At 37.1% G+C, this 72,089-nt stretch overlaps 2 protein-coding genes across 2 annotated transcripts; one reads left to right on the forward strand and one right to left on the reverse strand.

Moving 5' to 3' along the window:
* Positions 1-6,448: 6,448 nt before the first annotated feature.
* Positions 6,449-39,860, reverse strand: LOC127423731 (alpha-1A adrenergic receptor-like). Its single transcript, XM_051668269.1, has 3 exons — positions 39,649-39,860; positions 26,353-28,230; positions 6,449-8,779 (listed from the first exon to the last, which is right to left on the reverse strand). Exons 2-3 carry the CDS (start codon positions 27,275-27,277, stop codon positions 8,238-8,240), a joined length of 1,467 nt encoding a protein of 488 aa, XP_051524229.1. The 5' UTR covers positions 27,278-28,230; positions 39,649-39,860; the 3' UTR covers positions 6,449-8,237.
* Positions 39,861-63,694: 23,834 nt separating this feature from the next.
* LOC127423768 (transmembrane protein 230-like) lies at positions 63,695-69,081 on the forward strand. Its single transcript, XM_051668326.1, has 4 exons — positions 63,695-63,909; positions 64,137-64,244; positions 65,851-65,976; positions 68,361-69,081. The coding sequence occupies exons 2-4, from the start codon at positions 64,164-64,166 to the stop codon at positions 68,496-68,498; spliced, it is 345 nt and encodes a 114-aa protein (XP_051524286.1). The 5' UTR covers positions 63,695-63,909; positions 64,137-64,163; the 3' UTR covers positions 68,499-69,081.
* The last annotated feature ends 3,008 nt before the right edge of the window (positions 69,082-72,089 follow it).

The following is a 72,089-nucleotide window of genomic DNA, read 5'->3' on the forward strand; positions in this document are numbered from 1 at the left end:
TTTAGGGTAGTGAGGCTGGTTTTGTTAATTTATAACTCGATAGAGCATAAACCTAAGAAACCTTATTTATTTTGGAGAACATTTAACTTGCTTTTAGCACCACACAGTGGACATTTCACCGCAGAACTGTCGCAATATGTGATGTAATGTCATTTTGCAAAAAATGTCGCCAAATTCACGTAATTTTCATGAGATCAGGCTGATTCTCAACTGAAGAGTTGTCTTCTTCTTTTTTTTTTTTTTTTATGAAAAACCACTTCATAATAGCAAAACATTCAAAAACACTCACCTCAGAGACAGTGAATATAGGCCTATATATAAGAACAGTCACTACAGTGTCTGCAGAGAAATTAAACACATGACATTTTACATTTATGCATTTGGCAGATGTTTTTATCCAAAGGGACTTCAAGCACATTCAAGGTAAATATATGGTCAGTTTTGTATGATCCTGGGGAATGAAGCCTATGACCTTGTTGATTTCATTATTGCCTTCCAGTTGATATGCAAGAACCAGCAACACAACCGTAAATAGAGTGCCCTAGAAATTAATATTATGAAATGTTAGATAGCATATTAAAGTCAGACGTAATTCGCTACAGAGGCATTTCCCCCTGTTTTCTAAATATACAAATCCTGGTCAGTTTCTGACCCTGATGTACAGTAACAACATGCATGTCTTTACAAAGATTTGCAATGAACTAGTGAAGGAATCAATGATTTCAGGAAGCATTTAGCCAACATGCAATGTGTGTGCATGTCGTGTGGATGTTAAAGATTGATTTTTATACACACACATATTTTGTGGACATAAATCACAGGATTTGACGAGTTCTTGATCATCACTGTGGAGAGATTGTTGCTCCAAGGTAAACCCCTTGGAATTTTAAGCAGACATTGTCATAATGCCATGATTCTGTGGCCGATGGTTTTCTCATGAGCTCTATGTTTGGAGCGGCTCTCACGAAGGGCTGAATGAAGCATTTCTCTGTCCCGTGAGAACACTGCGTCAACTAGATCCGGAAAAACATGCAACCTTGGTGTGTCATCCCAATAACAAATTCAAGACAGGCATGAAGGTTTTCTTTGCTTTCTTTAGCCCCAAGAGACCTTGAAACGCTAACCTCTATTTGAGAAATTAATTCCACTGAGGGTGAATCTAATTACATTTAAAGGAACAGTTCACCCATTATTTTATTTTTCATAAATGTATTATATTTATGTAAAAATGTGTGATGACATGTTTAGATATGATATATTTTAAATATGCACATACGCAAATGAGGTTTAAGGAGACCGAAAGGAATAGTTCACCCAAAAATTAAAATTCTCTCAAAATTTACTCACCCTCATGCCATCCTATATGTGAATGACTTTCTTTCTTCTGCTGAACACAAATGAAGAGTTTTAGCTCAGTTGGTTCTCACGATGCAAGTGAATGGTGACCAAAATTCTGAAGCTCCAAAAGCACATTAAGTCAGCATAAAATAAATAAGCATAATCCATAAGACTCCAGTGGTTTAATCCATGTGTTCAGAAGCAATATGATAAGTCTGGGTGAGAAACAGATAAATATTAAAGTCCTTTTTTACAATCAATCTCCACTTTCACTTTCACATTCTTCTTTTGTTCTTTTGTGTCATTCACTTGCATTGTTTGGACCTTCAGAGCTGAAATATTCTTCTAAAAATCTTCATTTGTGTTCAGCAAAAGAAAGTCATACACATCTGGGATGGCATGAGGGTGAGTAAAGGATGAGAGAATTTTCATTTTTGGGTGAACTATCCCTTTAAGGGGCATTAATAAATCAGGTTGTCCAAGGTGATAAAAATAGAATAATAGAATTCTTTTAAAAGTTTAGTTTGAATCAAACAAGTCAAGTTTTTAAAAATGTAATCTTTGTGTCCATGTTGGTTTCACAATAGAAAAGATTTAATGACTTTAAAAATGTGATGTGGTGCAACCATCAAGTAAAAGGTATTAAAATATTTTCCTTGCACCTTGAATACAAGAGTGTATGCAACGTAATCATTTATTCCAAAAAAGTTTTCAAACATATTTCCAGGTTATAAATATTATTTACAAATATCATACATTTTTTTAAGCCAAGAATATGGGGGAATGGGTAGCTCAGCAAGTAAAGACGCTGACTACCACACCTGGAGTCGCAAGTTTGAATCCATGGTATGCTGAGTGACTCCAGTCAGGCTTCCTAAGCAACCAAATGGCCTGGTTGCTAGGGTGGGTAGAGTCACATTGGGGTAACCTCCTCATGGTCGCTATAATGTTTAGTTCTCACTCTCAGTGGGGCTCATGGTGAGTTGTGCATGGATGCCGCAGAGAATAGCGTGAAGCCTCCACGCGCGCTATGTCTCCACGGTAACGTGCTCAACAAGCCATGTGATAAGATGCGCAGATTGACGATCTCAGACGCAGAGGCAACTGAGATTCGTCCTCCACCACCCGGATTGTGGCGAGTCACTACGTCACCACAGGATTTAGAGCATATTGGGAATTGGGCATTCCAAACTGGGGAGAAAAGGGGAGAAAGAAAAAAAAGCCAAGAATATCAAGACATTTTCTCAGGGTTGTTTCAAATGACCTGAACAAAATATGCCTTTTCATTAAAATGTCAAAATATTTATATTTAATGATATTTTAATGACAAAATAATGATTTTCATGAACAGTCTAGAGGGCCTAATGGGGATGTCTTTTTATTTGTAATAATAATAATAATAATAACAATAATAATAATAAGAATTATTATTATTATTTTGCACATGACACAATGGCTACTACCTACATGGTGGTTACACCACATGAGTTTGATTTGGTGGACATATTAATCATATTTTAAAACAAAATTGTTTCACTGATTGTTTAAAGAAATAATAATAAATAATTATAGTGACTGTTCTCCAGATGGTTTCACCACTTAATTATTTTCAATTAAAGCCCCAATCAAAATGACTTTGAGCACAGTAACTGAAAACTTGTTCATCATAATTCATTGTGTGTTCAAGTAATTGTTTTGCATTTTTAATATATTGAGGAATAATTTAATAGATCTAGAAAAAAAAAAAAAAAAGATTGTCACATCATTGAACCTTAAACATTATATGTGTTTGCATGAGACTATAAGTAGCTTTTAATACAGTGTGTGCAAGGATTTCAAAAAGGGGTGAGAAAGCACGCTTTACATGATGGTGCAAACTCCATCCAAAAAATTGGCAATAACGCAAAACCAAAAAGTTAATCTATTTAGAAAAGCTGTCGCAACATAAAGAGACTATTAATTTGATATAAATGTATTAAATTACATGTAAATTCTCTTGAAATTTAATTTAATTTACATTTAAAAGTAATTACATTATATAAACAAACAAGGTTTTACTGAATAATTCGTGACAAGTAAGTACTTTCACAAAAATACAAGTGTAATATTTCTGCTTATAAACCTTCCAGAATGCTGGCCTGGTTTATTTCCATTGTAAGTGCATTACTGTAAGTAACCAGGAATAGTTTTTTATCTGTGTATTTTCTTTGGTATGCCACAAATGCTGTCGATTGAACTCAACTTGTATTCAGCCTGGAACACTATTCACGATCCAATTAATTCCCATTTGATAAAGTCCAGTCCCTCTTGTTAAACACTTGAATAATGTCACATTATGGAATCAAAATGAGTTTATCAGTCTCTGGTCACTGTCTTCTTTCATTTTAGGGTAAAAGAGCAGTGTGAGCATTTTTCCAAAGAATGTCAAAAGGGTTTGGAATGACTTGAGGTTTCTTTTGGCTATTCCTTCAAGACGCCAAAGGTCTAGTATGAAAGACAAGCAATGCATTATGCCTACATCAGCAGAGCATTTGTAGAGTTTTGTCTGTGCTTAGACAAACCTGCTGTTAGATTTAATTCTGAGTTAAAAGGCAATTTATTGTGATCGTATTATTAGTAGTGTCCCGCTGCGTTTGACCTTCTGTGCTGCTGTAATATATTAGATTGCACTCAACCAAATGTACATTTGTAAGTAAAATTTTGGCCAGGTGCCAGAGAGAAAGAGCAAGCCAATGCGACAGCGAGACATGTTCACTCGTACAGTACGTTCGATTTCTGCTTGAGAATAAGGGGTTCTGATGTCAAGGCACCATCGTTCAGACCATTGTCAGAGAGAAGATGCCACTTAATGTAAAAAGAGCAGGTTTGAAGGATTCTCATCACAGTCTGAGATGTTCTCCATGTACCTCTGTGTTCTGAACGCTGTGAACGATAACATGAAGATGATATGAGGGAGGGATACTAATCATAGCTAGAGTGCCCTAGTACTACTGCAAAAACAACCTTTCCCCAAACGATTTGGTTTGTGCTTCTATAAATAGGGCTTTTTCAAAGCATTGCCATGCCAAGATGTAAAACTGACCACAATGTTTTATATTATATTAGTGGTGTTTTCTAAGGCAAGCATCTCTATTACTATTGCTCATGTTTGCTTGGCGTGTCATGGATTCAAGTTGGAAACTAAATCCGGAAGCGTCACCAATATCAAGTTTTCTTAAGGTTACTTCATTTGACCAGAATTATTTAAATGTTAAAATATCAGATTTTTTCTTTTTTTTAAATATGAGTGTTTAAAGGGGTCTTCTCTGTTTCAAGTTTTTATTAAATTATTATTATTATTATTATTTTGCACGAGAAAAAAAAATGTAAATGTTTAATATAAATAGCATTTTAATTTTTTTTTCACTGCTTATTTTTTTAAGTAATAAAAATAAAAGATTATTCTAAACTGTGACATTTCTTTTTTCATGAATTTCAGCTTTTAATGAGACTTTTGTTTATTTTACTGTCTCCGAATGGTTACACCAGAAAAAAAAAAAAAAAAAAACATTAAACACTTTTGATATCAGAAATTGAAAACATGTTTATTATATTAGTAATTGTTTTGTATGAATTGCATTTTAATTGCATTTTTGGGGTCTTTGACCCATCTAACAAATACAGGTAGTTAATGTGTTTTCAAAAAGCAAACTGCGAAAGGTAGATCATTAGCTTTATATTAGTTGACTCTGTCGTATATGTCAAATAAATATTTGTGAAAAATAGTGCTGGTAAGACTTTGCAAAATGGTTCAATTTGTTTACATTAATTAATGCATTAGGTATCATGAACTAACAATGAACAGTATATTTTTACAGCATTTGTTAATCTTTGTTAATGTTAGTGTCATGTTAGTTCATAGTGCACTAACTAATGTTAACAGATACAACTTTTGATTTTAAAAATGTAATAGCATATGTAGAAATTAGCATTAACAAAGATTAATAAATGCTGTAAAAGTATTGTTCATTGTTATTTTGTGTTAATTAATGTAGTTAAGTAATGTTAACAAATGGAACCTTATTGTAAAGTGTTACTGAAATAACTTTGCAAAATCGTTGTTTTCCATCTGCTGCGGAGTTGCTTTCCACCATCTTCACTGACGGCACATATCTCAGCCCCGAAACTCCCATATCATCAAGAATTATCAGATTTCCACAGATATTTACGACTTTGCATATAGTCACTCACATGCATGTAACTCGTAATCGTAAATTACTATGTTTCTGACTCCACTTGAAGGCCACTTAACTATTGCTCATAGGGATTCCTATGGCTAAACTGCTAGACACATTGGGCCAAATGGTTCTAGCTGTGGAATTGTTTTTCCCACAGCTAGAACCTTTTTCCACTGTGGTGCTACAAAATCAGGATTAGAACAGATTGACTGAGCAAGTGACCAATCATGAGTCGCCACGTCAGAAAGGCCGTTCAACCAGCATGGCTTTCAGTCTTGAGTACGGTTAGCTAGCCATGCTGAAAATTTCAGGCTGGGAATGGTTGTAATTGTACTGTACCGAACAATGCTCAAGTGGAAATGCTATTGAAACTACGCTCAGAACCGTTTGGCCCAGTGGTGGCAAAGCGCTTTATGATGCTAGCAACACAGAGGTCATGGGTTTGATTCCCAGGAACACATACTATGGACCTTGAATATTCAAGCTGCTTTGGATAAAATCCTCTGCCTAAATAATGTGTAAATGCCACAACTGGAGTTAGAGTCTTTTCAAAATACCTAGCACAATGCCGCAAATTTTGCACGGGCAAATACCACTCAGCAGGTTTGAGCCCAGAGAGCATAGTTTCCAGATCCAACTCAACCTCAACATTCGCTGCCCATTCACTGTCTACCTTCACTGGCATAAAAAGCCCCCTAAAATTAAAAGTAAACACTCTTCTCATTTAGTTTCTCATTATGTTTCTCATACTTGATCGATACAACATAACACATTGTCTTATTCAAGGGGAATGAGTCTGGATGGAATGAGATGTTCTTGGAACAATTGGAAATCTCACAGTTGTTCATTTCGTAAGTTTTGGAATCTAGGATACTCAATAAAAAATACACTTGTAAAGTAGGATTTATTGTATATTATCCATACAGGAACCACATAGTGTTGAGCTGATTTTCTTTCATTTGAGAAACAATAACCACAACAACAGAAGTGCCACTTGCTATAAGGCATTTAAGGAAAATAATAAAAGGAAGTTGGTCACTTTGAGGTTATCATCATACAGTTTGCTATGTTTAAGGTCCAGCATTCATATTATAAGGACATTTGTTTTGAGAGTTGAGAAAGTTGATCCCACAGTGAAATCCATGATTTTGCATTGATATTCACGCCGTATCTAGAGTTCATGTGGAAATATTTTTGGTGTGGCAGAGGTGCTCTGAATATATGAGTCTAACGGAGGATGAATTCCCTGTTTAAGAAGGTTTCTTCTGTGTTATGTTTACAAATATGAAGGAGAAATAGGTTTTCTGTAACAGAAAGTCTTTTTCAATCATACTGAACACAAACAACCCATGACAATTTACTTTAGTGCAATAAAGAACAGTCAAAAATATAATTTCTCATTTTTACAAACACTTCTCAGTCATCGTTTTTTTTTTTTTTCCTAAAATGGGAAGGCTTCAATTAAATTCCTGTCAATAAAAATAATTGCTGGTATTTAAGGGTGATTCTCATGAAACATGTCCAGAAAATGTCCTGGTCAAATTTAACCCCAAAATTTAATATATAAAAAAGTTATATTTAGCATAAAAGAAAATTCTAAAGACGATTAAGATTTTATAAAAAAAAAAACATTTGCATTGTGACATTATTTTCAGGGCACTTAAGCACATTTTACCCCCAATTCTCAATACCGTAACGTGCCCGGACGGTTTCAATAATGACAATTCTCATAACCATAACGCTAACACTGTTGTTGTTTAATCATTTTTTAATTAAAATCAGCCAAGATGAAAGGCAGTACCAAGAGAGTGCCTAAATACTTTACAATTTAAAAAATACATAATATTTTTCACATTACAGTAATGAAAATATCATAATGACCATCTTTTTTTCACATTGCGGTCATGAGAATTTGGGGGTAAAATGTGTGCAACTGTCATGAAAATAATGTCACAATGTATAAATATTAATGGCCCTAATAGAAGGCATAATTATCTAGATGCAAAAAAATTATCTAGGAGTAAAAGTTGACATTTTCTTGACAAGTTTAATGAAAATCACCCTTATTCATGCACAATGTTGTCTACTTGTAATTTTAAAACGCAACCTTTTAAGGAAATAGTTGTCATTATTTACTCACTCCCATGTAGTTCATAGTGAACACAGCTGTCAAGCTTTATCACCATATAAGTTGTCATTTTGACTCTTGCGCTAAATTCTAAGTCTTCTGAAGCTATACAATAGCATTGCATTGTGAACAGAACAAAATGTATATGAACTAATGAAAATAATAATTAATGAACTAAATTTCAATGTGTTCCTCTTACAATTTTTTGTATGGCTTAAGAAGAAATATACTGTTGTACTTGTTGATGTTGTTGTTGTTGTTTTTTATGGAGCTTGACTACCCATGGTCTATAAATTGTCATTGTATACGTGGGTTTGGAAAGACATGAGGGTGAGTAAATATTGACAGAATATAAATTTTCATAACCATTTTCACAACTCCTTTAATAAGCATCAACACAGCTGACAGTATTGCAGCCATTTCCGATGTTCCAGTCTGAAGTGGCTTGTCTTTGTTCATCCGTTTGTGTCTTCAAATCTGCGACTCCTTCAAGTCGCAAAACAGCATCACACACAGCATGAGCCTCTTCAAAGTGATTTCCCCACCGAGCTCATTCACACCGCATCCCCGTCCTTGCACAGCGAGAGCTGATGGATTTTGATGACAGGAAGCGAGTTGTGTGTGGGCGGCTCGGGTTGTGGCGATTCCGTTCTCACACAGCAACAGGTCCTCAGCAGGTTCTTACCGCACATTCTCGCCACTTTCGCTCCCACACTCACACCGGCACCGACCCCTGTCGTTCCCGCAGAGGAAGCTCGAGAAGGGGCCTGCCACTCATGCCCGTCCCTGGAGGAAGGGCTGCGGGATAGTGCGATGGAAGATGAGGGACTCAGATGGGAAGCATTTTCGTGGCTCGTCAGGCCGAGGGCGAGGAGTTGCGACTGGGCATGCCGTGGACTGTGACCCTGGTAAAGCGGGTGGGTGGGCGTGGATCTCTTGCGGAGGCAGTGAGCGCCCAACACGCTCAGGAAAGCTTTCTTAAACTCCTGACTGGAGCAGGGGTAGATGATGGGGTTGATGCAGCTGTTGAAGTAGCCGAGCCAAAACGTTATCTTGAAGACGGTATCCGAAGGCCTGTATGTCGGGAAGATGGAACCTAGGTGAACAAAAAAAAGTTAGTTTTTTTCATGTCGTCTTAGACTTACACTGACACCTAGTGGCCTGGATGCAGCATCATTATTGGACTAAAAATTACTGACTTTGCTCACACACAAAAAAGTGACTCTATGTTGGGATAAATGACCGCTTGTTTAAGGTTCAAGGTAACATTATAATTAAAGTTATTGACATTTTTTGACAATACATGTTTGCTTTATAAGACTAACCTATCGTTGTTTCAAAGCACTATGTTTAAGTTTATAAATTACTACGTTAAAATTATGTGTATCAAATTTTATACATTAGGCTTTACGGGTTAAATATGCCATTTGCACACTGTTATGTGTCTGACAGAAACTTTACAGAGTGTTATATTTATAATATTATTGTTCTTTCGTCTTGAAACACTAAATAGTAAACTTTATTATAATTTAAAAAAGTGTTATAAGTGTTAAATCTATAAGAAAGTTATTATATTTGTTTTTAGAGGGCAAAAACGTATCTCGGATTTCAAATATGACAAATTTGAAATATGACCTGCTGTAATAGACAAATAAAAATTATGTAATAATAAAAATGAAAAAAATATGAATATATATGATATGCCTCTACATCCTTTAATCTATGTAAAAAAGAAACAGGACAGTCAAAATATTATAAAGACGATTACTGAAATAAAACTTGGTGCAGTGATTTTTATATATACTGTACACACACACACACACACACACACATATAAATTAATACATTTAGTCAAAAGGACAGGAAAGAGAGATTTAATTAACTATTGTGGCAGAAAATAAAGGGTAAACACTCATCTGGGAAACTAAATGGAGGAAACATTACCTCTAAAGCCTAATGTATCGAATAGGATACATACATACATACATACATACATACATACATACATATATATATATATTGTCTTTTTATATTTTGTCTAATGGTATTAAAAACAGTTTAATGTAAAAATAAAATTGGCAGTGGTGGCTCAGCAGTTAAGGCTCTGGGTTACTGATCAGAAGGTCAGGGGTTCAAGCCCCAGCACTGCCAAGATGCCACTGTTTGGCCCTTGAGCAAGGCCCTTGACCCTATCTGCTCCAGGGGTTCCATATCATGGCTGACCCTGCACTCTGACCCCAGCTTAGCTGGAATATGTGAAAAAAAGAATTTCACTGTATATGTGCAAATGTGTGATAAAAAAGTAAATAAATAATAAAAAATAAAAAAATTAAGCTGTCAACATGAAATGTCATGTAAAGCCTTAATGATTTTCATAAGAGATCATAAATGGTTGAAGCAAAGTGATTGGCTGATCTGATTACATTGCATGTAAACACCTTTACCATCATTCATACTGGCTTATCCAATGTGCATAAGTGTTGTGCACATGCCTGTTTATGTTTTGACATTTAAAGCAGACAATAATCTCATGTAAATGCGTTTTTCTTGCATTGCCGGATTTTTCTGAATGAGCAGGTTTTTTTGAAGTTATCAGCACAATTGTGCATGTAAACGCACTCACTAATAATGTATAAAACTGGCACATGGATCAAACAGCAGTACTTAATATACAGACAAGTCACATTTGTTTCATTTTTTTTTTTCAAACTGTAGTACAATATACACAATACAGAATGATATCTATAGTTATATTTATTAATAACAGACCAATATTTTAGCCAGGCTGATTAATTGGTCATTTTGAAATGATCGGAATCAGCTGATAACCTCGTCTGCTTGGCCATTTAACCAAAGCTTTGTTGTGTAAATTCCAAAGCTGCTGACAGCCTTGTCAATGGACAACTTACATTTTCTGATTTCAAAATTTTGAAATATTTTGAGTGCAATTATTGAGTGAAATAGTGTAAATAATATATAATCAATACTAACTGTACTCTAGTTATATAATCAATTATAATAAAAAAAATATTGGAAACACTTTTACAACAAGGTTGCATTCGTTAGATTAGTTAACTACAATAGCTTACATGTACTAACAGTGAAAAATACTTTTTTTAATAAGCAATTATTATTATTGATTAATGTTAATTTATACATAAACACTATATTTTTATAATTAAAAAGTGCATATGTTGTTAACATTAGCTAGAGTATTATGAATTAACATGACTAACTAAACAACTAAATGCTGTAAAAAAATACAGTATATTGTTCATTGCTAGTTCATTATCTCATGCATTTACTGCTGTTAACAAATAGAACCTTATTGTAAAGTTTTATATACAGTACATGAAAAATATTAGATACAACTTCTCTACTGTAATCGAAATATCAACATCAGTTACTTAAATTACACGTGCACACGTGTGTGTGTGTGCGTGCACAGGTCCGAGGCCTTTATGTTTGCAAGCACACATGCACACATGTGAACATGAACATGATGAACATGCTAATGAACACTACATTTTTATCTTATTTTTGATCTCCCCCATTCATTTTCAGTGGCCGGTCATTTTTGGACCTACACACACACACATGCACACTAACACACACACATGCGCACGCACACACAAACACACACATGCTCACGTACACGCACAAACTCTTTTGAGATTTACATGCTTTCTTTTTCACAGAGATGAACTTTATCCTACCCTGAACTGCATCCAACATCCATTTATCCAACATTACTACACACACGTCTTTGACCTGGAACACCACAATTCTGTTGATTCTATTGGAGAGGGGTCACTGTGGGGCAAAGACAGTTCTGGTGTGTATGTATGTGTGCGTGCACAGGTCCGAGGCCTTTATGTTTGCAAGCACACATGTGAACATGAACATGATGAACATGCTACTGAACACTACATTTTTATCTTATTTTTTATCTCTCCCATTCATTTTCAATGGCCGGTCATTTTTGGACCTGTGCACACGCACATGCACACACATGTGCACATGTCATTTAAGTAACTGATGCTGATATTTCGATTATACGACCTGTGCACGTGCACATACACACACACACACACACACACACACACATGCACACACACATGCACACTAACACACACACACACGTGCTCACGTACACGCACAAACTCTTTTGAGTTTTACATGCTTTCCTTTTCACAGAGATGAACTTTATCCCACCCTGAACTGCATCCAACATCCATTTATCCATCCAACATTACTACACACACACATCTTTGACCTGGAACACCACAATTCTGTTGATTCTATTGGAGAGGGGTCACTGTGGGGCAGAGACAATTCTGGTGTGTGTGTGTATGTGTGTGTGTGTGTGCAGGTTTTGCTATACTTGTGAGGACCAAGTATTGAGAATCAACCTGTTCTCTGAGGACATTTCTGGTTGTGAGGACTTTTTGGGTGGTCCTCACAAGGGAAATGGCATATTAAATTATGTTTTTTTGAAAATATAAAAATGCAAAAAGGTTTCTGTGAGGGTTAGGTTTAGGGTTAGGGGATATAATCTATAGTTTGTACAGTAAAAAAATCATTATGTCTATGGAGGGTCCTCACAAGTATAGCAAAACCAACATGTGTGTGTGTGCATGCATGTTCATGTGTGCGTGCGTGTGTGCATGTGTGTGTGTGTGTTCGTGCACAGGTCCGAGGCCTTTATGTTTGCAAGCACACATGCACATATGTGAACATGAACATGATGAACATGCTCCTGAACAGAAATTGTTTTCTCTAATTTTTGATCTCCCCCATTCATTTTCAATGGCCGGTCATTTTTGACCGGGAACACCACAAGTGTGACTTTGTACCATTTTGTACAAACTAAAAGTATTTCAAAACAAACTTCCTGGTTAAACATTAAAACACACTAGTGTGACAAATAGTACAGAATGTTTTCATATTTTGTTTAATATTGCCAAAAATTATCCATAAATAATGCTTTTTTTGTTCAAAAACGGAGGTGCATATGCTCAGGTCAGTGAGGCCTATGATCAATAAGTTCCAAAAATAAAAACAAAACCTGTGCTAATTGAAAGAAAACAAGTTGGCAAAAATATATAATCCAATATTTGTTGATTTGATACCCTGTGTGAGCAAAGTCAGTAAGTTTTAGTCCAATAGGATAACATTAACTAGCATTTTCAGGCAAAAGAAAATCCTCTTTGGGTCAAAATGACCAGAACACAACATGAGGGTTAATAGATAAGAAGCATAAAATTCGAAATGTTATAGCCAGAGCAGTATGAAAGAAAAGAAAACGTGTCTGAAAGCATCGTTTTCGACACCACTGCCTCTGGGTGACACAACAGATTCTTACGTCATGCATCACAATGCCGGCCAGGTCTTTTTATAGCATCCGATCTGATCTCCTCGCTAGAACGTTCCTCTGTTAATCAAGGTTAATAGTTTTATTCAAATAGCCATCATAAATCCAGCTCAATATGATCAGAGGATGGCTCATCAAGGGAAAGGAATAGTGAGCAATGCAGTGACTGCAGCCTGGGTTCTGGAAGTATTTTTCCCATTCCTTTTCTCTATTTCACAGAATTAATCGATAAAGAGTTCTTACCATAAACCAAACCAGCCAGCTCCAAAATGAATAACGACATTATAAACTTTGATTTAAAGCTAAAAACTATTTCAATATCCGGGTAAATAGGAAATTAACTACTCACAATAAGGCATCGCAAATGACGTAATCAGATAAAAAAAAAACTGCTGACTTATAATCATTAATTATAAGTGAATGAAAATGAATTTCGTTTACACTATGAAATACACCACTTTCGTATACACTTTTCTTACACATAAGTGTATAAACAAGTACATGGGCGGACTGGGAAGAGAAATCGGCCCGAGATTTTACATAGAAACTGGCCCAAAATTGGAAATGTGGCCCAAAAATGTGTTGAGCGGTGGGTGGGTGGGGGGTTATGGGGGTATTGTCGCAGTCCTTTTCTGCATATCGCTGCCACCTTCGGCATATCGCGGCGCCATTTTGTGGCCTTTTCTGCATAACGCAGCGGCCCATTTCAGCTTATCACGGCCCATTCGGCCATGTTTCGCGGCTGGCCCTTCGGGAAAAGGTTCTCCCGATGGCCAGTCCGCCCCTGCACAAGTATACACTTACATGCACATGAGTAGTTTGAGAGTGTAGAGAGAACAACTCTATTATATAACTTGCCCTGTTTTATAAGTGTAATTAATTTTTGTGGTAATCAATATTATGCCACAAATGCCATCAATTGAGCTTAACTTGTATTGAACCTGGAATATTTCTTTAAAGGTGGTTAACCATATTTCTGTTTTTCGTTCCATTTCATTACAGCCAGTGTTTCCTGGAGTGCCTTGTTCTTAAACAGTTCTTCGAGGTGAATTAATTAATGAATGTAGTGATTAAATATTTTACTGTCACAAAAACAAAGCCAAATGCGGATCCATTTTTGGCATTGAGCATTGCCATATAGACGATTTCTCAGTCCGAGGACCTGAAAAGCTCTGAGTAGAATCTCCAAATAGTCATTAAATTAAAGTAATACCAACAGGATGTAACGCAGCATTCTTCTTCACAAGAAATTTGGTATTTAAACACCATTTTGGACTAAAAATCACACAGATTTATGACTCCTACAGAAGCATACACCAATGCTTAACCTTGGAGCTTATAGTAGGCCTGTCTTGAAAGGTTTAATGTTATCTTAAAATTTTTTTTTAAAAAAAATGGTATTTTTACTTTAGGTACCCTGTTGCACTCTATTATTCATTGTTATAAAGAAAACGAAACATATCAGTAAGACATTCGGCCTGTCAGTGTACATACACCCACTGAATTGTTTTAATAGCAGATTGGCCATAACATTAAAAAAAATAAAGTGTCTTGCGAAACCACCTAGCCTTGAAACACAGCATCTGTCTTCAGAGCTAAAAGCTTAAACAGTCTCATAACATGCTTTAAGAGCGAGTCTAGAGGGGGCTTTTACACACTCACAGGGTAAACGATGAGCTGCAGAGATGGTTGAGGGAATAGCCTGCCTCCAAGCATCACATTTCCATCAAGATGAAGAGCTAAAACTGAGGTTTAGTCATCTATATTCCGGTTAGTCCACCAGCAAGCTCACCAAGAAATGTTTGGGTCATATTTCACCCCAAAATCACAAGGTTTATTATTTTACAAACAGAAAATGAAGCCTATTCTAGCAGCATTAAGATATCTGGCATTGTGATAATTATTTTGATGACAGTTAAGCATATTTGCCCCCCAAATACTGTAATGTGAAATCTCATTCACAGCACTGTAATGTGTCCAGACGTTTTCTTTTGGTAAAATGTTGGTAATAAGAGGCAAAGCCCCAAAGGGGTAAAGCCCCTATTGTATCTGGTAGTTTTATTATTATAATTCTTCCTCCACCAATGGGCTATGGCAGCCCATAGGACCGTATGGTAAAAAGTTGTGAAGTTTGGCACACTGATAGGGGAATGTCTGAACATCATTGACAGCAAATTTGGGGTCTCTATCTAAAACCGTCTAGTGCCACCAACAGGTAAAAACTGCACTTATGTTTCTAGTGTGGGAAAGAAATGCAATTGTTTTGGTTCCTGAATTTTATTTTATTTTATTTTTTTTTTAAATGCAATAAATAAATAAATCTTAAATGTCCTTTATGCAAGCATTCATTTTCTTGCAAAATATTTCTTTCAGCTGATTTTGGGGTGAAATATGACCCGACATGTTTTTGACAGATTTTGTGAGATTTACCCAGTCACTGATCGTAACGACTCAAAATTAAGTTTATCAGGGTCATTATCATAACTGTAATGTTAAAAATCTCAATCACAGCACTGTAATGTGTCCAGAAGTTTTCTTTTGGTAAAATTTGGTAATAAGAGGCCAAGCCCCAAAGGGGTAAAGCCCCTATTGTATCTGGTAGTTTTCTGTTTGTTATTATAATTCTTCTTCCACAATGGGCTATGGCAGCCGACAGAACCGTATGGTAAAAAGTTGTGAAATTTGGCACACCGATAGGGGAAAGTCTGAACATCCCTGACAGCAAATTTGGGGTCTCTATCTAAAACCGTCTAGCACCACCAACAGGTCAAAATTGCACTTATGTTTCTAGTGTGGGCTAGAAATGCAATTTTTTTGGTTCCTGAAAAAAAAGTTATCAAAATGCAATATATATATATATATATATATATATATATATATATATATATATATATATATATATATATATATACATTTTCTTTTAAAATTATTTTCTTCTTCAAAATATTTCTTTATGCTGATTAGGGGTGAAATATGACCCGAACATGTCCTTGACAGATTTTGTGAGATTCACCCCGTCACTTATCGTAACAACTCAAAATTATGTTTATCAGGAGCCATAATCATAACAAGTTTCGATATATTAGGAGAGGAAAAATAATCAAAATGAAAACATAACATAACTGATGTTCTACAGTCTATTACGAGTGATATGAGCAGAAATATAAATAATGGATCCAACTTAATGATGCGTTAAATTGAAAGAAACCAAAATGAGAAAACGGAAACAATTTTGGACAAGCCCATAATAATAATGATTGAAACAATGAGTCGGAACGCTTTTTATCAATTTGCATGAGTCAGAACTTGAGCTGCATCAAAGAGCTCTTGTAAAAATGCTAAACAATAAAAGTATCTTCTTCATGCAGGCCGTTTATTAAGTGAGATTTCATCGAAGGTTATGTCCTCAGTTCACTGAGGTGTGAGGGCCCGTTTACGAGGACAAAAGTAAACAACTAAGCCATACATCTGACACTAAATCAAGCCACCAGTCCCTTGTTGAAGCATCATGCTGTATATGCACAACTGTTACAAGGTTGTCCTTGACTGCTTGATTTGCTGGAATGGTTCTGTTATTCATCATTAGAAAGGATCCCTGAGGGCCACCGGACATATCTGGCATATCTGTAATTCCTGTCCCGCACAAGGATCTCTGACATAGTAATGTGTCACAGTCAGTACAGTAAATGACTGGGTTATTCAGAAAACTTCGCAATTTATGCCTGAAAATATTTATTTTATTCTAAATTTATTTTTGAAAAGGTTACCGCTGAACTTTGTGAATTAGTTTAAGTAGGAGTACGCACTGGACACCTTCACACAAGAAGTCCCAAACGGAAACATAAAAAACTTCTTGAACTTTCAAGAAATCCTATTTTATCACCTCAGGCCGAAAGTTCCATGACCATAAACACCATTTTTCATTTTAAGATTTGTGGTCAACAAATGTGGGTTTTTCAATAGCCAATTCTTAAATCATTATTCAACTTGAATGCAACTGAAGCTCAGTCGGAAGCATTTGTGGCATAATTTTGATTACCACAAAAATTACATTAAACTTTTAGGTTACAGCGAGGCACTTATAATGGAAGTGAATCCGTAAACATTAAAATCAGGGTCTAAAAACAAAATGTTTTTCATTTCGGTTCGTTCGGAGCAAAAACTGAATTTTTGGGCCATTTTTCCAAAAAGAGCAATTACATTTTTTCCAGTGTGGTGGATTTTTCATCATAGAAATCATAACAAGCATACAGTTAATTAACAGTGAAGTATAATTTTAAAATCTGTAATAATGCATCATATCTAACAATAACTCAGTGAAGACTTGGAAACAATTGAGAAATACACTTTTTACCTCTAATAATGTTTTCCTTGTATCTGGATTAGCCGTGCATGTACATAGTTGTACATAGTTCACAGAATGTGACATCCACAATGGGCAATAAGGCAAAGAAATGTGTGATTTTGCAGTTTCCTTCAGGATCAAATTACATTATTAACCGATTAAAACCAGTTACCAGCATTAAAAAATAATGTTTTTGACTCCTGAACAACTGAAAATTACTAGTTTTCGATTTGTTCGATTTGTTCCTTGAACGGTTTTTAGCCCCTGATTAAAATACTCACTTTTTCAAAAGTACTGTATAGTCACAAGACATAAACAATATGTATGTTAAAGTGTGATAAAATCGCTAACTGACCTTATTTCCGATTTTACAACATTGTTGCCATGACAACGTAACACCTCAAACCCTAAACCCTAAAACTACCATACATTTTTTTTTATTATTGATTTAAACTAATTTACAGCTCAAATTATAAACTGTTATTGCTTTTTCTAAAATTATATGCTTCACATTTCTGCCTTTACACCCTCTAAAAATTGCCCTCCATTCACTTCCATTGTAAGTGCCTTACTGTAACCTTGGTTTTAACTTTTTTTTTTTTTTTTTTTTTTTGCGAAAGGATGGACGTGTCTAAATTAGTTTTTGTGGTAATCAGCATTATGCCACAAATGCTGTCGACTGAGCTTAACTTGAACCCCGGAGTATTCCTTGAAAGCTGCACTATGTACGATGTTTTGGTTAAAAATGAACAAATTGCCATTATTGATTGAGTACATCATCAATAAGTGTTGAAAACAATGTTCTTACCTTACCCCGATTCACTACGGTAAGCCTATCAAAATGATTTGTATTTTGAGCTGTTGGGTTCGATTTGGCGTGAAATTGCTGGTTTATGACGTTCATCCTTGCGTCATTACATCATGTCCACACACACAGGAAAGAAGTGCCTGCTGTCTCATGTTCCGGCTGCAGAAACTAACTACGCTGTTCAGCTCAGTTCAGTCACACTTACACAGTTCAGGAGAGCATCGTCGCAGTCTAGATGGACGTTTATCTGTTATCTGTTTGGTGAAGTTGTTTACCTGCTATAATGCTTGGATATGTTTTCTGGTAGGGTTGTTGAAGCTTATATTGCTTGTCATGCTTTTATGAATCGAACATTACTCGTGTGTTAACCGATCACGATGCATCTGCGTTATCTATCTAGTTAAGTTACTTTGACATGTTTAATATGTATGATTTCTGAAACTGACTTCTTGTAATTGTTATATTGCATATTTAAGCTTATTATTTCTATGTTTAATCAAGTATATTTTATCCCCATAATTATTGAATCCTCATTTTATGTTTTAAGTTCACAGTGTTATTGTGTGCATTGCATAGACATACTATTGTAGTAACTGAGTCTGGACAATATAGTATAAAAATAATAAAGTCTTCTATTGAACTCGTATCAGCCATATTACAAGTTGAACCTCTTATATTGAAAATTGTCTACTGATCTACTGGTGGTGGCTGAGGAGAGTCCCGTTCTCTTTTTAAAAGTGCATTGAGTGTAATATCAGAAAAGCGATTTAAGTGTAAAATTCATTCAAATATGTAAATAAGAGTGTTGTTTATCTTCATCAAAGCAAGTAATATTTCCGTTTCAAATGTTTAAATGTATAACATATTATCAGTATAAAAACAGCACGTTATGACTCTGGCTCCAGTCATGATCACACACAGGCAATGTCCAGGAAAGCTAAAATTGGGAGATTCATCCACCAGAAGAGCAGTGCCGAAACACGTCTGACGTAAAGTATTCTTCCGCAAATTGCTTGCGATTTTAAGTTTCAACCACAGATGTCGCTAGAGAGCACAAAGTTACGTAGTTAAAAGTTAAACTATTACACCCTATTACTTTATATATATACAATATACAATATGTATATATATATATATATATATATATATATATATATATATATATATATATATATATATATACACAATTGCAATCAAAATTATTCAACCCCCCAAGACAGTAAGGTAAGCTTTTCTGATGACCCAAAATATTTAAAGATTGCATCTATATCAGTTGAGTGACACATTCAAAGTCATAGTGTGAATATATAACCTAATGTTTGTAAATAGCAGGATTAAAAAAAATAAATACATCCATGTCATAATTATTCAACCCCTATTGCATGTAGCTGTTTCTTAAATATGTAAGGATACACATGTAATTGTTTTAAAACAAAATTAAGTCATCAATCTGCAATGGCACTTATTTAAGTTTTAAAATGTAAGTTTAGCGTTGTAAGCAAAAATTTATTTCTATGCAAAAAATTCAATTAAAAATAAACTGTCTCAAAAGCTAATAGAGGAGATTATTTCATTACACAAGAAAGGTCATGGCACTTCAATTTCCAACAGACAAAGTTGGCAGCACCATTCATACATTTTTAAAATATGATACAACAGCAACCTTCTTGGGTGTGGAAGAAAGCAAAACTTCACCAAGGGAAATTTGGAAAGACCTGTGGAGTCCTGGAAGAAGATTTTATTGAGTTATGGCACTAAACTGAAAATGAGTTTTAGACCCATGAATCAGCAGTATGTCTGGAGAAAGATGACAAGGTGATGACAAGAATGACACCATCCCACATTCAAGCATGGAGGTGGGTCAGTCCTGCAAAAATCTGATGCCTTCAGTGTGTAAATTGAAGCTCGTTATCACTGGACTTTCCAGCAAGACAATAACACCAAGGATATCCAAGTTGTCCAAAATCTGGTTCAGGGATAGGTCGTGGAATGTCCTTAAATGGCCCTTTCAGTCCATCATTAAAATCCCATTGCAAACCTTTGTTGGGATTTCAAGGAAGCAGTGGCAGCACAGAAACCAAAGAAATGTGTAGAAATTCTAATAGAGAGGTGTCCGAAGCCAGAGAACACTTACCTGAAACATTTATTTGATGTTATTAAGGATAAAGGATGCTCCATAAATGACTGACTTTGGGGGTTGAATATTTTTGACATGACATTTGTGGAGAGAATTAGTTATTTTTTATTTTAAAATTTGGGTAAAATGAACCCTTTGTTCTCAAAATCACTCAAATGTGTATTAAAAACTTACTTTGACTATTTACTGAGGTTTCAGTTGATGTGTTTTAATTCACATCACCAGAATGTATTGCTGGTCAGGGGGGTTGAATAATTTTGCAACTCTATGTGTGTGTGTGTGTGTGTGTGTGTGTGTGTGTGTGTGTGTGTGTGTGTGTGTGTATGTGTGTGTGAGGGATAATGCACAGTCAGCTGGTTGTTATCACACAAAAACCCCGACAGGGTGATCAGCACCCCGACTCGAAGCAGAGATTCTTGTATCATCCTGAAGGGATTTATTTTGTGATAACAATCAGCTGACTGTACATTATCCTGCTTATTGCATGGCTACTTACTAAAGAAATAAATCCATGGACATAAAATATTGATTTGCGTTGAAATTATGTGATCTGAGAAGAAAGAAATCACTGAACAGCTGAAATCAACCTCCGGTTTGCGTCAAAGATCTGTTGGTGTTTATTTTGTAAAAATGACTGTCTGACTCCTCAGTATTCAGCCTATTACAAGACTACTTGCCAAATAAACAAATAAATGCACATGAAACATTGATTTGAGTTTAAATTATTTTATTAGCCTGTTGAGATCACACGGTAATCCGAGAAGCAGGAGAGAAGGATCGCAGTACCCGGATGAGCAGTCTAATACGTGGATGTGCGGTTGTTACAGAGCAATATCAGACCGCCGGATGGCGCCATTGACTAATCAGAATCGAGTATTCCAGAGAGCCATATAATATATATATATATATATATATATATATATATATATATATATATATATATATATACAGTCTATATATATATACATATATATATATATATATATATATATATATATATATATATATATATATATATATATATATATATATAGAAGGTTATATATATGTAACATGGTTACAGTGGAAATGTCACAGCACTGGTTTCTTTGTTAACTGGTTTTAACAAAGTGCAGAATTATTATTATTATTTTTAAAATATAAACTACATAGGCAGTGAAAGCATAATATTTTAATTTCAATAAAAAGCCAAAAAATAAAAATAAAAATAGGGAGCATTTTTTATTCTATTATTCTATAATTCTAATTCTATTTAACTCATTAAAATAGGCATGCAAATTTTAAAATATTTTAATTTTGTTTCACATTACACACTAAACAGAGTTAAATCTATCACATAAACTAAGTTCAAAATCCTTTTATTTATATCAGAATGACCTGACTATAAAATCTAAGCAGAAAAATATTTGCCTGCTAAGTGTCAAGCCCATAGGTCGAATGTAATATCAACCACATGAGATACTGATCCTCATTATTTATTAAAGCCCTGCTGCATTTTACTCAGTTTTATCCATCAATTGTGCCAGTGCATCCAAAAATACAAGATGGCTGAGCTAGTTTTCAATATCCTTTTTTCCAGGCTGAGTAGTTCAGTAACTCTTGCCTTGTTTCCCATGGTTCCTTGCCTGAGCAAATGATCAGAGGAGAGAGATACAAACCACATGGGAATTTCAGACATGAATTCAGTGTTAAAGACTGATAGAAACGCCTGTTAACTGAGGGCTTATGATACCGTCACGGTGCTACCGTGTACTGCCTGAAATACAAGCCGTGGTTTAGTCACACAAACTTGTGCCTGTCTGACATAGTGTAGTTTTGATTGGAAACAGGTCACATACTAACACAAAGGATGCTTCTCACGGGGGATGAGAGAATGTGTTTACACGCCAACAAGCTCCACAACCTCTCTCTATGATATTCTGGTCTCTAGACATGACTCTGGTCCCTCCTTCAATGTAAGTCCATGCAGTCACTATTTTTAAGATTTATGCATTTCAATTTCATAATAAAATTCCATCAAACATAATTGTGTGATTTTTAATATATTACCCTCATGATTTGAGCTATCATTTATCCATTTGTTCTTACATTCACCTTGTAGGAAGTGTTGCCTTTGGCTTGGCTTCAGTGATTGTTATTATGGTTGTGTTCTGCACATCTTGTGCCAAATAATGTATTTATGCAACATTAGCAAACTCACTTTAATGCAGCGAAAGTTCCCAAGTCATCCAGGCATAAAAAATTAAACCTTTCTTCAGAGCACATCCAGTACACTCTAACTGTTGTGGGATTGAGGGAAGATTTAGAAGGAAGAATGTCTGTCTGAAGAGCAAATTCTTCATCCTATTACCTAATACATTTGTCCGAAAAATCCCCCCAAATTGCTACAATGTGTCTCTCCCACACAGCGTTTATATGAGCCCTGAATCCTTTGTGCCTGACGGCCAGTCGTTTCTATGATGAAAAAGGCATGAAATTGCTTTTCTAGGAAAACAATTGTTTGGTTATTTTCTAATTATTGTGAATTGACCATTGAATTTTGTGAAGTCATTGTGGGTGACATAAACTTCTCCTTAGGTCTCTTAGCTCCAGAGTGGGATGTCATACATGCAAAAATAGAGTCGCATTGATCAGTGTAACATTAAACGAATTACTTTGCTATTGAGCGTAGTGTTTTAGATTTCACTGTTATTACAAATGTGGTTGGTGGAGCTTGTGTGTGTGTGTGTGTGTGTATGTGTGTGTGTGTGTGTGTGTGTGTGTGTGTGTGTGTGTGTGTGTGTGTGTGGTTTTTTTTTTTTTTTCAGACTGAGTCATACTGATAAGGTCAGTGATTCCCTTGAGCTTTTTAAACACTCTATTATATGCCATTTAATTCTAGTTAATTAGCAAGTGTTTGTAAACTTTCATAGAAATCATGCTTCATGAAAATGTACATGCAGATTCATAATCATTTTCATATCCTCTTGAGAAAAACCACAGATTAAACCAATCTAAACTGGTTTGCTGGTCTTATCTGGCCTAGCTGGTCTCCCAGCCTGGTCAAGCTGGACTTAAACTGGTTTAGCTGGTCAGCCAGCTGGCCTTCCATACCGACCAGCTAAAAAGTGCCTAAAGCCCCGCTAATACCAGCAAACAGAACTGACCAGCTTAAAATTGCCCAAAACCTCTCTAAAACCAGCATACTAGACCAGCTGATAAGTGCCCAAAACCCTATAAAACCAGCAAATACCAGTCTGACCATGTGAAAAGTGCACAAAACCCTTTAAGACCAGCAAACAAGACCAGACTGACCAGCTGACAAGTGCCCAAAACCCCACTAAAACCAGATAATACCAGCATGACCAGCTTAAAAGTGCCCAAAACCCTCTAAAACCAGAAAATAGACAAGCCTGACCAGCTTAAAAGTGCCCAAAACCCTCTAAAACCAGAAAATAGACAAGCCTGACCAGCAGAAAGGTACACAAAACCGCTCTAAAATCAGCAAACATGCCAGCCTGACCAGATGAATAGTACACAAAACCACTCTAAAATCAGCAAACATGCCAGCCTGACCAGATGAACAGTACACAAAACCTCTCTAAAACCAGCAAACATTCCAGCCTGACCAGCTGAATAGTACACAAAACCTCTCTAAAACCAGCAAACATGCCAGCCTGACCAGCTGAAAAGTGTTCAAACCCTTAAAAGTGTACATGCAAATTCATAATCATTTTCGTATCCTCTTCAGTAAACTGAATTCCATTCTTGCTGAAAAACATCAGATTAAACCAATCTAAACTGGTTTGCTGGTATTATCTGGCCTAGCTGGTCTCCCAGCCTGGTCAAGCTGGATTTAAGCAGGTTTAGCTGGTCAGCCAGCTGGCCTTCCACACCGACCAGCTGAAAAGTGCCTAAAGCCTCTCTAAAACCATCAAACAGACTTGACCAGCTTAAAAGTGCCCAAAACCTATCTAAAACCAGCAAATACCAGCCTGACCAGCTACAAAATGCAAAAAACTCTCTAAAACCAGAAAACCAGACCAGCTTAAAAGTGCCAAAGCCCCACTAAAAACCAGCAAACAGACCAGCTGATAAGTAACCAAAACCTCACTAAAACTAGCAAATACCAGCCTGACCAGCTGCAAAAGGCCTAACCCCACTCTAAAACCAGCAAACAGATGAGATCAGCTGACAAGTGCCCAAAACCCTCTAAAACCAGCAAGCAGACCAGCCTGACCATCTTAAAATTCCTTAAACCCCACTAAAACCAGCATACAGACAAGCCTGACCAGCTGAAAAGTACATAAAACATCTCTAAAACCAGCAAACATACCAGACTGACCAGCTGAAAAGTGCCCAAACCCTAAAAAGTGTACATGCAGATTCATAATCATTTACGTATCCTCTTGAGTACACAGGATTCCATTCTTGCTGAAAAACCACAGATTAAACCAATCCAAACTGGTTTGCTGGTCTTTGCTGGTCTAGCTGGTCAGCCAGCAGGACTTCCACCCTGACCAGCTTAAAATGACCCAAAACCTCTCTAAAACAACATATTACTAGACCAGCTGAAAAGTGCTCAAAACCCTATAAAACCAGCAAATACAGCCTGACCAACTGAAAAGTGCCCAAAACCTTTTAAATTGTACATGCAAATACATAATCATTTTATTCAGTCCTCTTGAGCAGAATTAAATTTTTGCTAAAAAATAAATAAATAAAAACGGTTTAAATCAACCTAAACTAGGTTGCCAGTATTATATGGTTTTAGTAGGTCTAGCTGGTCTCCCAGCCTGGGCAAGCTGGTCTTCAGCTGGTTTAGCTGGTCAGCCAGCTGGTCATCCACACTGATCAGCAGATAAATGTCCAAAGCCCTTATAAAACCACCAAACTAGACCAGCCTGACTAGCTGAAAAATCCTCAAAACTGCCCTAAAACAAGTAAGCTACACCAGCTGAAAAGTGCCCAAAACACTTCTTAAACCAGCAAACTAGACTAGCTTTTTTAGCAGGGATATCAGAGATTCATACTACTATTCTCTTTGTTTGCTTTGAGTTTCCAATAATACCATTTCCTGGATTATGTATTTTTTGTGACTAAATAGACTCATATTTTGTGGTTTAACTCTGACTAACCTTGGACCGAAAGGTCTCCACACAAGAGCTCTGTTGCTCGGGTGGAAATTGCAATAACAGCTAAAATTCATTTTGGGGGAACCCGACGAGCTCTGTGGAGCATTATGTGAATATTGGCTTGTTCTGACTTTGTGAAACTCGTTTCTGGAGCCAAACATATTGCAACAGTTGTTACCCTGTTGTCTAAGAAAACTTTCTAAACAAAGGTTTAAACAAACATCTTTTCAACCACTGGCACACCAAACACTTCTGTTGCACTAAAAGATTTGTAGAACCGCAAATGAGTAAAATCTTTCGTTTTGTATACACACTAAAATTGCAGGATTTATCTGAAGCACGCATGCCAATAGATGAGGCCTGAAAAAAACTAAATATTTAACGGATCTTCAGGATTCTCCACATCACCATTTGAGGTAATTATTTTCCCATCTTTACTGGCATTTTGAAAAATCTCTTCACATGCATTCAGACAGGAAACCTTAAAATATTCTTGTGCCTCTGTTTTGTCATAAAACGGCACGAAAAGAAGCCATTCACACATATTGACCAGATGTATCACACAAAGCAAAGGAATCAGCTCAGATAAAAATTAAGACAAGAGATCTTCTAGGCAAAAGTCTAGGCGATGCCTTTAGCAGTAAGGCGATTGGCTTTTTGAACTGAATGGCGCAACTTCCTTTCCTGCTGCAAAGTTGAGCTTTGCAATTGTTCCATCTCCTACTTAAAATTCTATTGTGTCTGCTTAGCAATCACACAGCATTTTCATGGAATTTCATGCCAGTTTGTTACTTGTGCATTTGTGGATATGGTCAGACAATGATAGCATCTACATTTCAAAACACCAAATTGCTACTTCCTTTATCAAATGTAAAAATGTAAGACACTTACCAATAGGAAGAACCAGGAAAAATGGAAGCCAACAAAGGATGAAGCACCCAACCACGATTCCCAAAGTCTTAGCAGCCTTTTTTTCACGGGAGAACTTGAGCAGACGCAGTGTGAAGTGTGTCCGGTTTCGCAATGCCTCATCCTCGGATACTGTCGTGTGACCACGGTGTATCCGCAAGGTTACACCCTCAGAGGCTTGGTCAGACTTTTCCGTCTTCTGTCCGCTAATTAGTCCACGCGTCTCCCTTTTAGCGACCACATACACACGACAGTACATGGACAGGATCACTGCCAGGGGGAGGTAGAAGGATCCCAGTGCAGAGAAGATGGCATAGCCTGGTTCCTCAGTTATCTTGCAAATGGTCTCATCCTCGGGCGCAGGTTCCTTCCAGCCGAAGAGAGGCCCAATGGAAATGGTGATGGACAGAACCCATAACACAACAAGCGCTAGCAATGCCCGTCGCTCTGTTACAATTGAAGGGTACTGCAGTGGATAGCTTACACCAATGTACCGGTCAACCGATATTACACACAAACTCATGATGGATGCTGTGCAGCACAAAACATCCATCGCCGCCCAAACATCACAAAAGGGTCGTCCAAAGACCCAACGACCCAGTATCTCAAAGACGGCAGAGAATGGAAGAACCGTTGAACTTAGGAGAAGATCCGCTACTGCCAAGTTGACGATGAAGTAGTGGGTAACTGTGCGTAGGTTACGGTGGCAAGCCACGGACAGGATGACCAGGATGTTGCCTAGAACTCCAAAAATAATGAAGACCGCCAACACCATGCCCAAAACGGCAGCCTTCATGACGTTTAACTCTGGAACGAGAGCATGGCTGCAGTTGGTACAGTTTTCGACAAAAGACTCAGGGGTCATGTTGTCTTTGAGGGGAACCATTTGTTCAAGACACCTGGGCATTTAAAGAAGTTTTCATGGTTGGCCACATGGCATCTAGAGACCTCAGTTCAGTTTGTACCTTTTTGGATTTTTTCCAGATGCAAAATGCTGCTCTTGTATTGGCTGTGGTGCAAGGACATTGGGACATTTCCATTGGGGTGTCTATCTGCTGTTAAGGAACGTAATGATATTTAACCTGTTGTGTCTCTCAAGGCCCTAGATGGGCTTTTAATGATCTGTTCATGGAAAATTGCTGCGGGTGAATAAATAAACAAGGGGAACAAAACATATTGCACTGCCGAGAGAGTCAGATTATTCTTTCATGAAAAGTCATAAATTCCAAGAGATTGTTTTCCCGTGTTCATAACCATGTGCAGCTGGTGATTTAGATCATACAATCACAACGACAGAACAGCACATCTGTGTAATTTATGCGATCCATTAAGGTACAAGAGGAGACTGTAGTTTAGAAGCGAGTTCCTTTAATTTCAGGCTTTGGCACACTGTCAGTACAGATGATCTGTCTTAGATAGGCACGAATGCATTGCTGATGCAGATGTGCACAGGTGTTAACAGCTCCAATCACTCTCTATAACTGTTACTCTCTCCACAGATTTATCTGTTAATTTTTTTATCTGATTCTTTAAACAACAGCTTCCAGTTTTTCAGCAAACACCTGTGGTTGTTGGAAGATGTGCACATGGTGCTGACGGTCAAGCTATGATTTCTTTCATCAGTTAAGTCATTGATGCACACCTCAGCACTGAAGGTCTGCACAGCACTAATTGATGTCACTGATGTAGAGGTTGAAAAGCCGGATAATAAGGGCAAAGCTAAAAGCACTTTGGCATGCGCTGAGCAGATATTGTTTTGGCTGGAGAGCAGCTGTTGGTGCGTCATGCAAATTTATTGAACAGCTTCAGTCAAGGTACTTTTGGTCCTCCATGCTGGTTTTGTTTGAAGACTGATTAACTCTGAAAAACAGAAAGAGATTGCAATGACACTGGAAATTGATCAATACAGAGAATTCATTTGTCTGAACATATAAACTGATGTTTTGTGCTATTGGTCCATGCATTAAAATTATGTGTGAAATTGTTTCATGTCTTGAAACCACAGACAAATGTATGAAATTAAATTATGTGCTAGTTCCAGTGGATATTGTTTTGCACATTCATTATTTAATGAGGGATTCTCACCAAACCATAAGCTTTTTCCAACAATTCCATTTATGTTTTAAATTATTCATGTTTCATGTCAAACACAAGACCAATGTGGGGAGAAGATAAAATGAATGGTTACACAATTCATATGCAACTGTAATTTAGTGGTCACTGCCTAGCAGTACCGGTACTAGGGTGCAATCTTTGGTGGGGCACTTGTATGTTTAGGGGGGACAACGTTGAGCATTTCGGCGTCAGTCAAGGTGGGGTCATCAGAAGTTTCTTGCCGGGCTTGAGGCAAACAGGGGTGCAATAAAAATGAATTACAATTCAATTTTGAAAAGAGACCCCAATTAGATAATGCCAATATTTTCTTTACATTTTATGTCTATCCTCATTTTTCAGCTTGATATATTTCAGTACTTCATAGCTCATGATGAGGACATTCACAGATCACATATGGATGGACAGATGGACAGAGGGTTTCAGCAAACATGTCATGGAGGGGGTGGGAGATGTCTAGGTTGGTCAGCAGTTTGGACATCATTCTCCTCTCAGCAAGAACCTCCAGAGGGTCCAGGTCCACCCCAACGACAGGTGGTGTCCTGAGAGGCATTGATGTGCATTTGTATCACACTGTGCATATGGGTGGACCATGTCAAGTCCTCAGAGATGTGAACTCTGAGATGCTGGAAAGTTACTGACCTTCTCCACTGGTGAGCCAGCAACCATGAGGGAAATGTAGTGTGACTTATCTATAATCAGCCCGCTATGTGGACATACTCTGACATATACAATGCAAAGCTCCCTTCCCAGTCCACCCAGACCATTTATTGAAACTCAGTTGTGAAAACTCACATTAACCCTGGTCACGACCCATTCTGAGACGGGCCTTCTGTCATAGATCACTCACCACACTGTGATTTATCTAGCATGCAGTACACTTCTAAAGATTACAGAAAGCCAAACATCTGCAGCACCTTTAATTTGATAAATGAAGTGCTACTTCACAAACGATTTTGAAATGTCTAAAAAAATCTTCATGGACAAATTGATGTGGGACAAAGAATGGAAGATAAAAGGTACAATATGCATTGTTTATTTAAGGTTTAAAATAAGTCTGCAAAGGAAAGCATCATGATTACTAGTGCTCATAAGTGTTAGAGGTATAAAACTTCAGCATTAAAACACATCCCATACTGTTTGTGCTACAGACACGAATGATACTTCAAATCATGCGGCTTGTTGGGAGGTGTCCTATTAGTTTTCTTAGAGATTGGACTGACAATTTCCACCTTGTGGATGATACAAAATGAGTAGAAATCCAATGGACTTAGGAGAAGGAGCGCTCTAATTCCCTCTACAATCAAGCTTATTCTTGTTGCTGGCTATAAGACAAAGAAACAAATCTGCATAACATGTCATACTTTCAGGCAAATCTCTGCTGCCAAATCTTTTTTTTTTTTTTTCTGTTGACAAAGATGTATTGTTTTGTTTTGTTTACTCAGAATGAAACCAGACATTTAGAAATTAGATTTTGACATTGTTTTTTTGTTTTGTTTTTTTGCCTTAACAAATGTTCTGCCAAACAAAAATGCATGGACTGACAGATTCAGACAGATGGCAAAATTAATATTTTTTGCCCTCTATGATGTGTCTATTTATAATGGTGTTAAAATAAATGTAACTGTGTAAACGGAAAGCAGTGACAAATTAATTTTCACACAGGCAGGACCCTTCTCTGATCATAAACTGTACGCTTCATTTCATTCTGAAAAAAAGATGATCTTTTTCATTACTGTGCTTTTATTACTCCACATTGACACTAATTACGTCTAATGAAATCGCCCACCAGCCGTATGTGAGTCTAATCAATTAACTCTGAGAAGAGAAATGCATGCAAGCTTAACGCTCCAACTCGAATGCTCTCAAGTTTCCATCATTAGTTGGAATATTGATTCGATTTCCAGTTTAATGAAGCACAGAGGTGACTCTCAGAGCTCGCTGGACACCATGGAGGTGTTAGGACACAAAATTACTCCTGTTTTATTCGAGCGGGAAAGCGCAAGCTGGTGGATTGACACTGACACACACACACACATACATACACAAGGGTTCAGACACAGTGTCTGTCTGGTCGGTGTAATACTGGACTATCTTTATTAACCCTTTCAGTCCTCAACTATGTTCCAGGAACACAAAAAATATGACAGTGCTTTATTTCTACTTTAAATGCTGCCGTAAATAATAACCAATCAAAAATGGTTTGTTATTATTTAATAGTTACATGGAAATAAATAATTATTTATGATGTCCATTACAATGGACACTGGTTCTGAATTATGTCTTTTTTTCTTTTCTTTTTTGCCTTGTGTCACATGCTTTTTTAATGGAAGATTTGTTTTGTTTAAAAAGTAACTGTTTGATATGACACTTGTAGTTTGACTTGGCAGCATCTAATCTAATAATACAAAAACCTTAAAAAAAAGAAAAGTAATGTCCATTGGAATAGATGCTTGGACTGAAAGGGCTTCGCCATTGGCGAGGGATGCACCGAAGCATTTGCTGTTTCAGTCCTCTAGCAAACTGTGAGTAAAAGTGATGCCAGATTATCCTTACAAACATATGAAGAGACCTTGAGCTTTGCCAGACTGGCACCCATATGGCCGTGCACATCAAACGAGTCAACAAAACATCTCATTGATTCAGCGAACAGAAGAAAGCGTCTAATCTTGTGTCTAATCTAGAAACGTTCTCAAGAATTAGACATTTAAAGGGATAGTTCACCCAAAAATGAAAATTCTCTCATCATTTACTCACCCTCATGTCATCCCAGATGTGTATGACTTTCTTCAGTAGAACACAAACAATGACAAAAATGCATCACAATTTGGATACTATGGAAAGTATACATACAGTATACTGCAAGAACAGTACGAGTAGTGTAGTAGTATGCAGTTCTGAACGTAGTCTGGAAATGGAGGGCGGGGCTTGGATCATGGATATCATTGGCTCTGTCTAATATTACTGGTTATCATTATTTTTCCCCACCCACATGGCCTTGGTTACACCAGCAGTCAAGCTGTTTCAATGTTGGAGATAGTTATTACATTCTGATGAAAGATTAGAAAAACAAACAACCACAGATGATTTGAGCACAATCAGACCTTCATTAATAAGTAAATATGGTCCAATATGATTTCATGTGGTCTATGAAAACAAACATATACAAAGTATTTTAGTGCAAATCCCCTGTCACACTATCTCTCATCCTATTTTCTCCTGTGTCCACATTAATTTCCGTCTGGCCTCCCTCTTAATACGACTGTCATTCTTTCCTTTTGTACGCACAGGGGGCGCGAGAAACCGAATCCCTTCCAGGGTTCGCCAGACTCAGTGTGATAATAATAGTCCAAGAGCAGAGATCAGTCTCTCAGTCTCTGATCTCCCCATCACACATCAACCGGTGTCTGACCTTTGGACCTCTCCGGTGATCCAAGTGGAACTCCATGCTGACACACCAGCTGCTCGGTACCTCAGCTGGCTGAGCGCGGAGCGCTTTGAGCTGCCATGCTGCATTGCACATCAGCCTGCCTGCGCTACACAGTTCACCCCTGTTCTGCTCTCTCCTGTTATCAGCGCTCTCCATCATTCACGGCTTAGTCAGATGGAGTTATACATATTAAAGACCACCATGTGATCTGATCTGTCTCCAAATGCAGCGAATGCAACGAGACTCTTTGATTTCGCCACTGGTGAGGGATGCACCGAAGCATTTGTTGTTTTAGTCCTCTAGCAAACTGTGAATAAAAATGACACCGGATGATCATTACAAACATATGAAGAGACTGGCACCCATATAGCCATGCACATGAAACAAGTCAACAAAACAACTCGTCGAACTTAGCGAACAGAAGAAAGCAAGCGTCTAATCTAGAAACGTCCTCAAGAATTAGACACTTAAAAGGAATAGGTCACCCAGTAATCATAATTCTGACATTATTTGCTCACCTCCATTTCATTCCAAACATGTTTGCTGTTGTTTTTTTTTTCTGTATAACACACACAAAAAAGCTCATAGTAATCACTGCTTTCAGCTTCAAAAACAACAAGGAAAACCACCATAAAAGTAGTCCACACACATTAATCTCATCAAGGAAATTACTGACGGAAATGCTTGTTGACGAAGGGGTTTTTGATTGTGACAATGATAATGAAGACAAGACGAAAAAGATGCATCATGATGACAGTCAAACTATAACAAAGTGCACGCGTATCCAACCCTTCTTCGTCAGAAGATCAGTTTGATCGAAACATTGCTGTTATTTTTAATCAATAAAAGGGGATATTATAACAGTGTGCCGATCAATTTTTTCAGTTATAAAAAAAATGATATTGCAAGATATTAGTAGTGCACTAACACTTTTTTAAAGAGAAAAATCTGGAAAGAATTGATTCAAATAATCCAGTCATAGTATGTTAGGGATTAAACCGCTTGAGCTGCTTACAAATAAGATAATACAATTATTTGAAGTCATATCAATATTTCATGTGCATTTATTTGTTTATCTGGCAAGTAGTCTTGTAATAGGCTGAATACTGAGGAGTCAGACGGTCATTTTTACAAAATAAACACCAACAGATCTTTGACGCAAACCGGAGGTTGATTCCAGCTGTTCATTGATTTCTTTCTTCTCAAATCACATAGTTTCAATGCAAATCGATATTTTTGTGCATGTATTTATTTATTTGGTTAGTAGCTGTGTAGTAAGTGGGATAATGTACAGTCAGCCGGTTGTTATCACAAAATAAACCCCTTCAGGATGATACAAGACATCCTGATCACTCTGACGGGGTTTATTGTGCGATAACATCCGGCTGACTGTACATTATCCCACTTACTACACAGCTACTAACCAAATAAATAAATAAATACATGGACAAAAATATTGATGTACATATCCACGACAAAAACGTAATATTACAACTTGCATCTCCTCAAACAATGAAGCGAATGAACAGGTGAACTTGAACTAAGTTATGTGCTAGTCAGAATGTGTAACTTGCGTTGTGAATATGCTGTTTCCATTTAATATTAAGTAATATTTCGGGTTCAATACAAGTTAAGATCAATCGAAAGCATTTGTGGCATAATTTGTGGATTAACACGACTAGTCCCTCCTTTTCTTTAAAAAAGCAATATATCAAGGTTACAGTGAAGCGCTTACAATGGAAGTGAATGGGGCCAATTTTAGGAGGGTTTAAAAGCAGAAATATGAAGCTTATAATTTTATAATCTTGTGTCTATACTTTTGAAACACTACTTTTTAAATACTTTTTAAAGTATTTTAACATTTACGGATTGGCCCCATTGACTTCCATTGTAAGTGCCTCACTGTAACCATTAATGTTTTGCCTTTTGTAAAGTAAAGGAGGGATGAGGTAACCAACATTATGCCACAAATGCTGTGGATTGAGCTTAACGTGTATCGAACCAAGAATATTTCTATAAAACACACTAAACGTAACGTAATATCCTAAACCGTCTAAACGTGAGGAATTCACAACAAAGTAATTTCTAAAAAGTAGCTAATACTTCAGTATATATTTATTATAAGCTTTTATTCCAGGAGCTCAGGTTTCAGGACATCTTACATATTAAACATTGATCTTTAATATGTTTGATAAATGTTTAAATAATTGTAAGTAGTTTTTACATTTTTCAAAATAATTGGAATATTTGTTTAAAGTTTGGTCTGTTAAAGGTTTGACATGTTTTTGTCATTTTGCACATTATCGTCAACTTAAATATGCTAAATGATATGCCATAATAAAATTAATGAATGTGACATGAAATTTAAAGGACTTTTTCATCAAAAGACAAAAATAATGACTAATATAGAAACTTAACTCTGCACACAACTCTAAAGAATATTTAGAATATATAACCCACAGTGACACATGGAATACATACTGTATTTAGTGTGTTTTTGTCTTTTTTGGTCCTTTTCAAATGTGGTGATTCTGGACTGACGTATGGAAAAGAGCATATATCTAATGGCATTAGGGTGATCTATTTCTTAAAAGGACTTGAGAGGAGTCTATTATTTATTAACAGATTCTCAGGAAGTCATGGTGGCCTGCGGGCGATTGGAAGGGCTCACTCATCACAAAGACAGTCGATAAGTTGTGTTTCAGCTCACCGGTCTCTCCAAGGCCTGGAGGCCTGACTTACTCTGACTGAGATTAAATCTCAATTATTTGGCCTTCTTTGCATAGTACTTGTCAGAACCCCGCAGCGACACACAACAACCAGAGCTTCAGCGCTCTCTGTGTAATCTCCAAAGCCCTCTGTTGAATTAATGGATACGGTTGCCATCTTTTACATAAAGAGAGGTAAATATTTAGGCATCACCACTGAAAGGTAGTCTTATATGAAGGCTAATATGGAGGCTTCCGAACATGCAAGAGGGAATTCACTGTCTGCATCGTTTTAGCACGCAATTCACTAAAAGAAACATGCAAATCAGGTAACGGCATGAAAGTGTAAAAAAAAAAACTGTTTTCATGGCGCAATTTACCGGTGCATGGTTGTAGAGGATGCAGCAGTCTACAGTGATCTGGCATGCTTTACTGAAACTGTACAACATCACTCCACCATTGCGATTCATGCAACTGAATTGGCTTTTTATAACCTTAAAAGTACGTTTGACTAGATTGTGCGTCTGGATAAATACCAGGTAGGAATATGCAAACCTACCAATTTTCATAATCGACAGGTTGGTTGGTTGTTTGAACGACTAGTCGGTGTTAAGGATAATAGTGTTTAACTGGAGGTGTTTCAGAAGGATATATGGATGCTAAGCGCAGCACAACATGGTAATCAATGGATATTCAACAAATGAATAGGCTAAATTACTATAACATCATATTGCACAAAACTATCAAAGTTAAGATGTAAGACATAAGAAAGGCTCCAATACAGACCAATGCACATCCTGAACACGGAATGACAGGCTTCAGTGTAACCAGAGCACTTGGGAATATTAGGGCGAATGCGCAGAACTGCAAGGTAATGATGCGGGGACACATCTAGTTCACAACATCAAGCAGTTTAAACCTTTTTTACTGCAACTGCTTATTTAAGCAGTATCAGACAGAATCAGCAAAACACTTTAATCTCTCCAAAGCACCTCACAAATACAGGAACATAACTTAAAGCAGAGGATTTAATGACCGACGTCTTCTATTGTTGATGCAACACTTTGATGGCTGAAACAGCAGTGGTGCATGAAATGGACTAAACTTAAAAGTGCAATTAGCAGTTTGGAGCCAATTTAAAAAGTTGTACACATTAACGAATGAATTGTGTTTTTGTTAAGTTTGATCCGAATGGTGTTCACTCACATGAGATGAAGACTGAACTCATAATAGTTTTCTATAAATAGTGTTTTATTCTACATTGTGCGGGTCACTTCCTTCAATGTGTTTCGCCATGTTGAAATCACGACCCGCGGTGTTTCACTAAATGTCGAAGAAGAGAATCCTTGCGCTCACTGGCTACCGCCTATGTACATACACTTGGCTATGCTAATTTAGCACACAGTTTTGTTGTTTGGTGATGCGAAGAGTGAAAAGAACGCAATGGAACATACTTATTATCGTGCTTTAGCAGCGGAGACAACAGGAGATTCAGTAGCTGTACTACTGAAGAAGCGAAAAAAGGTCCGAAGAAACTTGCTTCAAGCAAGAAGACAGAAAGACCAGCAAAGGCAATAAACATCAGTAACGGTAAGGCATCTACATCTTCATTCGTTTAGTGCAAAGTTGCTTGGCACAGCGATTGTTGTGGATTTTGTGTAAACCTGATTTTGGTTGCTTGGAAACAAAATGAGTTCTACAAAAATTTGATCATCAAAAACAATTCTAATCTTTCCTTTACGATGACATAATGTATCGCTAGATAATGAGGTTCATTTTACGCTTAGCAGTTCTCTAATAAAGGTAATAACTGTCTTTAGAAATAACGTGAAACGTAGAGAGTCTCCAAAGATTATTGATATGAGGAACAATAATAATCTGTCCTTAACAGTAGAAGTCTGTTCGCTTGAATTCTGACGTTTGTTTTTAGGCAAAGCAATTATATAATAGTAGTAATAAATAACTTTAGAAATTACATCAAACTCCGACATTTTTCAGATGCAAATGATATTCCAAAGCTGGCGGGGGCATCAGAGATGATCATGCTGATCCACATCGATAGATGGCAGTACAGCGCCTACCAACACACAGTACTTCACATCAGTACTTAAAGTGCATGAAGAAGTGCAGTGCGAACGCTAGCTATAGAACTACTGAATGTCACGTTAAAGCATTAAAGAGACGAAACTTCTTGCAGAAGGTTTGCTGAATGTTATTCACTTTAAGCACAGCAAACTATAGCCTATTCATGTAAAAAACGCTTTCCAAGAAGTTGCATCTCTCAGTTAATTTGAGAATTGCGTTTCCCATTAATGTTAGTAGTTGATCCCACTAACCGACTAGTCAGTTATTGGACGACTAGTCGATTAGTAGACCGCCGGGGCACATTCCTAATGTCAGGTTAAAACAATCATCTTCAACATTTGATTACGATTTGATGAAATACTGATGCCCTGATTGAAAATGTCAGCCTGATCTCATGGAAATTACGTGGCTGTGGTGACATTTTTGCAAAATGATGTTACGTGGTTTATTACACGCATTGTGGCAGTTACGAGGTGAAATGTCCAAGAAATGTTCTCCCAAACACATTAGGTTTTCAAGGTTAATCCTCTATTGAGATTTAAATCCAGAAAACCGGCCTCCCTACCCTAAGCACTAAACCTAAACCTAGGGGCCTGGGTAGCTCAGTGGCAAAATACACTGGCTACCACCCCTGGAGTTCACTAGTTCGCTAGTTCGAATCCCAGGGCATGCTAAGTGACTCCAGCCAGGTCTCCTAAGCAACCAAATTGGCCCGGTTGCTAGGGAGGGTAGAGTCACATGGGGTAACCTCCTCATGGTCGCTATAATGTGGTTTGTTCTCGCTGGGGGCGCATGGTGAGTTGAGCGTGGTTGCCGCGGTGGATGGCATGAAGCCTCCACATGCGCTATGTCTCCGTGGCAACGCGCTCAACAAGCCACATTTTTTATCCAAAAAAAAAAAAACCTAAACCTAAACCTAACTGATAGCGTCATAAAAAGCAAATGTGAGATGGAAAAATGCAATTGCTGAAGCAACCACATAATTTTGTTGTCGATTCGCGTGCTCATTCCAGACTGGTACCTCAGTCCATTGCATCGTAAGTGCAACGCTCTGTCAGTTGAGCTACACACAATTTAATCGCACTCAAACAAGCTTGTAAATGTAGCTGGTTATGTAATGCAAACGTTAAAATGTAACGCCCTAACACGTCATGCACTATAGTAAAAATATTTAGATATCATAAATAGCATTGTGTGAGGAATAGGGTGAAAAATGAACTGATATTCTGCCATTTCACTCGTGATTTGTGCGAAAGTGAATAAAAGTCTTTGTTTTAGCACCTCTGCTAAGCTGTGATAAATACAACGGACAACGTGCAAATCATTTCACAAAAATGTAGCTATAGTAACCAGATTCTGAGACCAGGTTAAAAAATTTACACAAACATCTCTTTTTAAATATAAAGAAATCTATGTACTGCTTGCTTTTCGTGTGTGGCAATGGTGCACCAATAATTGTGCTCCACTCTTAAATAAGCTTATCTTACATAGACGAAAAGCCACGTTATCCATGAAAAGAATTACAGTGACTTAACTGAAATACTCATGGCACCTGGTCAAACTCGATTGTGGGTGGTATGCAAATAAGATGCAGGTTTTTGTACTGAAATAATGTCTGAAAGGCTTCTAAAAAGATGAAAATTCCATCACTGGCCATTCATACAGAGAAAAGGCCCAAGGCACTGAATAGTCTGTTTATGTGTCATCAAAGCATTGAGCCCACGACATATGATGAAGAGGTCACGCAGACAGTGGCGTATCTCTCCTGATTAAAATGGATTTCTAGAAAATTCACTCTTCAAGAACAGAAGAGAGGGCACGCTGAGTGACTCTTCATCACACATTATTCTATCCTCTTTGGCATGCAAGGGAGGAGGAATATGAGAGATTGCTGAACCCCTGAAACCATGAAAATGTCAGGTAGTCTTCCAAATAACAAAGTGAACATCAGACTTGGACACTGTTTATAAATGTAGTGTATCTTACTACATTCTACACTGTTTGTGACACTGACAAAAGGTTTTTTTTTTGCTTACATTGCGCACAAGATGCTCTTTGGAACATTCAACATGGTTCGCCATGTTTGCGCAAAGTTGTTCATGCCAGCAAAAGTGGGACATTCGTTACCAAATACTAAGATATTATCAAATGTATGTACATTTTCCAGTTTACCTTTTCACTCAAAATTTTTATGCTGATAATATACTGTTACATTGTAATGGAACATTGTGTAATCAATTGGAAAAATTGAAAAAACTAAATCAGTTCCACAAGGTTACATTTCTGACCCCACTGTGTAAATATACGCTGTGTTATCTAATCCAATGCACTGACATTCAAACATTTCATACAGTATGTTTATAATACCAGGTAATACCAAATAAAATACCAATTAGAAAAGCATTTAAACAAGTCAACTCATAGAATATTATGCACACCATAAATTACATAGAGGTCAGATTTTTATTTTATTTTAATTTTTTTCTGATTCAACAGTTTGCAGACGGAGATCCTGGAGAAATTCTGTTTTACACTCAAATCATTTTGGGTAAACTCAATATAAGACAGCAGTAACCTTTTCAGGATGCCCATCAGGCATAAATCATATTGACAGCTGGGGAAAGAAGCAGTAATCTCTTGAACACAAAGCTTATCAATGCACTACATTAGTATGCACCAAACACAACCTCGGCATATATGCATAAGCACTAATGTCAAACATCCTTTTAAAAGATCATAACCTTCCGAATTTGACATCGCATCTTAAGTTTTTCTTTGATCATGTTCCACATCACTGAAGCTACATGTAGACTGCTCACTCCCGTAGACTGTGCAATGCCATGCAATATAAATGTAATGCATGCTCTTTGCATAATCTGTTGCATCACAATAAGTTTGTTCACTTTGCATAATGACTGCATGTATTATTGTATCACCACTCACCTCAGTTGCGTGTTAATGAAGGTAAGATCTCAATCCCGATGTGTTTGTATAGATGGAACCGCCGCGCGTCTTCGGTTCATCCTTGCGCGAAAGTCTCTTGTCACCGCTGGAAACAGCAGCGGCTAAATTCAGCGAGTCAAGTGCAGATCTGTGTTTAGACACAGATATATGCGCGGAACGCTCCTCATCAGTATTTCTCTGAGGAGGGTGACTGTGAAATGACTCATGGCTTCCCGCGCGCGCCGCCTCCTTTACGCACAAACTTTGGTGCTGCGCGCTGGGCATGTGGATTGTGGACGTAGCCGCTGGCTAGTGATGGTTACACATCACCTCTAAAAGAACAGTGAATCAGCTGGTGACGCGATAGAGGGTTAAAATAGCTTCCAACGTCTGGAGATGTGAGTGGGAATAGGTATAGGTGCGACACAGGTGAGTTGGAGTGTTGTGGTTAAATAAGGATGAGGGAAGTTACTTTTGACTCCAGTTAATATGTCATAGGGTGGGTTGTTTTTTTTTGGAAGTCTGTTGCTTTATATATATATATATATATATATATATATATATATATATATATATATATATATATATATATATATATATATAAAACAAACATGGATGTCTGATATGATGCAAATAAGAAACCGATTAAAAATCAGTTTTTCACTTAATTAGGCTACATACTGTACATTATAGCAGTGGTTCTCAACCAGGGGGTTGGGACCCACTAGAGGGCCTCAGCACACTTCCAGGGGGGCCTCAAGATCTCTTAAAATTATTTTAAATATGATAGATTATCATCATTTTTGTTTAATTATTATAATTCAACTTACTGAAAATGCTAAACTCCCTTCAACGGCTTGCTTTTTATGAAGAATATACAGTTCTAGACATTTCTGGGATCACAATCTTATATCTTATATCTTACAATAGATATATATTATAATATAAATATCTAATAGCCTACATGGGGGGCCTTCGAATATTTTCTCAGACAATGGGGGGCCTTGGAGTCAAAAAAGGTTGAGAACCACTGCATAATAGTGTGACGGTAATTGATTTTTTGTATTTATTTATTTATTTTTCGATGTTATGTTGCTACCCAAATCAATCATGTCTGATTTCACCTTCCTTGACTCCATGTGAGATCAGGAGTGGTACTGAGTGCATTTAGGACCAGAGACTAAAAACCAAATGTTTTTCATTTCGGTTCAGTCTGAGCAGGGGCGTAGATTCCAGAGGGGATGGGGGGGGTAGGTAACCCCAATAATAAAAACAAGTATGTACAACCCCCCCCCCCCCAATATTTATACCATGATTAATGCAAACAAGTAAATGCTTTATGCCACAACCCCGTTTTTGTCGTTCCGCAGCCTCTTTTCCAACCTGTAACCAGTTAGAACGAAATTAAAGAACAGTTAATAACATTGTTTTTTTTTATTGTATTGTATTTTAAATATATATATATATATATATATATATATATATATATATATATATATATATATATATATATATATTATATGCCAGTTGCAGTGTTACCATATCTCTCAAAAAATAAAGGGACCTCATCTGCAAAAACAAGCTCAAAATAAGGGACTTGCCTCAACCAACATAAGTGAAAATAAGCAATTCAATTTTTTTATCAGCATAGAAATCATAACAAGCAAAGTATACAGTAGCCTATGTAAAATAACGTCTTTTCCATAAATGCATTCTTAATATTAAATATATCCCCCAAAATAAAATAAAAAATACATCTGGCCAATTGAAAATCAATTTATAGGCAAAATTTCTAACTCTTCTGGAAGCATGCACACACTGCTTGGGATTGTTTGGACTAAACATGCACGGGCCAAATTATTTTATTCTAAACTTTATTTGTTATATTTCCAGATCTGTGGCATGCACGTTTAGTGCAACAGCTTGGCAATTGCAAGACTATCAGAGCTATTATCATGGTTTTTAGAGCATTTGAATTCTCAGCAAAGACTGAAGGGGAGCACGATAAGCTTCTGGTTTGGTGTTTTATTATTTCACTATATACTCAAACTGTCCAAAGTTGTGAGACTGTATTTACATATAACCTAAATCTAATCTAAATCTGTTTAGCAAATTGTATGATACTGAGCATACCCCTTTCGATCAATATTTCTTAAATCATGAATCATTTATGTCCCTAAAATGTCTGTTAAATAATTTAAATATTTTAAACATAATTACGTAAGTGTCCCTGACATAAACCTTGTAGTGGGTGTACAAATTTTGCATTTACTGTAACAGAAGTATTCGGATATCAGAGTAACTCCATGAAATAATGAATGTTTTTGCATGACTAGCTTCTTGTTTTGAATGTCTCATCAATGTCAGGGAGAGAAGCGCTGAATGTCTGAAGTGCACAGATGCTGGTAGTGTTTGTGATAAGCTGTCCGCCCTCTCCTTCACTCACCTAGTGAGCTGCCTACATAGACAGCAGTTGAACCAGCTGATGCATGTTTTGCTTCAAAACAAGAATGCAATCTTTTTTTTTATGATGTATTTCGAGATAGTTACACATCTGTCCACTGCAGCAGATGATGATGTGAAGGACCCAAGTGCAGTTTATTCATAAACGTGAAAACCAAAAACCATGAACAGAAACATAAACAAGATTGGACTTGACTTGACTTGACTTGACTTGACTTGACTTGACTTGACTTGACCAACCGACGATACATTAACAATACCTGACAAATGACCATGGCAAACATGAGGGTATAAATACATGGACAATGATAACAAGAAAACCAATGAACAGACAGAACTATAAACAAGATAACAAGACTAATAAACTAAAACCAATGAAAATACAAGACTGATAATGAGTAATTCAAACAATGAACCAATGAAAACAAGACACTTGAACATGGAGGGAAACAGGATATCACATGACCAGGAAACACATGACTATAGAACAGAAAATCACATGACATGAAACACAAAACATGAACAAAAACACATTAAACGTGATGCATGTAGTTACACAATAGATACATGGTATTGTATGTATTTTAAAGGAATATTCCGGGTTCAATACAAGTTAAGCTAAATCAGCAGCATTTGTGGCATAATGCTGATTACCACAAAAATTTATTTAGACTCGTCCATCTTTTTATCTAAAAAAAGCAGCAAATCTGGGTCACAGTGTTGCACTTACAATGGAAGTGAATGAAGCCATTTTTTATGTTAAAATACTCACTGTTTCAAAAGTGTAGCCACAAGATGTAAACAATATGCGTGTTAACATGATTTTAGTGTGATACAATCACTTACTAACCTTTTCTGTGTAAAGTTATATCTAATTTACAACTTCATTGCAATGACGACTTAAAGCCATAAACCCGGTAATCTCGCAAAAACGATAATTTAAACAACTTTACAGCTCAAATAATACACAAGTTTAAACAGAAGAATGAATGTAAGTGCTTTTATAAAATTATAAGCTTCACATTTTTGCTTTTAAACCCTCCAATAATTGGCCCCATTGACTTCCATTGTAAGTGCCACACTGTAACCTTGATTTTTGCTTTTTTTAAAGAAATGTATGGACGAGTCTAAATTAATTTTTGTGGTAATCAATATTATGCGACAAATGCTGCTGATTTAGCTTAACTTGTATTGAACCCGGAATATTCCTTTAAAATACACACAGTGCCATGTATCTATTGTGTAACTACATGTTGTTCTGCAAAATTCTCACAAGAGTCACTTTTGCTGCTACTGAGGTTGAGGTACAGGTTGGTTTAGGAGTAGGTACAGGGTTAGGGGTTATAGTTAGAGGTTAGGGGTAAGGTGGTGAATAGATGTAATTAAATGCAGGTACTTTAAATGTACTGTAAGTGCAATGCAACAACACGTATGTACATAATAAGTCAGTTTTGTCAAATGCTTAAATACATTGTAGTTAATGAAACCTAATATAAAGTTGACAATGCAAGAAAACCACGTTTACATGAGATTAAACATTATCTGTCTTTTGATGGCAAAACGTAAAAAGGCATGCACACAGCACTTGCACACATTGGATAAGCCGCTAAGAACTCCAGTAAAGGCGTTTAGAATACAACGCAAAATCTGACTAATGGGCAAAAATGTACACATGCCGACTGGTTTTTGCTTAAAACAATCTACTCTAAAACTAGCCTAAAAAGACTACCTTTTAAAACAATTGCTAAAACAGCATTTTGACTGAAACATTTTGATTAGAGAAAGTACAGAAACTGGATTTTTTTTCTTAATAAATTGCCAGTTTTGTTAGAAGTTAATGCATCTTAACCCTGGCGACGATGGAGGATGAAACCTGCAAAAATAATAAATAAATAAATAAATAATTAAATAAATCCCATATTGGTGCATAAATACAATATAAATTATTACATTTGTGAGGAGATATTCACATAAATAAATATTTGCATCAATACAAAAACAAAGCGATATAAAACATAAATACGTGTTTGGGGAAATGCAAAAACGTTAAAGGAAATACAATATTGAAAGTTGATTTTTAATTCTTTATTTCTAAATTTCTTTATCCATTAATCTATTTCTGTATGTAGATCTGCATCTATTTTTCCTTTGTGCATATGCTAATAAGAGTGTAAATCAAACATCAATAAGCAGAATTTATGACACCATTGGCTGATCATTGTAAAGTGCTGTACTTGATTATGTTTGCCCGCGCCTGCGCATTAAGATCCTAAAATGTAAAGAGAGAAGATACAGACAGAGTCACACTAGCCCACCAGCACAGCTGAAAATATTACTACGTTATCTGCTGATTATTTACTCTTCAATATGTATGCATGCATAGACTTTTTTTATTTTTTAGGTTTAGTTTTATTTATTTATTTATTTTTATTTTATTTTATTTATTTTTTGCATTGATGAGTGTATTTATTTATTTATGAATTTAATTAATTATTTTTAAATCTCCTTGCACATTTAATTATTTATATATTTATTTATGCACAAATATATTTATGTATTTATCTATTTATTTATTTTTATTTTTTTGCATGTTTCGTCCTCCATTGGCAACATTGCAAAAATGGAAACATTCACTCAAACCAGTGCAGTGACATTTTTCTAAATTAACCCCTTTGTTCACTTAATTGCGATATTGTGATAGCCTGTCTAGTCTATTTAATACGATTTCCAACTTTTACCATTGTGAGTTTAATATTTTATCCGATATATTAAGACACATGTTGGGGACATGAAAATTTCCTGCATTGTAGGAATACCTGTTAACTCTATTAAACACACACACACACACACACTTGGCATCGCTTTCTCAGTATCCTCCTCTGCCTCAGGAAGACATCGTCTTATCTCCACCTCCTGAGTCTAAATCACCATGACAACTCTTACGTTGTATTTATCTCCTAAATCGCTGCTCAGAAGTAGCTTTAGATAAAGGGGGGGTGGGGTGTGGGACGTCATGCATCTTAAAGAAATGATTGCAATTTGGGGCCGTTGTGCAATCAATGCCCAACACCACCCCCACCCGAACTCCCACATTTCAATCCGTGTGGAAATCCATCAACAGCGGTGCTTGATTCATTCCGCAGTTGGGTGAAAGATGGTGAGACGGAAACATACTGTTTCAGTGCTGAGTCATTTGAATAAACAAATATCATGGGTCGTGATTTTGAACATAAGAGCAGGTATCACCAGCCAAAGAAGATATTACATTTTAAATGGAGATCAGAGAGAATATTAAAGGGTAACTGTTTTACAAAAATGAACATTCTGTCATTCACTCATGCTCATGTTATTTCAATCCTGTATGAGTTTCTTCCTTGGAACACAAAAGGAGACATTTTGAAGAATGTTCAAGCTGTTATTTTTCATATAATGAAGGCAAACAGTGACCAGTCACTGTCAAGCTCCTTAAAAGACAACAAAATACCATAACAAGTCCGCACATTTCAAATTTTGCATGATGCATCATGATGCGGCAAGTTTGAAAATGCTAACCTGGTCTTATAGAATCACGTTACTATACCGAAATTTTAGCAAAATGATTTTGACATGGCTCGTTGTACGTATCGTGGCAGTTTTCTGGTGAAATGAATACTTGGAGCGTTGCAAGAATAATGCCTTTTATGGGCGAAAGTGTCATAGGTGCAGGACAAAATGACGTGGTTGCCTCAGCAATTACGTTTTTCATCACACATTTGCTTTTTATGAAGCTATTGGTTAGGTTTAGGTCTGAGGTTTAGAGTAGGGTGGTCAGTTTTGTTGATTTCGAACTCGATAGAGCATTAACCTTAAAAACCTCATCAGTTTGGGAGAAAATTTTACTTGCTTTTAGAGCCACCCTGTGGATGTTTTACCTCTGAACTGCCGCGATACGTGTAAGGAGCCGCGTAAAGTTTTTTTTACAAAAATACACAGTCTCTTAATTTTCATTAGATTAGGCTCAAAAACTGTATCTGCATACCCTTATGAGATTTACATTAATTTAGCAGACACTTTTATCAAAAGCGACATTACAAACTTGATTTGAGAGCTATGGCCAAGGGGAAGATTTTCAGCGTATAACGAGATCAATGGCTTCAGAGTCGTATGGACTACTTTTATGGTGCTTTTATGTCCTTTTGGAGCTTGACAGCCCCTGGAACGACATGAGGGTGAGTAAATGATGACAGAATTTTCATATATGGGTGAACTTTCACTTTGAAACCCCCACTGCATTGATATTCTTAAAAATGTAGATGGTTCTGGTGGCATTTTCTCAAATACAAAAATAAATAGCATGGATCACCAGGATGAGTCATGATAGAAACTTTACTCTATCTGCTGCAGTGAAATGAATCTCTGCCCCCACTCTGACCTCTGTATATTGAGGGTTACTCTTTCGAAAGACCTCTCCGACCTGTATTGTTTAGCTTACAATGCTCTAAAGAATGCCAGAAGTTTACGAAGTGAGAGAAATCAAGATACATCCCCAGCAGCCAGTTCCTTCACCCTGGTATTTTGGAATTCATCTATTTTGAAGTGAACGCATGCAACAAAAAAGAGACGTTATGTGCGTGCGTGTGTGTGTGTGTGTGTAAACGCATACACACTCACCTTGTCTTCGAAAATCTCCACTCCTGAGCTGCTTGTCAGATGAGCAATTATCTGAGGTTGAGGTGACTTTTCTTTAGAGCAGACGAAGGTAGGTATATTTAAAGGTTTCCGAAAAATGTAAAATCAATTTCAGGGGACAATTCTCTGTTAAAAGTTAATGAATGGAAATGCATGCAATGCCAGTGTGGCCTCGTGCAAATGCTGGTGAGCAGATTAGTGAATCCCTTTACTTTATTTTTGTGGTACCCTTAACATGCAGACAAAATGTTTCAGGCACAAATAAACTGTTTTCAACCATCAGATGTTGCTAAACACATTTATCACTGTTTTCAGGCAAAAAAAACACCTTTTTGCATTAAAGCGAAAGTTCACCCAAAATTTAAAATTCTGTCATTATTTACTCACACTCATGTTGTTCCAAACTTCATACCTCTATGACTCTCTTTCTTCTATAGAACAAAAGAAATGCTAGCCTCAGTCACCATTCACTTTTATTAAATGGAAATAAAATGCAAAAAAAAAAAAAAAGAGTGACTGGTGACTTAGATTAATATTCTGCCAAACATCTCCTTTTATGTTCCACAAAAGAAAGAAAGTCAAAAATTACTTGGAACAACTTGAGTGAATAAATTATGTTGGGATTTTCATTTTTGGGTGAACTATCCTTTTTTTCTTTTTCTTTTTTTATCCCTGGAGCATACAGTCATTTGAGAGGCTATAGAGAGGAGCAATGAGTGATTTGGCAAGATTAAAAAATAAAATTAAAATTACCAAAAAAAAGGGAAAAGGGGGTCCCTGCAAATACTGAGGTCAAGTGACTTTGTATACATGTAAACTCTGCAACTCTGACGTCGACAATTGTAATCTTTGTCTAAAAGTAACATGGTGCCATTTTTTTTTTTTTTTTTTTTTTTTTTTTTTTGGAGGGCAGCTGACATCGAAGCAACTGTTCCTATCCTTTTGTTATTTTCATAATTTCTACAAGCTAAAATTTTTAAAATAAAAGCAAATATTTTTAGTATAAACATGGAAATGTATTATTTGGACCCTAATGTCTTGGGAAATTGCACTAAATACATTCTCTGAGGTATCTTTATGTTCTTTCCCATTTTAGGGTTTAGGGTAATAATAGCGGCAATTCGTTTTTTCTACATTACCTCAACATGACGGGACAAGTCAAGTTTCTGATCGCACAATAGGTGTCGTTGACGTGTAAATATTGGTATTAATGTGTTCAATTGAATATATTTGTTGTCAAAGTTGTGGATGTTCAGAACAGGTCGTTTTTGCTCCGTTTCAATAAATGCTCTTTTTTTAACTGGGGAAGAAGTTTTGAGTTCTGAAAGTTAGTTTCCATAGTACAATGAACATTTAATTCAAAAGATGAAGGAAAAGTTGTTTCCTCATGATATGAAACTACTGTCATTCAAAGTGATGTGAGTAAATCCAGTAAATGATCATGAGAGGCGTTCATTAGCCCACATACTGTGCTTTGATGAACACGTGGCATCTTCATCGGAACTGCAGGGTAGCCGACTGAAGATAGAGAGACAGTTCAAAGACACAGCTGTGTAAACTGATAGACAACACACACATATTAAATACAATCATAACCACAATCTGACAAGCAGTTAGACAACACATACTGTATATAGATGCATACATGCATAAAAATAATAACATGCATTCTAACTTAAGTTAAAGAAGATAAATCACTGCAATCTCCAAAAGAGGCAACAGCCTTGACGTTAGCTGTTTAAGGATAATTGACTGAATAAGAATGTGTTTTTACATCAAACTATAGAAAAATTTGTTGTGAAGAGGTTGCTCTGTCAGCGTTCAGAGGACATATTGGAGTTTCCATTTATGTGGTATTTAAAGGGATAGTTCACCCAAAAATAAATATTCTCTCATGATTTACTCACCCTCTTTCCATCCAAGATGTGTATGACTTTCTTTCTTCAGCATAACACAAATTAAATTTTTTAGAGGAATATCTTAGCTCTGTAGTTCCACAAAATACCAGCTCAAAAAACACATAAAGGCAGCATAAAAGTGATCCATAAGACTCCAGTGGTTAAAAACATGTCTTCTGAAGCTACATCATAGGTTTGGGTGAGAAACAGATCCATTTTTAAGACCTTTTTAACTATAAATATCCACTTTCACTTTCACTTCCACATTGTTCCTCTTTTGCTTTTGGCAATTCGAATTCTTTGTGCATCGCCATCTACTGGTCAGGGTTGGTCAAACGTGGAGATTTTACTGTTAAAAAAATAATTAAATAGTGATCTGTTTTCTCACCCACGCTTATCATATCGCTTCAGAAGACATGGATTTAACCACTGGAGTCTTATGGATTACTTTTATGCATTTATGTGCTTTTCAGAGCTTCAAAGTTCTGTTCACCATTCACCTGTATTGTGTGGACCTACAGAGTTGAAATATTCTTCCAAAAATCTTTGTTTGTGTTCTGCAGAAGACAGAAAGTCAAACATATCTGGGATGGCATGAGGGTGAGTAAATGATGAGAGAATTTTCATTTTTGGGTGAACTTTCCATTTGAGTATCAAAATTGTGTCAGATGTTTCTTCTAATACTCTTTAAAAGTGTTAATTTTGTGGCTCTGTCACGCTATCAAAATATTTCACTTTTTCTCAAACTGCCTGACATGTCAACTTCTGGCTCAACCAATTACAGTATGTGAGTTTGGGGTGGAAAATGGAAATATGTCAATTTTTCCCCCATAGCTCAGATAATCTGGTCTTTAATAAGAAATGTTTTGTGGACTTGGCCCAGCCCCCTTCTGGAGTAACCCCACCCCTAATGGAGTTACCCCACCCTCTTTTGGAGTTTCCACCCCTGTTTGGAAATCTCTGGGCTACTGCAAATCTGAGCACAGTTTGAGACATTTTTGAGATCTCATCTGTCAACCTCTTCAAGAGGAAAAGCATGAGATCAGGGGCCGTTCACACCGAGCATGTTTTTTGACCATCCAGTCTCTTTTTCAGTTGTTCCTCTATGTAAACATATGCTAGCCTAGTTTTTCAGCTGCAGGCTGAGCTACAAAAAAAAAGGGAGGGAGCTCCAAACCACCAGCAAAGATATACAGAAACCCTAACCCTAACCATGTGTGGAAATGTCGCCCCCTTTTGGAGCTGGTTCAACCCCCCCCCTTCTGGAGTTACCCCTCCATCCTTTGGTGCTATACACCTACTTGAGCAGGAGCATTCTAAATGTCTTTAAGAAATAGCAAGATGGAAAAGGAAATCTTTTATATTGGTGCAGAGAATGTCAACAGCATCTTGAAAACAACACAGCAAGTTTAGGCACTTCCTCATTAGAAAAGCCGTATAATAGCACAAGACCAGTCATGTGAGGAGAATCTGTCATCCTTCACAAAGCTGAAGAGGAAATCAGGTTTTAAAGCCATCTTAAACCATCTTTAACTACCTCTGGAGGAAACTCAGTGAAGGTATTTGTGTGTTCTCCACCAACCAATTAAGTTCTTGAAATTGGTGTGGGAACCCTGCTGATGTGGACTGTATATGCACTTAGATGACCGACTAAAAATATCTCCACCACTCAAAACCACGACACTCTCTGGAATATTTCAGGTTAAATGCCGTCAATTAATGCAGAGAACTTGACTTTTACATTTTCTGAAGTAAGTGTGAGCAGTGTTGTGGGTGGTTGCCAGAGTTTTGCTACAGTACTGTATGTGGTTGCTAGAGTGTTCTGGTTGGTTGCTAGGTGGCTGTTAATTGGCCCAAACCCAAAGAGCCCACCCAAGTCTCTAGATATGACTTGGGTCATTCCTTCGATGTAAGTCTGCGGGATTTTTCATCCATTTTATCACTCCCCGGGTGAAAATTATTGTTTTGAATTCTGATTGTTTTGAAAAGAAATGGCACAACTTTCCTCAACAAAGTCGCAGGATTTTAGGTATAATTCATATCCGGGCATCATCATATTTGGGGGTCCTTGGCATTCAAGGAATATAATCATAATTTCGACTCGTCCCTCCTTTTCTTTTAAAAAAGCAAAAACCACTGAGGTTACAGTGAGGCACTTAAAGTGGAAGTGAATGTGGCCAATTTTTGGAGAATGTGAAGTTGCAGAATGTGCAGAAATGTGAAGCTTATAAATGTATAAAAGTACTTTCATTAATTCTTCTGTTAAAACTCGTGTTATTTAAGTTGTAAAGTTGTTGAAATCGTCGTTTTTGCAGGATTATAGGGTTTACAGTGTTAAGTCGACATGGTAACAAAGTTGTAAAATTGTATATTACTTTGCATAGAAATAGTTAGTAAGTAATTTTATGACATTAAAATCATGTTAACACACATATTGTTTCCGTCTTGTGGCTATACTGTTGAAACAGTGAGTATTTTAACATTTACAGACTGGCCCCCATTCACTTCCATTGTACGTGCCTCACTGTAACTGAGATTTGTTTTTTGTTTTTTTAAGAAAAGGAGAAACAAATCAATACAAATATTTGTGTTTATCAATATTATGCCACAAATGCTGTCGACTGAGCTAAACTTGTTCTGAACCCAGAATATTCCTTTAACAAGTTTGAAAACCTTTTATTTAGACAACTTTACGGAACAAATAATATAATTTTGACTGAATAAATCATGTGTTTAAACAAAAATATAAGCTTCACATTTCTGTTTCTAAATCCTTTGTTATTTGCCACATAGACTCCCATTGTAAGTGCATTAACGTAAATGTCATTTTTGTTAGATTTGAAACTGAGGGCCAGTTATTTTCTCTGGTTTTCGACAAAATGCTACAGATGCTATTCATATAGGTTAAACTGTATTTAACCCAGAATATTCCTTTAATGTTCACATCGATGACTTGAATTCTAGTGCAGTTTGAGTATCTTAGCTGTGCAACCTCCAACACGATCACACAGGAAATCAACATGTTGCTTCGGAAAGTTCATGTACCTTGAAATAAACCCCATTCAGCCAAATTACTGACATGCACCGTCCCCATCAGACATTACTGCATCAAGTCAAGCATGAACAAATTTCCCAGTAGCGCTTCTGATAGCACACTGCACGAGGGTTCTGGTCCCATGGGAAACAGGAAGTAATTGCAGTCAAATAAGCAATGATGATTGCAATTCAGAGGGGGCATTTTCTGGTTAGGTTTAGGGTCAGGGGTTGGGTCAGGGGGTAAAGTTAATAAAAATGTGCAATCCAGTTGCACTAAAAATACAACTCACTTCTGGTGCCACTCGGGCAGCTGGAGCTCACATGTACTTATATGTTCAACAACACTTCCAGCTTCATCCACTGGGGGCAGTGGTTCAAATTTCAGTAAGCACAGTCTGATTTCAGCAGCAAAATTTTCAACTTCCTGTTGATAAAATTCAAAGCGCAATCAGTCTGCAACCACTGGGGTGATATGTCATCCTAGTCATGAATGCCTACAGGGGGCATGCCAAACCTCCGTGCAACAGGGTAATATTCTTTGCAGTGGCAGGACAAATCTCTGTGCCCACAGCAGGAAGACAGTTTCAGTTTATCAGCTTGGAGAACATCAATTATTCAACAGGGGGCAAAGTTGTGCACCATGAGATTAACTTTGGTTGTTGTTGTTATTGATTTTTACCCACCAACCAAAAGCAGACCAACACACAAACACACACACCCACACATATTCACTCACGTCCACAACACACACACAATAATACACAGGCCATAACCCAGAGAGGCTGAGAAAGACAATAATTAGCTTGGCACAGTGTGTTTACAGTCCTGAGGCAATATATGATGGATGAATGGACAAATAAACAATCGTACAATATTCAGAATTAGAATCAGAATGAGCTTTATTGCTAAGTATGCTTACACATACAAGGAATTTGTCTTGGTGACAGAAGCTTCCAGTGCACAAACAATACAGCAACAAGACATAGATAATAATAATAAATAAAACAAAATAGAATAAAAATAAAAAGTGGATAGAAAAAAAAGTATATATAGAAATACAAAATAAGACAATATATATATACATATGTACAATATACAAATACAAATCTATTATTTACAGAAGCAAGGGAATGTAATGGCAGAAGAGGTATGGTATGTTGGATAAATATAAATAGACTAAGCTGTGTATTGCACATAATTTTGCTCAGTGGGGCAGTTTTAACTGTTCATGAGATGGATAGCCTGAGGGAAAAAACTGTTCTTGTGCCTGATGGTTCTGGTGCTCAGAGCTCTGTAGCGCCAACCAGAAGGCAACAGTTCAAAAAGGTAGTGGGCTGGGTGAGTGGGGTCCAGAGTGATTTTTCCAGCCCTTTTCCTCACTCTGGAAGTGTGTAGTTCTTGAAGGGGGGGCAGGGGGCAACCAATAATCCTCTCAGCAGTCCGAACTGTCCTTTGTAGTATTCTGTTGTCCGATTTCGTAGCTGGACCAAACCAGACAGTTACTGAAGTGTAGAGGACAGACTCAATGACTGCTGAGAAGAACTGTATCAGCAGCACCTGTGGCAGGTTGAACTTCCTCAGCTGGCGAGGGTAGTACAACCTCTGCTGGGCCTTTTTCACAATGGAGTCAATGTGGGTCTCCCACTTCAGGTCCTGTGAGATGGTAGTGCCCAGGAACCTGAATGACTCCACTGCTGCCACAGTGCTGTTTAGAATGGTGAGGGGGGACAGTGTTGAGGTGTTCCTCCTAAAGTCCACAATCATCTCCACCGTGTTCAGCTCCAGCTTGTTTTGAATACACCAGACGGCCAGCTGTTCAAACTCCCTCCTGTATGCAGACTCATCATCATCATCTCAGATGAGGCCAGTGACAGTAGTGTCATCTGCAGACTTCAGGAGCTTGACAGAGGGGTCCTTGGCTGTGCAGTCATTTGTATACAGGGAGATGAGTAGTGGGGAGAGCACACATCCATGGGGGGCACCAGTGCTGATCCCACATGTGCTGGAATTGAATTTCCCCTGTCTCACTAGCTGCTGCCTTCTGTCAGAAAGCTGGTGATACACTGACAGATAGATGTGGTAACAAAGACTTGGTGTAATTTAGTCTGGAGAATGGCTGGGATGATGGTGATGAAAGCCGAACTGAAGTCCGCAAAAAGGATCCTTGCATATGTCCCTGGTCTGTCCAGATGTTGCAGGATATGATGTAATCTCATGTTGACTGCACCATCCACAGACCTGTTTGCTCGATAAGCAAATTGAAGGGGATCTTGAAAGGGTCCAGTGATGTCCTTCAGGTGAGCCAACACCAGTCTCTGAAACTACTTCATGACCACAGACATCAGAGCGACAGGTCTGTAATAATTAAGTACTGTGATTTTGGGTTTCTTTGGGACAGGAATGATGATTGAGTGTTTGAAGCAGCATGGGACTTCACACTGCTCCAGTGTGATTGAAGATCTGTTTGAAGATGGGGGCCAGCTGGTTAGCACAGGATTTTAGACAAGTGGGTGAAACACCATCTGGGCCCTGTGCTTTCCTTGACTTTTGTTTTCGGAAGACACAGCACACCTCCTCTTCACAGATCTTAAGTGCAGGTTGAGTAGCAGGAGGGGGGTTGCAGGAGGTGTTGATGTTTGTGTGAAGTGAAGGTCAGAGCAGGTGTGGGGTGTGAGATTGGGCCTTTCAAATCTACAGTAGAACACATTCAGGTCCTCAGCCAGTTGTTGGTTCCTTACAGTGTTGGGGGATGGAGTCTTGTAGTTAGTAAATTATTTCAAGCCACCCCACACCTCTCCTGAACACTTACTTAAAATAAACAGTGGCCCCAAAAAGTATTTGGACACTTAACTCACACTTTAAAATGTCTGAATGCTGTTGCATTAGATAACAAAATATGAAAGCAAATGTCATCTGCTCTCAAATGCTGCTGGAGCTTTTCTCAGAACTAACTTCTCTTTCTGAGCCATTTTTGATCAGTGACTTTTAATCAACTGGATCCTTGGTGATTTTTAGTGGATGCATGAAGTCAGTTCCCCTCAAGTTTGCAAAGGTTTCCTAGCAGAGTCACCACAGGTGCAGTTCAGGACATTAACCATCAACATGTTCCACTAATGTTTAACAACCACAAAGTGTTGCAATACTATTTGTCTCATTTTGAACACTATATGTAATGTTTTATTGTTTCAAATCTTAACAAACTTCTTTTTGTGAAATGTTTTTGCTTGAAAAGTGTGCAATATTTCTTTAAAATAAGCACCACTTGCTTGATATTTTGTTAACTCATGCATTGACAATCAGTGGCATAAGTTTGGCATAAGTGGGCTTTTTGGGGTTCCTGTACTGAATTATTCATCTGTTTTTAAAATATTTACTGAGTAATTGACTCTTTCTAAGCATATTGTCCAGATAGTCCCTCCGTTTCATGACAAAAATGCTTTATAATGAAATAATTATATTTAATATATGCAGTTATGACCTCAACGCTGCAGCCAAGAGAAAATATGATGGGCGATATACAGAATGCTCCCAAATAGACATTACTCACACTGAGTGCTATTTTCATTCCTGTTTAGAGTGTAAATTAAATGGAGGTGACTGTGCACAGTGAGGCAATATAAAATACCCTGCATAATATGACTATTTATATAGAGCAATAAGAAATAATGATTTGGAATAACATTATTTTGGCTGCATAGACACATATGCATGTGAAGAACATTTCCAGGTCACTTTTCACCACAAATGTGTTTATTTTCAATAAAATCCATTCATCCATTTTCCACAGCTGCTTGTTCTATATAGGTTTGCGGGTTAATAATAAAATAATTAAGTATTTTTGCTTAAAGAAAATGCAGCTTTTTTTATCACAAAGTTTTGCGTTGTAACATTATTTTCATGACAATTTTCATGACATTACTGTATTGCAAAAACATAAATTCTCATTACCACAATAATGTGAAAAAAAAAATATGATATATTATTTAAAATGTAACTTTTGCTGCCTTTATGTTGATTTATCACTGTACTTTTTTTACAATAATTCCGTAAAAAATGACTAATAAGAATCTATAGGGAGTCACCATTGAAAATAATGTTAATTACAAAACAACTCAAAAGTGAAAATCCAGACGCATTATAGTAATGAGAATTTATAGATGTGCTTAGTTGTCATAAAAATATGAACAAATCATATGGTCCTAAAAAAATAAGCTGCGCATATAATTTCTTATAAATAAAATCTTTTGATTTTCGGGTGAAATGTGACCTGAACATGTTTTCATGAGATTCATCAAATTAAACACCTAAACATAAATATCTATCAATGATATCGACTGTATGCAGAAAGCGAAAGAACGAATTTCTCAACTTTCACAGAGGCCTCTTACAGCAGCGTTCACACGCAGTAGGTGACATGATGCATCATTTGGAATGCACGTTTTTAGACAATGTAACCGTCACGCCAGCGTTCTTCATCATGAATCTGATCATGTAGCCGATGTGAGCAGCGAAGAGAATCATTTTGGCCGCTGCAGTTTCCCTGAGCTTCTAATCGACCCCTCAGATAATTAACCAATGCTTATCAGAGGAGCAGTAATAATGCGGGGCTTGTAGTGGGAGAATGCAGTTGAACCACAGCTTTACTCTGACCTCTGTGAACTGATTTGTTTTCATGTTAGATAATATCAATGTCAGATGTCAGAAATTATCTTTTTTTTTAAGGGTAAATTCTTGCAGTCTGGAGCGGAGGCATTCATGCAGCATGCCGTCCATTTATGTCAGATAATTAACATTTAAAATATCTGGGACATTTTTGTCTGCATTTTTGCCCTTGTTAATTTCGGCAGCCTGGTCTCATGAAATTTACGTGATTGTTACAATGTTTTTGCAAAACTGAAATAAATTATGTACTTCATCACACATTTGTCTGCAGTTTTAAAGTGAAATGTCCAGCGGGGGGTGCCAAAATTGAGCAAAATGAGGTTGTAATCAGATGAGGTTTTTAAGGTGAATTTTAACCTTAAAACTAAAACCTAACCAAACCTAAACCTAACAATAGTCTCCGGAAAGATAAATGAGAATTTAACAAAACAGACATCCTTAACCAACAACTAACCCTAACCGATAGTGTTTTAAAATGCAAATTTCGAAATAAAAAAAGAGAACACACATTAAATGAAGCATCCACGTCACTTAGAGTTGCTGCTATGCCACTTTCACTTCCGTTTTGGCCCAAAGTCCAACGCTTTTTCAGGTGAGCTACCAAATAAGCTAAAGACATCGGAATACAGTAAGTGTGTATATGTAGGTGGGTCTGTAATACAAGTGTTAAAAGTGTTTTGTTTTTCATATCATGTGTAAAATCAAAATCAGAGGGCAAGTCACGTGACGCTATGCGAGGGTTGATCGTTTAGATGCGAGCTCCACATAAACTTTGCTACAATTATCCTTTTAAGCAATATTAACCAGTGAGAACTGTAATAGTTTTGTTTGTTAAACTGTGCTGGGAGGGCAGCAAAAATTTTAAAACATCGGCCTGTGGGGACATTAAAAAGCACTTATAGTCTCACACGTCGGACGCCTCACAGGATCAAGATGGCAGAGGTCCAGCTGATAGTGACAGCGAGCTTCGTGACAGGTTGGGATATCTCGAACATTTAAGCAGCACTAATGAAAATCTCGACCGACATTGAGGGCCTCGCAGAAATATGTTGAACGATCAAATCTACGGAGACTAAACTTTTCACCCTGATCACAAGAATGAATGATGCTGAGAAATGGGTCAAGTTTGGTTAAACTTAGAAACGAAAGTTCACCTGCTGCCTTAAAAATGTGAGTAAACTCAACTTGAAGATAACCTTTGTTTCAACTCAAATAGTTACATTTTACAAGTTGTTTAACTAATGATCATTTGTTGTTTCAACTTGATACTCTGAGTTAAAACAACTATTTCTCATCTTGACTAATAACGGTATACGTTTGCTAGTTTCCTTATTTACACTGAATGCACTTACAACTTATCTGCTCAAAAATATAAAAATATATTTTAACAAGAACAATGTTACACAAGCTTCAACATTGGCTTGGGAATTCATTCCTAGTAGGACAACAGGTTCTAATAAAGACTGGTTGTAAAAACATCCATTTCATCAAAATAATATCCAGGTTTCTCCAATGTTTTACAGAACTGGTGCAGTCACATTCGCAGAGCACGGTCAATGTGCTGAACTTTTCACCACGCAAAAAAGTGCAACGTTATTAAATTTTATCAGCACAAATTAAAAGACACAAACTCACCTCCTCACCACCTTTGTGTTATTCAACAGAAATTCAGCTACTCCAGCTCACTCAAAAAGGTGGCAACTTCTTTGTATTTCCCGCTCATTATCACCCCTCCTCCTTCTCCTCCTCCTCCCCCTTTTTCAACTTTTAACTTACAGACATAAGTTAAATGAACATTAAAAACCCAGATAAAACTCACAAGTAGTCAAGACAATGGATTACTTTAAGTTTAATTTTTTGAAAACGTATAAACTTGAGTTCAATATCCAAAACTTGTCATGACAATTGGAGTTAAAGATTAGAAATATGTTAACATAATTTAATGGGGCTATCATGTTATACAGTGTGGCAAGATTCTTGCGGTCAGCTGACAGAGACTTCGTTCTACGAGTGGCGAGGAATAAAGGCAAGTTGTGCTGGGAGGACCAAAACATCATGGTTTTTCCTGACTTTGCTAGAGTGACACAAGTGAAGCGGGACAGTTTCAAAGAGGTAAAAACATACTGCACCAACAGAAGGTAAGTTTTGCCATGCTTTTTCCAGCTAAGCTGAGAACTGATGCCAAGGATGGCTGTAAGACTTTTACATGTCCACAACAAGCTTTGGCCTTAAATTAAATTAATGGTGTGAGTGGGTAAATTTGCCTGCATTCGATCAACAATACAGACTACACATTGTGCATTTTACTGATGCAGCCTGAGAGGGTTTATTGTTCTGTTGTCTGCCCACTGGCTCCTGCATGATTCTCTTTTTTTTTCTTCTTTCTTTCTTTGTTTTTTTTGTTTTTTTTGTCCCTTTGTTGACTTGCTGTTGAGCTCATTCATTACTGGGGCCAATTTTGTATTTTATTGAACACATTTATGTACAGTTTAATGGCATGTTTTATGTTAGGGCAAAAAAAAAAAGAAAAACAATGTATAACCTTTTATCTGGTAGCAACAGTGTCGCAGACAATCTCTTGGGCATGCATGGACCGTCGGATTTAAGATTGATGGACACCAGTTTGGACTGTTATGCGCAAGGTTGAAGCACATTTTTTTTCTGTTCTGTGGATTGTTGTGGATTTTGTGGTTACATCAATCAATGGATGGTGGTCTATATTATTTAGCCTTGGGTACACAATTTATCTTTACATTCAATATGTCACACTTTAATAAAAGCAAAATGTTTCTCTCCACGTGGAATGTTAATGGGCTGGGGCACCCTATAAAAAGAAGGAAGGTTATATCTTTCCTTAAGCGTAACAAATATGATATAGTGTTCCTTCAAGAAATGCACCTTTCTTCACAGGAAGCTGAAAAACTTGGTAGGGCATGGGGTGGGCATGTGTTTTGTAGTTCTGGTTCGAGTAAGAGCAGGGGAGTCATCACATTGATAAGTATGAATTTACTATTTAAATGCCTCAAACAGATCACAGATAATTATTGAAGAGTCATTACTGTTTTGGCTTAAATACAGGGGCAAAATCTTATTTTGGGGCAAATCTTGGTCTTACAGACATTTGGAGACTCCTGAATCCATCTGGGAGAGACTACAACTTCTTGTCATCAGTTTATAAGATTTACTTCAGAATAGATTTATTTTTTATATATCTAAGTCACTTATTCCATCTGCCACTGACTGCTCAATTGGGAATATTTTAGTTTCAGATCATGCTTTGGTGTGTTTAGTGATGTTGCTGCATTTAGAGAAAATAAAATCATATAGATGGCACTTTACAGTTGTTGTAGCACCTCTAGTGTTCATTTCACCAGGAAACTGAAGCGAAATACAAGTCTGTACTGGAGCGAAATACAAGCATGTACAAGTCAGTTTGCAAAAATGTAAATAGAGTAACGTTCATTCTATGAGACCAGGTTGCATTTCGGAGCCTGATAACAGGCTAAAATCCTGCATAACATCTCCGTGTTCCATGTAATAATGAAAGTCATATGGTTTGGAACAACATGATGGTGAGTAAATGATAACAGAATTTACATTTTCAGCCGAACTATTCCTTTAAGCAAATATTCACCAGTCCGTTAAACATGGTCAAGACAACAGACTTGACAGTAAGGACCACAGACAACACCCACGGTGAAAGATGTGATGGATCAGTGGTTCAGCATCTAAATCGATACCTCCAGCCTCCCCGTCTCACAGTTTCTAAATAAGACCACCATCCACCATCACAATCCATATATTGACTCCTGTTGTGAAAGTAAACCTTTTCTCACTCTTTTGCAGTTTCATGGTGCAGTCGACCGTTTCAGGGTGATTGTGGGGCGAGTCCACTGGCTAGATGCCGTAATTAATGCTGATGTACCAGAATGGGCCCATTACCAAACTCATCGTTGATGTGGTGTGTTATGAAATTGTCTGGGCAAGAAGGGTTGTAGATCTCTGTCCTGGAACAAATCCGTCTAATCCTCATAAAAATGGACAAAACAAGAGGTTTGAAGCTGTTAATTTTTTTTGATCAACCTTTATCCCTCACTGTCTTGCTGAGAAGACCAGCTTAGAGCAGCATGGCCTTGGTTTTCACAAGTAAAAAAAATGCTGGTCAATTAGTTTTCTGGTGAAGCTGGTAGACTAATGAAGTCTTGCTGGTTAAGCTAGTTAAGAAACTGGTAGGGACACTGGCATACCAGCATCCCAAAACACAACATATGCTGGTGACTAGCAGTGATGGTTAGGGATGGACGATACCACTTATTTTCTTTTTGAGTAGCCTACTATCAAGGCCGATGTTGCAGAGACCCACACCGATTTACCTTTATAAATATTTTAAAAGATTTATTTATATACATATTGTTTTTAATTATTTAGCTCATTTCTGGTTATAAAATGAGTCATTTTACATATTATATTTAAAAGCCTGCTTTTTCTTTTTACATTTATAGGCCTAATTGGAAAATTATCATATGTCTGTTTTTGATTATAATTTATTAACAACAAGTACAGAACATTATCCATGTTTTAACAACTTTTAATCGAACCCTAACATGCATATGTGGGTCAAAAATGACCCAGCGTCTAGTTTTTTAAGTGGTCTTTTCATCTGACACTCCAGGTATTTCTCAATTAAGGTGTCTTTCATCAAGTGAACTGATTTTTTAACATTACTATAAAATATTACGCATCGTAGTCATGGGACATTTCATATTTACCAGAAAAATTGCCAATATTACTGTTACACAGCCTTTTTTAAGGCTAAAACTACTACTCCATTTTAAATGCACATATTTAAGTGTTATATTTTAGCCTATTTTTAAGATTTACGCATTTCAATTTCATAACAAAATTCTATCAAATTAAATTGTGTAATATTTAACCAAATTAAATAAATTAAACAAAGTTTTATTAAAGATTACTCAATTTAAAACTACTTTATAAAATTGAAATGCACAAATCATAATTTTTTTTTCTTCGAAATTTAATAAAAGCTACATCAACCATTTAAAAATGTAAATTATTAATACAATTATTATTGCAGTTAATTTTCAGTAAAAAAAAAAAAAAAAAAAAGTATCTAGAATAAGCATCTAATAAAAATAGCATCTAATCTAATAAGTCTTTTTTGACCAACATATGTATTTTGGGGGGGGGGGGGGGGGTAAAGTTGCAAAAGCATTCTGAGGCTACATAAACTTGTAACAAACGTCACACAGGCCCATCATTTAGATTTGTCTTTATTTAGTGTGAATTCTCCAGATGCTGTTTCTCTGATTTTCACTGTCTGCGACTACTTGTGTAGTTCACTATATCTGAGCATTAATATAGAAATAGTTCCTATCCTACGCAAGCATTTGCTAATATAGTTTTTTTCACTTCAAAACTTATGATACAAATTGATTTTCATGGTAATTAAATAATAATATCACTAGTTAAAAAAAAAACAAAATAAAAAAAAAACATCAGAAGCATCTACCACCTATCCCTATGCTGGTCTTTTTAGCAGTGGTGGTTCTCAACTGAAGTTTTACTTCAGGTCCCAGATTTTACTTTGGACATCAAGTGGCAACCTAACACAGTACTAAAATTGAATTTCAATGGTTTTGTGTTCTCGGCTGCCATTACTTCACTGTACACAAAACACATTGTAGTTGGCAAAAACCATGGCCTTTTGCGAGTGAACTTGTATGTAATGGTTTTTGAGGATGAGGACATGTCACGAAAACTATCCATGTTGGAATCTGTTCTAATATGTTCAGATTCTACCAAGTGACAGATGAATTTGCATCAAAATACCGTAAAGATTGATTGAATGCACTCCCCCCTTTCAAAATTAATAAACCTATTTTGTTATCCGATCTATGCATGATTACATGGTTAGTTGTATTTTATTATTTGCATTTAACATTATTTGCTGTCTGCAACCCTGTCAGACCAGACCCAAGGCCGATAATTGATTCACAACCCACCAGTTCAGAAGTCAAATAAAAGATAGACATAAAGAAAAGAATGACATGCAAACATCACTGGTGCTATCTTAAAATAGTCTCCCAGCAAGAGACATCAAAAGCTGTTCATTTGTTTTGTCCACGAGAGAACTACTTACTTTACATTCTCTAATTAGAGTTGCTCATTAGAAGGTCACTATTTTGATTGTGTTGTTTATCGCTGGCAGAAGATCATGAGTTTGTTGGGTCTTCAAAATGACCTCAACATGACTCATTTCTCAACTTCTTCCCGCAATGGCACTTTTCAGCCTTCAACATAGATGAGCAGACATCCGAGAACCAGGGGGGAAAAAACGATGGATGCGTCTGCTGTTGTGCAATGTCTTTTAAGCAAACCAGATTAATTAATTCAGTGATGAAATAAAGTTTATATTGTGAGTTGAAAGCGTTTAGAGACTGTCATTACAAACTAAAAAGTACAATGGTAACACCATGTTTTTTGGACAAATACCTTAATACTAGGCCCATTATAGTATTCTGTGAAGCTTCATGGAGTATATTCAGTACCATGGTGTTATATATATAAAAGTACCCTGGTATTTTGGTATCACCTCAGCACTTTTTTAAGGCCAAGACTTGCTAATACAACAACTTAATGTTTTACATGACCACGGTTGGTATTTAAGTCGTTAGAGGGGGATGAAAACACTTTGCATAAGTAAAATATTGAGTCAACATGAAATCAAAATTGACCAAATTGCTTTATTAATGCATGTTCCTGGTCTTACTGTGAATGATTCATCAGCACAGATTATTCCAAATATAAACAAATGTCTTCATATTTTTTTTTTTATGTAAAGACTGGATCTTAATTTCAGTTAGCTTTCATGTTCTCTGTGCTCCTGACATAACAGTTTTAAGGCCTCCTGTTTTGATTTTCTTTACTTCATCAAATAATCTTTCAAACAATCTTTGAGCTTAATATTGCAATACAAATATTGTTTGCTGATTCTGCATGAATCAGTGAATATTCCACCAATTGGAGGATGAATTAAAGATAAATTTGTTATTAAGTTTTATATATATATATATATATATATATATATATATATATATATATATATATATATATATATATATATATATATATATAGTTATCTGGGTATTCTCATTCGTAATTAATGGGTTTAGTGTGTTTTTAATGATAGTGCGCCCTCATGTGGTCTTAAGAAGTTAACGTCATCATTACGCATACGCAATTTGAAGTGAACCCGGAAGACACCAGTAGAGGGCGCATGCGTGGTTGGAGGTAAACCCGGAAGATACCCGTAGAGAGCGGAAGCGTGATTTTTATCCGGAAGCGTGAGGTTTATAAACATAATCTCGCGTGTCTGTCGCAAATTGAAATAAAATGACATTTTAATTCAGTTTTAGTTTAAAATGACCTCCTTGTTTAAAAATAAAATTTCTTGTGACAGCTTCGGGAAAAATCGTCAACAGTCTGTTTTGAAAGCCAACAGTTAAAGTTCAAGGTAATTTAGCGACCAAAACAAAACACAGTTAATATGTTTATTATGCCTTTTAAATATGTATTGTACATGAATGCATTTGCATTAGTGAATGCCCATCTTGTTTTAATAATGCATTACATAGATAACAGTTAACTACATACCCAAATAGAGTAACATGCCTGAATTGTTGCATTGACCATGTTTATGTTTGTGATAATGTGTTTTAAATTCACGTGCTTTTAAATCAGGTGAAGAAACTCAGAGACTGTGTGAAGATGCCAGCTCGAAACACAATCAACAGTGGGGTGAAATACTCCAAACTGGCCAGTGATGACGATGGATACATTGATCTCCAGGTGAGAGAGATATACAGTATCAATGCGTAATAATCTTGTTCAGATTTCAGTAAGTAGCCCACATCTATCTATCTACACTATATTGCCAAAAGTATTCGCTCACCCATCCAAATAATTGAATTCAGGTGTTCCAATCACTTCCATGGCCACAGGTGTATAAAATGAAGCACCTAAGCATGCAGACTGCTTCTACAAACATTTGTGAAAGAATGGGCCGCTCTCAGGAGCTCAGTGAATTCCAGCGTGGTACTGTGATAGGATGCCACCTGTGCAACAAGTCCAGTCGTGAAATTTCTCGCTACTAAATATTCCACAGTCAACTGTCAGTGGTATTATAACAAAGTGGAAGCGATTGGGAATGACAGCAACTCAGCCACGAAGTGGTAGGCCACGTAAAATGACAGAGCGGGGTCAGCGGATGCTGAGGCGCATAGTGCGCAGAGGTCGCCAACTCTTTGCAGAGTCAATCGCTACAGACCTCCAAAGTAAATGTGGCCTTCAGATTAGCTCAAGAACAGTGCGTAGAGAGCTTCATGGAATGTGTTTCCATGGCCGAGCAGCTGCATCCAAGCCATACATCACCAAGTGCAATGCAAAGCGTCGGATGCAGTGGTGTAAAGCACGCCCCACTGGACTCTAGAGCAGTGGAGACGTGTTCTCTTGAGTGACGAATCACGCTTCTCCATCTGGCAATCTGATGGACGAGTCTGGGTTTGGCGGTTGCCAGGAGAACGGTACTTGTCTGACTGCATTGTGCCAACTGTGAAGTTTGGTGGAGGAGGGATTATGGTGTGGGGTTGTTTTTCAGGAGCTGGGCTTGGCCCCTTAGTTCCAGTGAAAGGAACTCTGAATGCTTCAGCATACCAAGAGATTTTGGACAATTCCATGCTCCCAACTTTGTGGGAACAGTTTGGGGATGGCCCCCTCCTGTTCCAACATGACTGCACACCAGTGCACAAAGCAAGGTCCATAAAGACATGGATGAGCGAGTTTGGTGTGGAAGAACTTGACTGGCCTGCACAGAGTCCTGACCTCAACCCGATAGAGCACCTTTGGGATGAATTAGAGCGAAGACTGTGAGCCAGGCCTTCTCGTCCAACATCAGTGTCTGACCTCACAAATGCGCTTCTGGAAGAATGGTCAAAGATTCCCATAAACACACTCCTAAACCTTGTGGAAAGCCTTCCCAGAAGAGTTGAAGCTGTTATAGCTGCAAAGGGTGGGCCGACGTCATATTAAACCCTATGGATTAAGAATGGGATGTCACTTAAGTTCATATGCGTCTAAAGGCAGATGAGCGAATACTTTTGGCAATATAGTGTATCTATCTATGTATCTATACATGCACATGTCTGTGTATCTGTCTGTCTTTTCATGAGACATGTATGCAAGTGTGTAATATGCTTGTCTAATCATGCATGCATCCTTACATCATATATCATAATACATACGAATGTAAAAAAATGAGCACAAATTATCTAAATTATTGCCAAAACTTTCAACTTGTTTTTGATTGTATGTGCTTTTATTTTAAAATGAAATGTTCCCCATTTTGATTACTCTATATTTTGAAAAGCTATAATATTGTGTTATTTTCTCTTCTCAGTTTAAGAAGAGCCCACCCAAAGTCCCCTACAAAGCCATCGCCTTGGCAACAGGTCTCTTCCTCATCGGCTCCATATTGATCATCATCGGAGCGCTCCTGTTAGCTGGATACTTTGAAGTTAATGATGTGAGTGCCATAAAACATTACTACAGCTTTATGCTGTTCCTTTCATGTTTCACTGTGCCATTATTAACTTTCCTTTCAGTTGCCCACAGAGGTGCTGCATGTGTTTGTGTGCATTCATTTGATTTCATGCACCTCATAGTCATCAGAGGATTTCATTTTCTGTATGTCCTGCATCTTAAAGATCAAGTTCCTTTCAAATGGCCAACTTTAGTTCTGTGCTTTTAGATGTTTGAAGGGAAAATGATCGACCTGTTTCATGTGACGTCACTGTATGACTGCGCATACATACATGTTTGTGACCAATATTCCAGATTCCACATTCGCTGTGAGATGTGACAAAGGAGTCAAAAGAAACTCTTACATTCATACAGATGGGATCATCACAGACATTTTTAAATACTGTGACTAAATCAGACCAGAAAACAACACAAAAACATTTGTAACTTCTGAATGAGAGATGTTTACGGTGATGTACCGGTTAGGGATGGGCACGAGTACTCGGACGTGGCAGCAATGATCGATCATGAAAATGATGATCGATAGTGATCACGCAGGATGTGACTTTTCACATAATTCGAAATCCAGTGACAATTACCTGACAACTAAACACAAACGTGTCAAAGAGGGAGCTTATTTTTAATTTTGAGATTGATTACTTTGTGACTTTGAGGGGTACATTGATTATCAGAGACTTCTCATGGCAAAGAAACTGATACAACGCTGCAATGCTATCATTACAATAATCAAAACAAAGAGAGTGTGCTAAACATGCTTTATTATCACTTAATGTAAGAACTTTGACTTGCTAATGGATATTATTTAATAAAAGTGAATGATTGTCACTGACTAAACCTCCCTGTCCTGCGTGACGTAACACGCACCTGCATCTCGACGAAATGAATGAATATTTCTGCTCGAGTTTCCAAGTTAGATATCCGATATAAAGTGTCATTCCATTGCACTTTCCCCAGTTGAAAGGTGGAAGTTCAGACTCTCCGAGTTGAATGGAATGCTTCATGAATCATCACAGCAACAACAATACAGAGCATCGCGGATTTCCTCACAAGAGCGAACATTCGGGGACACACATACACACATACACACACACACGCTTACACACCAGGCGCGTGTGACAGTGTACAGCAGGCGAGTGTTTCAAACAGCTAGACAGAGCGCAGCTAAATGGAACACAATGCAGCATCTTCAAAACTGAACTTCAACTTAACACGCATATTAAAACGCAATAGTTATGGCGTCTCCTGTTATTTGAAAATAGACATTTCAGACGGTCACTAAAAAAACTGGTGCACACTTACTAAGATTACTACGGTAACCTGAAAGAAGAACAGACAGACGCACGTTGTGCACATTCTTTCAGAGTTGGGCAGCGAATCTTCACATAATGACAAAATATGATGCATTATATTTTATGCAATCTTTTGTACATTTTGTAACATTATTTTATAACAGCCTATAATAATGAATAGACAATACACTGGAACATCAAGACGTAATGCAGCAGCCATAAACGCTTGTCAGACATGTTATTATATATACAGTTATGAACATGTAATTGCCCCTTGAGTACTCGACGAGTACTCGAGTAATTAGTTCGAGTACTCGAGTAGACAAAATGACCAAAATGCCCATCCCTAGTACCGGTGGGCGTGTGTCCTCGCCGGTCACACATCAGACTCGCCTGCGTCCTTGGATGCATCGTGGATGGAATATCTTTAAATGTCCGTGAAAATTCAATTTGGCAATATTTGTGCTGTCTTCAGACCTGTATGAACTTGTCCTGGGACTTTTCATTATTTTGTAAAAACAAAATAATGATGCTGCCATCTTTTTAATTGTATTTTTCTACCAGTAGTTTTACTCTAAAATCATAGGCGAAAATTGTCATTTTGACCTCCCTCTACTAAAAAAATATAGATCCATGGCATTTAATATTCAGCCTTTCATCATCATTTATGTCATGTGTATAATTCACCAGCTAAAACATTTTTTTATCAAAAACAAACAATTTTCGCCGGGGACTTCTGAAAAGCTGTCATCGTATTGGGAACATTGGGTATGCATCACCGAACAGAATTGCAAAAAATAATGACTGTTTTCAAACAGGTAGGTCAACCTCAAACTCACACCATTAGTTGAGCCAGAAGTTGAAATGTTTTGATAGTGCCACGTCGGGATAGGAGAAAGTATTTTAATATCCAAAGGAGAAAGGCTGGTTTATGTGCCCAATAAATTAATCAGAAGATATCCAGTGGCCGTTTCTGAGGTGATCTGAAAATCACATGTTTTTTTGACTGTTGCCTTTTGTTATTGATCTGTACATGTGCTAACCCCGGCTGTCAATTCAATCTTTCCTTCAATTACAGCATCGTGACCGCACCATTCCAGTCCTCATTATCGGAATCCTTGTTTTCCTCCCTGGATTTTACCACCTGCGAATCGCCTACTACGCCTTCAAGGGTTACCGCGGTTATTCCTACGATGACATCCCTGACTTTGACTGAGCACACGGGGACGTCCTGTCGGCCTGCTGATGTGACACAGAGATTTGAGTCTCGTTTGCATGAAGAGAGAGAGAAAGAGAGAGAGAGCTGCACTGACACTCACGCCTGCCGCATCTGTATGATACTACAGACTCATATTTTGAAATGTCATGGACTGGGAAAGTGGCTTGAATTCTTGAACTGGTATAATTAGTTATATTACATGTAATCAAAAGTTTTAGGGAGAGTTCATCCAAAATGTAAGCCTCAGTTACCATGGTAACCTATCCATTTTACTGTGTCTTGCTGTGGTTTCTTCCAATCTGAAGCAGAGAGAACACATGTTTTTAAATACCACGAACAAATTGCAGACGTGTACATGCAAGGTTACCATGTTTAAATGTCATGCCACTAGATTTAACTTATTTTTATTTATGTAAATTATTCCCACTGCAGAGAATGATCAATGAGTAAATCATTTGTTTCAATCAGTAATCCAAATAGTGGCTGTTTTCATGGTTGTACGGTTTTAGAAAACTTCAGAATTGATCAGTGTGGGCTTTATGTAAGAAGAACTGTGAAAGTAAAATTATATTTACAGGAATGTTTTTGGTGTTTTGTGGAACCTGTGAACTCGCGCCCCCTTGTGGATCATAAGTGAACATGCGCACAAAACATCAACATAGCATTAAAATTATTTTGTTTGCAAAAGCTTATTTTAAGACTAGAACACAATTTGTTTGAGAAAGAATATATATTAATCGTAAACCGACTATTATGCTGGGTTTTCGTTATGAATTTTGAAATCTAAAACTATGTTGCTTAATATTAAGTAAAAGAGCGAAATAATAATTGACCCACAAATTACAAAGTCCCCTACAAAGTGAGCCAGTGAGCAGGCAAAACACATTTATTTTATTTCTTATGGGTTCATATTCAACTGTAGGTTATAACAGAATGGCACAATCATAAAACAAAACATGGCAACAAAGAAAAAAATGAAATGACCCCTGTTCAAAAGTCTGCATACCCTTAGTTCTTAATACTGTGTATTGCCCCCTTTAGCATCAATGACAGCGTGCAGTCTTTTGTAATAGCTGTCTATGAGGCCCCAAATTCTTGCAGGTGGTATAGCTGCCTATTCGTCTTGGCAAAATGCCTCCAGGTCATGCAAAGTCTTTGGTCGTCTTGCATGAACCGCACGTTTGAGATCTCCCCAGAGTGGCTCGATGATATTAAGGTCAGGAGACTGTGATGGCCACTCCAGAACCTTCACCTTTTTCTGCTGTAACCACTGGAGGGTCAACTTGGCCTTGTGCTTAGGCTCATTGTCGTGCTGGAAAGTCCAAGAGCGTCCCATGTGCAGCTTTCGTGCAGAAGAATGCAAACTGTCTGCCAGTATTTTCTGATAACATGCTGCATTCATCTTGCCATCAATTTTCACAAAATTCCCCGTGCCTTTAGAGCTCACACCCCAAAACATCAGTGAGCCACCATCATGCTTCACAGTGGTGATGGTATTCTTTTCACTATAGGCCTTGTTGACCCCTCTCCAAACACAGCGCTTATGGTTGTGACCATAAAGCTCTATTCTGGTCTCGTCACTGTTGTGAGGCGTGTCAAGGTGTTGTCGGGCATATTGTAACCGGGCTTTTTTTGTGGCATTGGTGCAGTAAAGGCTTCTTTCTGGCAACTCGACCATGCAGCTCATTTTTGTTCAAGTATCGTCGTATTGTGCTCCTTGAAACAACCACACCATCTTTTTCCAGAGCAGCCTGTATTTCTTTTGAGGTTACCTGTGGGTTTTTCTTTGTATCCCGAACAATTCTTCTGGCAGATGTGGCTGAAATCTTTCTTGGTCTACCTGACCTTGGCTTGGTATCAAGAGATCCCCGAATTTTCCACTTCTTAATAAGTGACTGAACAGTACTGACTGGCATTTTCAAGGCTTTGGATATCTTTTATATCCTTTTCCATCTTTATAAAGTTCCATTACTTTGTTACGCAGGTCTTTTGACAGTTCTTTTCTGCTCCCCATGGCTCAGTATCTAGCCTGCTCAGTACATCCACGTGAGAGCTAACAAACTCATTGACCATTTATACACCGATACTAATTGCAATTTAAAAAGACACAGGTGTGGGAAATTAACCTTTAATTACCATTTAAACCTGTGTGTGTCACATTGTGTGTCTGTAACAAGGCCAAACATTCAAGGGTATGTAAACTTTTGATCAGGGCCATTTGGGTGATTTCTGTTACCATTATTATTTAAAACAACTATGAGCCAAACAACTATGTGATAATAAATGGCTTCATATGATCACTATCCTTAAATAAAAGACAGTTTTTTTGCATGATCAGTCAAATTTTCAAAATCAATGCCAAAATTTCACAATTTCTGCCAGGGTATGCAAACTTTTGAGCAAAACTGTGTGTGTGTGTGTGTGTGTGTGTGTGTGTGTGTATATATATATATATATATATATATATATATATATATGTATGTATGTGAAGAATTTACATGTTTCCATTGATCATAGTATAAATATTGGGGTGGTTGTACTTGCTTGTTTTTACTATTGAGGGGGTTACCTCCCCCATATCCCCCCTGGAATCTACGCCCCTGTATATATAGCTATATATAGTTTAGTATATGTTAATATATGTTTAGTATAATGTACAATATTATTATCATAATAATAATTATATAAAACGTTTATCATGATAATAATAATTGTAATGATATAATGTGATAAAATGTAAAAAATACAATAATGTACATTTTGTATTTGGGTTTTAAAATTGATTATATAATATAGTATTATTATATAATATCATATTAAAGTAAAATACTATAATATGCAGTTTTTAAACAAAAATTGATTGCAAAATGTTTCTTGTCCACCAGAGAGAGAGAGAGACATTCAGAGTCAGTGTGTCTGATACGGTGAGGGAATGAGCAGCGTCACAATGTTTCCAGCATGTTTCAAACGTTGTCTTTGTAACACTTATGTATCATCTTAGTTACTGTAACAAACTCTCTGCACTGAATCATTGAAACTCTGTGAGACTGTGGAGGACACGAGACCGCGGGAAACTTCCCGTTTACGGACTGAATCTGAATGGACATCGAACGAAAGAGTTTTGTAGATTTAATGTGCACACAAGTCCACGGAACTTCTTTTTATTTGGCGTGGAACGTTAAAGAGCTCTGAATTCGCTTTCTAGTGGAACCAAACCTGCTTTTCTGAACATCAGAGGAAGGGAAATAAAGTTTCAAAGCGCCGCGGGTTACATTGTAACGTTGACGCAACTCTATTGAGGATACATGGGGTTTGGGTTTTATTATTGACTCCTTTCAGTCATCTTAGGTGATTTCTAAAGTACTTTTGAGACATTTTCGAAGTATTTTTGAAGAATACTTGTTGCAACTCCGAAGAAAACCATAACCCATCGATGGAGTGACACCTTCATGTTTTCATCACAGTCAAGTGCCTCAAATAGGTGAGAAACACACACACATACACACTTGCATATGTGCATGGACATATTGCAATCGCTTATAGCAGATGTTGAGCTATCAACATACATAATTCATATATCAGAGCAGC

Source organism: Myxocyprinus asiaticus, chromosome 33, assembly GCF_019703515.2.
Source record: "Myxocyprinus asiaticus isolate MX2 ecotype Aquarium Trade chromosome 33, UBuf_Myxa_2, whole genome shotgun sequence".
NCBI lineage: Eukaryota > Metazoa > Chordata > Actinopteri > Cypriniformes > Catostomidae > Myxocyprinus > Myxocyprinus asiaticus.

What these genes read in the sequence shown, in the direction of transcription:
- LOC127423731 (XM_051668269.1), bottom strand. Translation starts at nt 27,277, where the DNA reads ATGCCCAGGTGTCTTGAACAAATGGTTCCCCTCAAAGACAACATGACC. An exon ending in TTTCCTGGTTCTTCCTATTG is followed by an intron (nt 8,780 to 26,352) that starts GTAAGTGTCTTA and finishes TTGTTCACCTAG; the next exon opens with GTTCCATCTTCCCGACATAC.
- LOC127423768 (XM_051668326.1), top strand. Translation starts at nt 64,164, where the DNA reads ATGCCAGCTCGAAACACAATCAACAGTGGGGTGAAATACTCCAAACTG. An exon ending in ATGGATACATTGATCTCCAG is followed by an intron (nt 64,245 to 65,850) that starts GTGAGAGAGATA and finishes TTCTCTTCTCAG; the next exon opens with TTTAAGAAGAGCCCACCCAA. An exon ending in GATACTTTGAAGTTAATGAT is followed by an intron (nt 65,977 to 68,360) that starts GTGAGTGCCATA and finishes CTTCAATTACAG; the next exon opens with CATCGTGACCGCACCATTCC.